Source organism: Crotalus tigris, unplaced genomic scaffold, assembly GCF_016545835.1.
Source record: "Crotalus tigris isolate CLP2741 ecotype Arizona unplaced genomic scaffold, ASM1654583v1 scf7180000024321.1087588, whole genome shotgun sequence".
NCBI lineage: Eukaryota > Metazoa > Chordata > Lepidosauria > Squamata > Viperidae > Crotalus > Crotalus tigris.
Window position 1 is genome coordinate 871,195 of NW_024100493.1, and position 71,058 is coordinate 942,252.

At 45.0% G+C, this 71,058-nt stretch overlaps 2 protein-coding genes across 3 annotated transcripts in view; one reads left to right on the plus strand and one right to left on the minus strand.

Annotated features, from left to right (window-relative positions):
* Positions 1–21,851, plus strand: part of SLC30A9 (solute carrier family 30 member 9) — a 25,976-nt gene extending 4,125 nt beyond the window's left edge. Inside the window, exons 3-18 of the mRNA XM_039325249.1 lie at positions 1–3; positions 714–813; positions 2,335–2,427; positions 3,236–3,318; positions 4,492–4,550; positions 7,503–7,570; positions 9,103–9,205; positions 11,248–11,303; positions 12,059–12,194; positions 13,883–13,922; positions 14,713–14,784; positions 15,646–15,753; positions 16,750–16,915; positions 18,035–18,164; positions 18,834–18,947; positions 19,771–21,851. The exon at positions 1–3 is cut by the window's left edge and continues 51 nt beyond it. Of these exons, the coding sequence (XP_039181183.1) occupies positions 1–3; positions 714–813; positions 2,335–2,427; positions 3,236–3,318; positions 4,492–4,550; positions 7,503–7,570; positions 9,103–9,205; positions 11,248–11,303; positions 12,059–12,194; positions 13,883–13,922; positions 14,713–14,784; positions 15,646–15,753; positions 16,750–16,915; positions 18,035–18,164; positions 18,834–18,947; positions 19,771–19,815 (1,376 nt within the window). The 3' untranslated portion in view covers positions 19,816–21,851. The remainder of the gene's footprint in view (positions 4–713; positions 814–2,334; positions 2,428–3,235; positions 3,319–4,491; positions 4,551–7,502; positions 7,571–9,102; positions 9,206–11,247; positions 11,304–12,058; positions 12,195–13,882; positions 13,923–14,712; positions 14,785–15,645; positions 15,754–16,749; positions 16,916–18,034; positions 18,165–18,833; positions 18,948–19,770) is intronic.
* Positions 21,852–29,826: 7,975 nt separating this feature from the next.
* BEND4 (BEN domain containing 4) lies at positions 29,827–57,839 on the minus strand. 2 transcript variants are annotated; one of them, XM_039325250.1, is made up of 5 exons: positions 57,283–57,839; positions 37,768–38,331; positions 36,581–36,672; positions 33,452–33,692; positions 29,827–31,002 (listed from the first exon to the last, which is right to left on the minus strand). In XM_039325250.1, the coding sequence occupies exons 1-5, from the start codon at positions 57,830–57,832 to the stop codon at positions 30,785–30,787; spliced, it is 1,665 nt and encodes a 554-aa protein (XP_039181184.1). In that variant the 5' UTR covers positions 57,833–57,839; the 3' UTR covers positions 29,827–30,784. The 2 variants fall into 2 exon arrangements, with proteins under 2 accessions (XP_039181184.1, XP_039181185.1); XM_039325251.1 differs by having other exon boundaries at positions 30,854–31,002; positions 33,523–33,692.
* Positions 57,840–71,058: the final 13,219 nt, after the last annotated feature.

A 71,058-nucleotide genomic window follows, 5' to 3' on the forward strand; every position in this document is an offset into this window, starting at 1 on the left:
AAGGTAATTGATGTCCTTCCGTGGGCATGCATAGAATCACATACCAAAGCTTATCAAAGATAAGCTTTGTATTTATCCTTAAGGGTATTCAGACTCCGAATCCAACTTATTCTTAAACAAGTCCATTCTTGATTGGTAATAAAGCTATCATTCCCACTTGGCTCCTGACTGAGAATCCGCTTTCGGTTTGTCGTTCACTTTTCAAATTTAATAACCTGGCCACGGGTAACCTCTGGGCAAATGAGAACAAATTTGGCTGGGTTTAATCCCGTGGGTGAAAATGTGTTAACATTAGTACAAGTAGTCCTCGCCTTAGTGACCAAAATTTATGTTGCTAAAGCAGAAATTGGTGAAATGAGTTTTGCCCCAATTTTACAACCTTTTTTGCCACAGTTGTTAAGTGAATCGCTGCACTTTTTAAGTTAGGATCACAGTTGTTAAGTGAATCAGGCTTCCCCCCCCCCTTGGACTTTTGCTTGTCAAAACGTCACAAAAGAGGATCATATAACCCCGGGACCCTGCGATAGTCATAAGTGTGAAGTCAGTTGTCAAGCATCCGAATTTTGATTACGTGGCCATGGGGCAACAGGTCATAAGTGTGAAAAAGGATCATAAGTCACTTTTTTCAGTGCTGTTGTAATTTTGAACCGTCACTAAATGAACTGTTAAGTCAAGGACTACCTGTAATGCTTCCCCCCTTCTCTCTTTTCAAGTGAAAGCTGTGCTTAAAAAAAGAGAATATGGACCAAATTACACAAAGAATAACTTCATCACTGGCGTGAGAGCAATAAGTGAATTTTGCCTTAAGTCCAGGTACGTTCATCTCTTCAGATGTTAAATTTGTATGACACAGTGTTTTTCAAAGCTACTCTACAACCTTACAAGTACAAATGGGTGGCAAAAAATACTACAAACAAGAGGTACCAAATTCAGTGGTACTGTTCTGTCCCAGCCCACGTGAGTCCTTGTTATGCTCACAAGGAAAAACTCCTCTTCCAAGAAATGGGCAGGAACCACAAGAAAAAACCAATCCCCTTTTATTCTCACAGACTGAGTCCATGTCCAAGACAAACAAAACACAGTTCACTGAAACTCGATCCTCAACATGAACGTCTGCCTTCGGCCATCAGCACCTCCCACACCTCCCCTTTTAGTATGCAGCCAAGGTGTGGCTTCCTAATGCCTTCGCCTTTGAAGCTGCCCCATTGCATTCCTCTGTCCTACTCGCTTCTCTTGCCTGTGCATTCGTGCATCCGGGATTTGTCCCAGCTGTTCTTCAGCACTGTCCAACTCAGACTCCCAGCACAGCTGTGTCTCAGCCTGAGCACGAGTAGAGGGGCCCGACTGTAAGTCTGGGAGCTGCTCAGAGCCTTCCTCTGACTCTGATGTCACTCCAGGCCCTTCCTCCTCTGATTCCTCGGACTCAGCTGCCGGGTCCACTGGCTGGCGAGGAATCACAACAGGTACCTTTAGCTTTGAAACTCATCAAACTTGGCACTCAACGCATTTTGACATGAAAATTGTGTCCCGGTAGTCGTCGTTTGTTTGGCACTCAATACATAAGCTAAAAATTGTCGATGTCGGCCACCTTGTGACTCACTATATTCTTTCTTATGGGAAAAATTTGTTTTGTATTCATCGGTTTTGGTACTCATCCCAGAACCAATTAACAACGAGTACCGAGGTGCCACTTTTTTAATTTTAGGATTGCTATTATTTATCAGTCTAGGACAGTGGTTCTCAACCTGTGGGTCGGGACCCCATTTGGGGTCGAACGACCATTTCACGGGGGTCGCCAAACCACGCTGTCCGCCATTTTTTTCCCTTTTCCCTAGCTGTCCTACTCCCTCTTATTGGTGGCCACACCCACTTGGGGGTCACCACAACATGGGGAACTGTATTATGGGGTCACGGCATTAGAAAGGTTGAGAATCACTGGTCTAGGAAGTGGTTGCCAATAGCTTAAAGGCCTGTGCCACTAAAAGAGAGGGCTGTTCAGGCACAGTTCTTACACAGAAAATCTCAACAAGGTTTCTTGAAAACCCGTAATTGTTTGACATGCTACTATAAGAAGTAATCATACTTTAGAACAGGTGTGCCCAACTTTGGCAACCTTTAAGACCTGTGGACTTCAACTCCCAGCCAGCCATCAAAAATATTTTGGCAAAGTGTTTGGCCAACAGTCCATTTTTGTTATTTAATAGCAATCAGCTTGGTCCTAATTGGGATCCCGCAAAATGGACGCGCCTTCCAGATGACGAACGTGGACCATCTTTATAATCCCTGCTTTTCTTCTTTCAAGACGATTTTTTTTTTGTCTGTCTCCTTCAACAGTGATCTTGACCAGCTTCGAAAAATCAAGCGGCGAAGCCCTCACGATGACACCGAAGCTTTCACTGTGTTTTTGAGATCAGAAGTGGAAGCTAAGTAAGAGCATCTTTGAAAAGGTTATCTTACGTAGAGATTTAATTTCTAACGCTTTCCTGTAGAGTTCGCACCATTTGCTAATTAACTGGTAAACTGCTTTAACCTAGTCAGCTTTGACTCTCATTTAATTGTGGTTTCTTCAGGCAGTTAAATCAGAGTGTTGATTCCCCCCCCCAATTGTGGCTTAGTGGGAATGGGCAATGCTTAATTTGTGTTTAACTGCTGTTTAATTTGTGTTTTCCCATTAACCAATCAACTGATCAGGCAAGAATCTTAAAAATAGAGAGGAATTGTCAACGAATTTCGGTTAAACCACATAAACAACCCTTTTTGGTATTTCTCTTTTTTTCCAGCACTTAAGAGACAGCACGGCTCAGGCTGTGACTATAACAGATTGTGTGTCTCTTTGTCATTATTCATGAAGATATCTAAGGGGAAATATGGAAGGTTTAATTGTGCTATGAGCCCGATAAATTGCAGAGCAGCTCCCAGCCTACCAGTCAAGTCATCTGGATAGCAGCATGTTGGAGAAAACCTGCTTGAATCCTAATGTGGGCTGAATTCAGGAAGAGTTAAACAAAAAAAAAAAAATCCTCTTTCAGAATCAGCAAGTTTCCCCCCCCCCTTTTTTTTTTCTTTAGCTTAGCTCGGTTAACATCATATTTTGTTAGCTCAACTTGGACATCCGTGTATTTCATTTTCCAGAGAGCATGTCACGTCTTCTCCTTTTGTGTGTACTCAAAAGGGTTGGCAAGTCAGATCTGTATATCTTTTCTCCACCATCACCCCCCCCCCTTTGTTAAAACAGGTCTATAGAAGTCTGGGGCAGCCCGGAAGCCCTTGCGCGGGAGAGGAAACGGCGCAAAGAAGCTGAAAGGGAATACATGGAAAGTAAGTGTAAAACACGCCTGGAAGGGCTTCGTCGTTTTGATTGTGAGGAACACCCAGTGGTGTGTTTAATTAAATTGGTGGTTTTTTTTTTTTAATGCGTGGCTTCTAAGATCTTCTGGAAATGGACGTAATTGGAAGCAGTGCTAGGCTGCATTAACAGAGGGATAGAATCAAGATCAGGTGTTAATACCACTTTACAAGGCCTTGGTAAGGCCACACTTGGAATACGGCGTCCAGTTTTGTTCACCGCGATGTAAAAAAAGATGTTGAGACTCCAGAAAGAGTGCAGAGAAGAGCAACAAAGATGATTAGGGGACTGGAGGCTAAAACAAAAGAAACGGTTGCTGGAATTGGGTATGTCTAGTTTAATGAAGAGAAGGACCGGGTGGGGGGGGACATGATAGCTGTGTTCCAGTATCTCAGGGGCTGCCCCAAAGAAGAGGGAGTTAAGCTATTCTCCAAAGCGCCTGAAGGCAGGGCAAGAAGCAGTGGATGGAAACTAACCAAGGAGAGAAGCAACCTGGAACTCAAGAGAAACTTCCTGACAGTGAGAACAATTAATCAGTGGAACAACCTGCCTCCAGAGCTGTTAATGCTCCAACACTGGAAGTTTTTAAGAAGAGACTGGACAGCCATTTGTCCAAAATGGTATAAGGTTTCCTGCCTGAGCAGGGGGTTGGACTAGATGACCTCCAAGGTCCCTTCCAACTATTATTATTATTCTCATCATCATCATCATCATCATTATTATAGTTCTGAAAGTCAGTGGCATGGGGAGGATGGGTTGAATTGGGTTTTGAGATGACGTTAGGTCAGTGACGGGAGTTCCGAGTTTGTATTTCACTTCATTGACCACAAGCCTCTTAGAACCGGCTGGGTGGTGTCCTGTCATTTATCTGAGATGGTACATAGGTTCTGCTTGAGGGGGCTGGACTAGAAGACCTCCAAAGTCCCTTCCAGCTCTATTCTAAGTTTGAAAGGGGTCATGGCAACTGGTCTTGATGCCAGATTTACTCTCATAACCATAAATCTAAAATTGGAGAGGGAATTTTATTCCCATAAACATTATAAGAACTGTAGAACTACACTGAATCCTTGACTCTTCTCCATTAAAGACATCCATCTTGACCATCGCAGCAGCCGTTACCCATCTTTCTCTTTCTTTTCTTACAGAATTATTTAGAAGCCAGAAATTGTTGAGAGAATACAGGAATTTCCAAGGAGAAACTAAGGTGAACACTTTTTTTTTTTAAACCTCGGTTGTAAAAAAAACCCTATTTGTGGCCAATTTCTAAGCGCAAGTAGTGGTGTAACTGTAACGCGCGTGGTCCTTGAATAATTTCTACCGTCTTTGCTGAGTGTGAAAGCCCAAATCATTGTCCCAAGTCCAAATAATTACCTCTGCTTTTTCCTGCCTTGCTTGGCAAAAGTCGGGCCCTCCCTCCCGCTGTCCTAGTTTCAAAATTCCTAATTCAAAATTCATCTCCCTGGCTGGAGAGCAAAGTGGTTATTCTCAATTTAATATGATCTCACTGGCTAAATGCAGGCCTGGCCTCTTGATATGAAGGTTTGTATCGGACAACCTTTTGTAACATTTGATAGAAGACGGTGTCCACACACGCCCACATGAGATCATGGTCTACATTCAGGGTCCCCAAATGTGGCAACTTTTTAAGACTTGTGGGCCTTCCCACTCCTAGAATTTTGCCCCAGCCGGCCGCGTTTGCTGGGGAATTCTGGGAATTGACGTCCACGGGTTCTTAAAAGTTGTCAAGGCCGGACACCTTCTGTTGGGGCAGCTGATGGACTGATCTGGCCTGCAGGGTATGACTAAATAACAGCCAGGAATTTGGGGGGGGAGGGCTTTGCCAGTAGTCTTATCCAAATGAAGCAGTGTGTCAGGTCTGTCCCAGCGTGGGCATTTAGGAAAGGAAGACCCTCAGCTCCCATTTATAGCGAGAGGTGTAGCTTTTATTGGAGGGAAGGTGGGTTACAGAAAAGCCAGATACGAACATTCCTGCGTAAACCCAGTGCTTTTCCCTTCCCCTGGGCCCGCCCCTCTTTCTTGGCTCTTTTGCAAATATACAGTGGGGTCCAATCCAGTTGTTTGGGGTAACAGTCCTAAAGTTTGGCGCCCTCTTGCATTCCGTTCTCACGCTCGGCTCCTGGGATCTGCCAAGTTCTGTCTGAGGCTGGCATCTGTGCTTCCTGTCACCCTATATTGCTTTTCTCCTCCCTCTCTCTTTTTATAGCAGGATGCCATCAAAGCGAAAGCAACGAGATGGCAGATCTGACCTGGTATTTCTCTCTTTTTCTTTTTTCTTTATCTAGATTTTATTAGTTGTTGTTTTTTTTTAAAAAAAAAACAAAACAAATTTTACTGGTTTTCAAATTTTACATTGAGTTTTCGGAAAGCAGCGTGGTGACTGGGTAGTCAGTGGTTCAATAACAACAAAATCTTTAGGACACATTTCAGGTGACGTCATCAGAAATTCCCTTAACATTTGTTACCTCACATTTAGGCCAATGCAGTGGTTCTCAACCTTTTTAATGCCGCGACTCCCCACCCGGTCATAAGTCGAGGACTACTCAACCGGTCGTAAGTTGAGGACTACTCAACTGGTGCAGCACCGTTTGCAGAATGGGACTTTTGGCGGGCTCAGCAGGGCAGAGACAGCCTGGACAATTTCTATTGGCTTTGGAAAGTCAATAGAATTAGACTCTATTCAAGAGAGTCTATTCTATTGGCTTTCAAAAGCCAATAGAATAAAAGGGAGGAGCACAGCTAAGGACAAGGGGAAAAAAATGGTGGACTGCGTTGTTTGGCGACTCCCGTGAAATGGTCGTTCGACCCCAAATGGGGTCCCGACCCACAGGTTGAAAACCACTGCCTTAACATTTGTTACCTCATATTTAGGCTAATGGGTTTTTAATTCTAGCAAAGTTAATTAAAACCTTGATCCATCTTATTTTTGGCTTATCCATATCCTGTTTTTAAGTTTTGTACCTAATTTTCAGTTTTTTATTACAATATTCCAATTTAACCTTTTAATATCCATAATGTTTTGAGTTTCGGGTAATCCAAATTTCCTTTATTTCACTACCTAAAAGTTGTCATCTCTAGAATATACGTATTACTTACTTAAATATATTCTTATCTTATTTCATAAACATTTTCTATTCTTCATCCTAATACATCATCACTTGCTGAGAGAGTGTCCTTTATTATCTCAAGTCCATCGTCCATCGTTTAGTTGGGCTAAACAATAGTTTGAAGCTAATTCCTAATCGTTAATTTTCATTTCCCTAGATTTTATTAGTTTTTATAGGGTTAGGGATAGGGTGGGGTCAGGATTAGAATTGGGATTTGGGTTAGGGTTTTTTCAAGTAACATTTTCAATATTGAGCAAACAGCATAGTGTCTGGGTACATGTATTTAACTAACAATAATAGATATAGTTAATTATCATAAACAATATGTTAATCGCCCAATAGCCTTCTTACTAATCTATATTCAAAATTACATATCACGTTCCATTCTCTTTTTTTTATTGAATGTGTATTTTGCAGTCTTCTGGGCTTCTCTTGAACACAGCTCCCATCCTCTTTCAGTCAAAGTAACCTTATTCACGAGGGACAATTCTCTATTTGCTAGACATCCTCTCCATTTGTTTTGCACGGAGTGACAAGCTTGTATGCGGCACAAAGATCTGGCAGCGTTTCCTTGCAATCTTGTAAATAGTTGGGACTCGCCCGTTATAAATCATGGTTACTAACACCTGTTAGCCAGCTCGTGTCTTGACTGATTCATTAAGCCACCTGGTGGTAGTAAAGGCATGGAGAATGTTTGAGATGTTTGGACACGAACTTTCATGCTTGGTGGACAGGGAGAGTCCCAGATTCTATGTCTTTGCTCAGTTGAGTTGGTGGGATCCCTCTTAGAAGACCTATTCCTTGTAAGAGAGAATAACTTGCTTTTTTCCTCCAGAGCCATCGTATTCAGGCGTAGATCTGATTGATTTCTTTTATTCTAATCGCTAATCAACGGATGCTCGTTTGTGCGCTCTCTTGCTTAAAACAGGCCACATCCGAAACCATGTTTGTATAACATTGCGTTGTTTGTGAAATACATGCAGAGACGCGTGTAGTTTGTCTTAAACTACATGCTTGTGTCTTTAATTCAGCCGCGCTCCCGTGCCACAGCTGTTTTTCTGAGCGGACCAGGAAAAGTGGTGATGGTTGCTATTTGCATGTAAGTTTTCTTTTTCCTTTAGGTGTATGCCTCTTAAACATAGACGCTGAAAAGCTTAATCCTGTTTTATTGTGTTGTGTGGTGATGTGTTGCGTACTGCTGCCTCGGAAGTCAGAGTTTTAGTTTAGAAGGAAAGCTTAAAGGTAAAAGCCTACGGCCATTTTTATGCCATTAAAAGGGACCAGGAAGCACCAAAAAAGAGTTGAGGACTAGCCACCTGTTTTGAAATAGTAGAAGGGTCTCCTGCACTAGATGACCCCCCCCCCCCAAGGTGCCTTCCAGCTCCGTTCGGACTAATTAAAGTATTTTTCTGCAAATGATTGCATGGCTTCCATGGAATTATTTAGGAAAAATGGTGCTTTTAGGATTTAGTCCTCACATGCTGACTATCTCAAGAAAGGTCCTGTGCAGTTGGATGCTTCCCAGTTTCTGAAAACCAGGGTTCTGGAAAGCACGAACAAATGTTGGCTAGTATACAGTAGTGGCCAAAATTGTGGAAACCTTTTGGGAAAAGTGTATTTTTGAGGTTTGATGGCTAATAACACCCCTCTTTGGGAGTAGTACCATGAAATTATACATCAATGGAAAGATAATTTAATCAAGAACGTCATGCAACACAGTTTGTTCAGTGATCTGTACTATATCTATGAAAAGTGATAGCCAAATAACCAGAAAAAGGAAGCACAACTGGCTTAGGTTGATCTCAGGTAGCTTCCCTTCACCTGATTGTAGCCAATGAGCACGAGTGTTTAGAGAGCCAGTTGGGTGTCATCTTGTTTCGGCAGCGAGCCAATCAGATCACAGTAGGATCCGGTGATCGATGTCACGTATTGAAGCCGAGAGGAGGGCATTTGTCAGTGTGTTATTGTGATCGCTATCAAGTCGGTTGGTTTTTTCTTGTGTTCTTTCATTGAGTGAGCTTGTAAAACGCAATAAAATTAAAGTCATGGTGCAAAGAGTTGACCGGTCGCCCAGAAAGCGACGTAAAATAGTATTTATTAAGTGAACAAGGCTACAGTTATAAAGAAATGAGAAGGAAAAATGGGTGGAAACTTAGCCAACGGTGGCATTTCTACTGTACACTTTTCCCAAAAGGTTTCCACAATTTTGCCCACTGCGGTATTCCTCAGGTGCACCGGTGCTCTTTCTCTCACATAATACAGTCACGGTGCTGCCCAGATTTCTTACTTTCCTTTTTTTTTTGCAACCGATCTACTGGAGATCTGTTGAAGGCTGGCGCAGACCCAGTGCCAAACTTGGCTAAGCAACAGAAAATCGAAAGGGATTTATTTGTACTGTCCTGGGACTTTGGAAGCTGCAGTATATTTTGAATTTCTACGCCTTTAGAGGCTTTCATGGATGCCCTGGGTCCAGTCAACCTTTTGAGAGTTCACACAGCACGCCGATCTCATTCCTCATCAGTCAATCCAAAAGCAAAGGCTGGCAGTGTGCATGGGAGCTTGGGGGAGTCTCGAAAAAATAACAACAAAAAGAAAAAGTTGTGACAAGCGCGTTTTCTCCTCCTTCCACAGAAACGGCTTGAATTTTTTCTTCAAGCTGCTCGCGTGGGTTTACACGGGCTCTGCAAGCATGTTCTCCGAAGCCATACATTCCTTAGCAGACACTTGCAACCAGGTGAGTTGGCAGGACACTGTTTTGTGTTTTCTCGGGGAGCGGATGCAACGCAGCAAGCGGGTTCTTTGGACTTTTCAACAGAATAGAATATCTACAGGGGAGTCCGACCTTGGTGGGGTTTTTTTTTTTTCCCTTGCACATGTTTCATCCACCCCACTGGGGACCATTATCACCATCGGGATCAGGGTTTCTAGATGTTTCGCTTTAAGGCCAGCTGAGCTCAAATCTGTGAGGCAAAGTTGTACATCAATGAACATGCAGGGATTGTTTGCAAAGATTAAGGAGGTGGGGGGGGGTTCAACGTTATACGAAGCAGCAGAGGGCAAGATAAGAAACAATGGATGGAAATTCATAAAGGAGAGAAGCAACCTGGAACGAAGGAGAAACTTCCTAACCGTGAGGACAATCAGTGCAACAGCTTGCCACCAGAAGTTGTGGGTGCTCCCATCGCTGGAGGTTTTTAGGAAGACACTGGACAGCCACCTATCTGAAATGGTACAGGGTCTCCTGCTTGAGCAGGGGGCTGGACTAGAAGACCTCCAAGGTCCCTTCCAGATTCTATTCTATTCTATTATTCTGTTCTGTTCTTCATTCCATTATTCTATTCTATTCTATTCTATTCTATTCTATTCTATTCTATTCTATTCTATTCTATTCTATTCTATTCCCTATTCTATTCCCTATTCTATTCTATTCATTATTCTATTCTATTATTCTATTCATTACTCTACTCTACTCTATTCTACTCTACTCTATATTATTCATTTCTCTATTCTATTCTATTCTATTCTATTCTTCTATTCATTTCTCTATTCTATTCTATTATTCTATTCATTTCTCTATTCTATGCTACTCTACTCCACTCTATTCTATTATTTGTTTCTCTATTCTATTCTATTCTATTCTATTCTATTCTATTCTATTCTATTCTATTCTATTCTATTCTTCCGTTCCATTTCATGTTCTGTACTATACTATACTATACTATGCTATACTATATTATACTATACTACCTATTATATTCTATTCATTATTCTACCGTATTTTCCGGCGTATAAGACGACTGGGCATATAAGACGACCCCCGACTTCGGCGCCGAGTTCCATGCCTAGAAAGTCGTCTTATACGCCGGAAAATACAGTATTCTATTCTAGTCCAGTCCATTATTCTAGTCTGGTCCAGTCCAGTCTAGTGCAGCCTCCTGCTCAAGCAGGAGAACCTATACCATCTCAGACAAGTGACTGTCCAGTCTCTTCTTAAATACCTCCAGTGATGGAGCGCCCACGATTTCGGGTGGCAAGCTGTTCCACTGGTTGATTGTCCTCGCTGTTACGAAGTTTCTCCTTAATTCCAGGTTGCTTCTCTCCTTAATGAATTTCCATCCATTATTTCTCCTCCTTCCCTCTAGTGCTTTGGAGAATAACATGACCCCCTCTTCTTTGTGGCAGCCCTTTCAGTACTGGAAGACTGCCATCATATCCCCCCTAGTCCTTCCTTTCTTTAGACTAGCCGGACCCAAGTCCCGCAGCCATTCTTTGTGTGTTTTAGTCTCCAGGCCTTTGATCATCTTAGTTGCTCTTCTCTGAATTTTTTTTCCAAACTCTCAACATCTTTTTTGTGACATGGTGACCAAGACAGATATCCTGTCTTGAGATTTGCCTCTGAGTTTCAAGGGGGGGGGGGAGTGGTGTGATGGGCTGATGAAACGGGGGGGGGGAGTGACAGGAAGTGTGTAATTTTAGGAGATCAGAGTCTTGTGATATTGCGGCTAACTTAATATCCCAAATCTTATGATAATTTGATGGGGGTTTTTTTGGAGGGGAAGAGATTCTGACCCCTTTTCATTTTTTTTTTCAATTTTGCATGACTGTCAAAATGGATGAGACTTTAATGCAGTTGCTTCACTTCAGTGAAACTTTTCTAAAATTAAACGACGCATTGACCCTTTTTTGTTTTGCAGGGGGGGGTTGCAGCAAACTGAAATTCAAGACGCTAAGTATAAAATGTGACGGTCTCTGCCCCACATTTCTTTTCACATACAGGCCCTGCTCGCGTTGGGGATCAGTCAGTCTGTGAGGATACCCGATCAAAGCCATCCGTAAGGATTCTGAACCTTTTGTTTTCCCACCCCCCCCACACGCACACCCCGCTCTTGTTCTGAAATTGTTTTGTTGGATAGACCGTATCCTTGAAAAATTTGCCCAACTGGGTCTTCCGTTTCGGAGATTTTGCCAAAGTCCAGATTCAATGAAATAACTAGCAGTTTGGGAAAGTAAAGTTGACAATTCTTGGTGCTTTTAAGATTGAATTTCTCAATCTTGACAGCTTTAAGCCACCTAGACCAGGGGTAGGCAACCTTGGCTCTTTTAGGACTCGTGGACTTCAACTCCCAGAATTCCTGCTTAGAGAAGGCTGTAAATCACCATGAAGCGGTATATAAGTCTGAGTGTCATTGCTAACTATCATCTATCTATCAACTATCTTTATCTATCTATCTGGGGGAAAATCCGTAAACCGCTTAAAAAGGGCTGTAAATGCTATTGCTAGGAATAAATTGCATTTCCCAATAAATTGCATTTCTAAGGTCTATCCCTTGTTCACTCCCAATGGATTTCCAAATGTGATGGCAGTTATAATAATAATATAATAATAAAGTTGGGAGGTACCCTGGAGGTCATCTAGTCCAACCCCCTGCTCAGGAAAATGGCTGTCCAGTCTCTTCTTAAAAACTTCCAGTATTGGAGCATTCACAGCTTCTGGACCAATTATGCTACCTTCTGCTCTCCGACATTTCCATTTTTCCTTCCCGAGTCACAGCGCTGTTCCGCCCCCCCCCCTTCTCCTTCCTTCCAGGTATGGCTTCACAAACATGCGCTACATCGCATCTCTGATCAGTGGCGTTGGCATCTTCATGATGGGGGCTGGCCTCTCGTGGTATCATGGGGTTATCGGGCTACTCAACCCTCAGCCGATAGAATCCCTTCTCTGGGTACGTCGCGTCGAAACGTTGTTTTAGCCAGGTTGCTTGCTTGCTTGCTTGCTTGCTTGCTTTCTTTCTTTCTTTCTTTCTTTCTTTCTTTCTTTCTTTCTTTCTTTCTTTCTTTCTTTCTTTCTTTCTTTCTTTCTTTCTTCCTTCCTTCCTTCCTTCCTTCCTTCCTTCCTTCCTTCCTTCCTTCCTTCCATCCTTTTTCTTTTCTCTTTTTCTCTTTCTCTTTCTCTTTCTCTTTCTATCTCCCTCTCTTCCTCCCTCCCTCCCCCTTTCCCTCCCTCCCTCTTTCTTGCTTTCTCTCTCCCTTCCTCTTTCTTTCATTCATTCATTCATTCATTCATTCAGTGCTGTTGTAACTTGGAACGGTCACTAAATGAATTGTAAGTTGAGGACTGCCTTTATTTCTTTGTGGATGAATGTTCAACAGTTTATACATCATTTTCTCTCTCTCTCTCTCTCTCTCTCTCTCTCTCTCTCTCACACACACACACACACACACACACACACACACACAGAGACATAATACAGGTAGTCCTCGACATTCCTCCCCCCCCAGTCACATGTTTTACATTTGGATGGTTGACGGTTCATCTTTATGACGGCCGCAGGGTCCCGAGGGTGTCGGGGGTTCAGGTGATTTCCTTTTGCAACCTTCTAACAAGCAAAAGTCCATGGGGAAGCCAGATTCACTTAACAACCGTTTTACTAATTTAACGAGTGCCGTGATTCGCTTAACAAACGTGGCAAGAAGAGTCGTAAAATGGGGCAAAGCTCACTTAACAAATGTCTCACTTAGCAACATAAATTCTGGGCTCAACGATGGTAAATTGAGGGCTACCTCTATAGATATAGACATTAATTTTGGGGGGGGGGTGTAGATAGATAGGTAGGTAGACAGACAAGATGGATGGATGGATGATGATAGATAGATAGATAGATAGATAGATAGATAGATAGATAGATAGATAGATATAGATGATTGATAAATGGATGGATGATAGATAGATAGATAGATAGATAGATAGATAGATAGATAGATAGATAGATAGATAGATAGATATGATGAATAAATGGATGATAGATAGATAGATAGATAGATAGATAGATAGATAGATAGAGATAGATAGATAGAGATAGATGGATGATAGATAGATAGATAGATAGATAGATAGATAGATAGATAGATAGATACAGATGGATGGATGGATGGATGGATAGAAAGATAGAGGGAGATAGATAAGTAGATAGACAGACTGATAAAATAGATAAGATAGATATCAATGATAGATAAGTAGATAGATAAATTAGGTAGGTTAGATAGATAAGACAGATAGATATAAATGATAGATAAGTAGATAGATTAGATAGACAAACTAGATAAATAGACAGATAGACAGACAGACCGATAAACACACATATTCATTCATTCATTCGCAGCCTCAATCAAGCAACTACAGAACGAGAAAACCCTTGGTGCTCTATTACAATATTTGGGGAAATAATTGTTGTTTTAAGAGGGGGAGCAGAGTTCCTCTTTAGAGATCTGAAGGTCGCTGACCGGAATGCAAAAAATATGCAGATTTAATCCAGCCTCAAGGTTCAGATCGTTAATGGTATGAAGTATCCAGCTTAATATTATACTAATACAATTAACTCCCGTTTTTCTTTCTCCTGTCTGTTACTTTTAGGCTTACTGTATTTTAGCAGGATCTTTGGTGTCAGAAGGAGGTAGGTGACCTGGCAGGGGCGGGGGGAGGGAACATCAAACCTTACAAAGTGTGCACTTGTTTTCTAGACGAATTGAACACGGCTTAAGCCCCTACAGATACCAGCATTCTGACCTGTCAGAATACTGTTGGTTAATGTCAGTGAATAATAATAATAAAAAAAAAAACACTGACCAGAAATATTAAAAAGGTTATATGAGAATTTATTCCAGCGATCTCCTACGTTGATCTGATTCAAGAAAGCTGACTTGTTGGCAAGTCAGTTTCTCCACCAGATTATCGACTTAATAGTCAGTCATCAAGAGCTCAGTCAACAACACAAAAAAACCACACACAACAGGTGCCATATCAATACCATGCACAAAACAACCCAAAGCCAGCACGGTTCGAAAGACGTAAATCTCTGGTTTAAGACCCAGTTTGTATCCTGGTTGATTATCCGTTGGCCAGTAAGAAAAGGACTTCCTTGATGTTGGGGAAGTCATCAAATTTGCAGGCGGCACCAAGCTGGCAGGAATAGCCAACACTCCATTTTTCCGATGCCGTTGTAACTTCGAACGGTCACTAAATAAAACTCTGGCAAATTGAGGACTAACCCTGTATTTAACGGTTTCGGGGTTCCGTTCCCATTTTAAGTGGTCACTTTTCTGGATTCTTGTTAATGAAAAAAAAGCAAAACAAAACATAGACACACACACACACGCATACACACCATATCTGTGCAGGTGGGAGTTTGCGATGTTTTTCCTGCCGTCCCCTTGAATGAAATCGTTGTGTTGATGTCGTTGCAGCTACTCTTCTGGTAGCTATCAACGAAATCCGAAGGAGCGCCCGAGCAAAAGGACTCTCCTTCCAACACTACGGTAAGTCGGTTTTCATATATAGGGTTTCCTGCCTGAGCTGGGGGTTGGACTAGATGACCTCCAAGGTCCCTTCCAACATTATTATTATTATTATATGGCAGGAATTTGTAATATCCATACTTTTTTCTATCTCTACTGTTTCTTGAAATTGTATCGCAGAGAAGGAAACAATTATCATCATCATTATTATTATTATTATTATTATTTTATTATGACAGTTAAAATCCGGCATGAATAAACTTGGCGTTGGCGTTTAGGAGAATCAATTGATTTTTATACTGCCTCTCTGAAACTGGATCGGTGCTCTAATTTCTTTCCTTTTTTTTAAAGAAAATTTTATTGATTTTCTAATTTTACATTTAAATATTTAAAAAGCAGCGTGGCGGTTGAGCTAATCGACGATTCAATAGCATACAAGTATCTTTAGTACAAATCTCAAACTACCACATTAAGTATTTCCTCTCTTTTCCCCTTAGTATTTACTGTCTCATATTTAAACTAATAACAATTCTTATTATATCGATTAAATAAACATTTCTTATATTTATCAATAGTGTTTAGGTTCTACATATCCTGGTTATTTCAACATTCAATCTTTATAGACAATCAGTGTCCTAATTAGTTTTTCCCAAGTTTTAGTTTCCCATTAATATATAATTTAACATTTAGTATTTATAATTTCCAAGTTTTAAATAACCCCAGTTCCCTTTATCACAATCCATCGCAAAATCTAATGTTCAGGATACACGTCTTATCTATTTGAATATATTCTATTTCTCACCACCTTACATCAACTGATTAATAATACAGTATAACGTTCTTATTTTCTGTTAATTGCTCTAATTTCTTTTCCACCTTCAGTTATCCAGGCTTGTGATCCCAGCACAAACGTTGTGTTGTTAGAAGACACAGCTGCAGTTCTGGGTGTGACGCTGGCTGCTACCTGCATGGGGCTGACTTCCCTAACAGGTGAGCCCAGACTGGATTTTTTTTTAATATTGTTAATACAGTAGTGGCCAAAATTGTAGAAACCTTTTGGGAAAAGTGTGAGATAGAACAACAAAGTATACTCTAAGGAACTAGGTGGAATTTTCCTCCAATGGGATCTTCCCATGTATTTGACCAGGAAAGATAGATAGGGCAGCCTAGAAAAGTCAGTGCCCTCCTAACCATACCCAAGCACTCCGGTTTGTCTGCGATGTCCATTTTGCTCTATGAGTTCATGGTGACCTAACCCTAAGTGGAATTTTCCTCCAATGGGATTTTCCCATGTATTTGACCAGGAAACATAGATAGGGCAGCCTAGAAAAGTCAGTGCCCTCCTAACCATACCCAAGCACTCCGGTTTGTCTGCGATGTCCATTTTGCTCTATGAGTTCATGGTGACCTAACCCTAAGTGGAATTTTCCTCCATGTATGGGATTTTCCCATATATTTTACCAGGAAACATAGATAGGGCAGCCTAGAAAAGTCAGTGCCCTCCTAACCATACCCAAGCACCCTGAGTTTGTTGGCGATGTCCATTTTGCTCTACAGGTTCATGGTGACCTAACCCTAACCCTAAGTGGAATTTTCCTCCAATGGGATTTTCGCATGTATTTTACCAGGAAACATAGATAGGGCAGCCTAGAAAAGTCAGTGCCCTCCTAACCATACCCAAGCACTGGGAATTTGTTGGCGATGTCCATTTTACTCTCTGGGTTGGCGATGTCCATTTTGCTCTCTCAAGAGAGTCTATTCTATTGGCTTTCAAAAGCCAATAGAATGAAAGGGAGGAGCACAGCTAAGGAAAAGGGGGGAAAAAATGGCGGACTGCGTTGTTTGGCGACCCCCGAGAAACGGTCGTTCGACCCCCAAATGGGGTCCCGACCCACAGGTTGAGAACCGCTGGGCTAGCAGAATACGAAAAGAGGAAGTGAAGAATTTGCCCTTGTGATGTTCGTGGGGTGACTTGTTTACTTGTAGGTAACCCCTACTACGACAGCTTGGGCTCTCTGGGCGTGGGGACTTTGTTGGGCGTTGTGTCGGCGTTCCTCATCTACACGAACACAGAGGCCCTCTTGGGCAGATCCATCCAGCCCGACCGGCTTCAGAAACTGACCGAACTCCTGGAGTGTGATCCAGCCGTGCGGTAAGAGAGAGATCCATCCACGTGGCCCAACGGGTGGGAGGGTTGCAGTAGACCAGAGGAGAGTCGGAGCAGAAGGTGGAAAGCGTGGAAGGGAAATTTGCAAGAGAATCTTTGTCGCTCAGGGTGGAGCTATGGAGCCTCTCCTCTCCGTGGTGCTTCCGGATCTTGGTTGTTTACTTGACCCAACTAGGTAACACCATCAGTGCTAGAAGGGAGAGGGGTTGGAGGAGGAGGACTGTGGGGTCCTTGGTGCTCTCTGAGTTGGGTGGTTTTGTTGCAGACATTTCGTGACCCAGCTAGGTAACATCATCAGTGCTAGAAGGCAGGAGGAGGAGGAGGAGGACTACTGTGGGGTCCTTGGTGCTCTCTGAGCTTGGTGGTTTTCTTGCAGACATTTCATGACCCAACTAGGTAACATCATCAGTGCTAGAAGGGAGGAGGAGGACTACTGTGGGGTCCTTGGTGCTCTCTGAGCTTGGTGGTTTTCTTGGAGACATTTCATGACCCAACTAGGTAACATCATCAGTGCTAGAAGGGAGGAGGAGGACTACTGTGGGGTCCTTGGTGCTCTCTGAGCTTGGTGGTTTTCTTGGAGACATTTCATGACCCAACTAGGTAACATCATCAGTGTTAGAAGGGAGGGTTTTTGCTGTTCGTTTATGTAAAGGTGGCTTCTTGTCCTTCCAGTGTTTATGGGAGCAGTCTGGATGGTTTCTTGATCGGGCTATTGTTTATTGTTGGTTTGATTATTGGAGTTGGTAGTTCCTTGACTGGGGCATTGCTCACTTCTTGATTGTTGGTCTCGTATTAATCTTGTTGTTAAGCTCAGCTGGGTGTTGATTGTCGGTGAGGAGGTGTTTTGGCCTTTTTTCTTTCCTTTTTGTTTAGCAAACCCCCCTCCCTTCTAGCACTGATGACATTACCTAGTTGGGTCACGAAACGTCTGCAAGGAAACCACCCAGCTCAGGGAGCACCCAGGACCCCCACCAAAGGGAAATCTTAAGAGGGAGAACGGAGAAATCTCCTGCTGCCATGTTTTCTAATTTTGGACTAAAAACTCCTAATGGCCGGTTGTCTGTTTTTCGCTTCGTCTCACCACTGCCCTGTTCATCACCATAGAGCAATCCATGATGTCAAAGCTACAGATATGGGGATGAATAAAGTCAGATTCAAAGCAGAAGTGGACTTTGATGGACGGGTAGTCACTCGGTCCTACCTGGAAAAACAGGACATCGAGCAACTACTACAAGTACGTTAAGTCAACGCATTGCTTTGGACAGGGTTTCTCTCATTGGGGGGGGGGGTGTGCAGTGATTTTTGCACTTCCCTGGGAAAAAAAAGCAGGGGGGGGGGAAACCTGATGTTCTAAATATTAATTTTGCAGATTAAATCTCTGAATTGCATTGATCCCCATAGACTTGCATAGCTCATATCCATTTTTCAATGTCAATTCAGTAAGCCCAGGGTTGTGAGAAATCCTGGAAAGTAACTTCAAAGAGCGAAAAAATAAAAATTAAAAAAACGGTCCTCGCTAGTCAACAATTCGTCCTTTTTCTTCTTTTCTAACTTTTTCCATTTTTTATTTATTATTTTATTTTATATTTTATTTTATTTTATTATTTTATTTTATTTATTTTATTATTTATTTTATTATTTATTTTATATTTATTTTATTTATTATTTTATTATTTTATTTTATTTTGTTATTTTTTTATTTTGTTATTTTATTATATTTTATTATTTTATTTTATTATTATTTATTTTATTATTTTTATTTATTTTATATTTTATTTTATATTTTTTATATTTTATTTTATTTTATTTATTATTTTATTTATTTTATTTTATTATATTTTATTTTATTATTTTATTTTATTTTATTTTATTTTATTTATTATTTTATTTTATCCGACGGTAGGAGATCCAGCAGGTGAAAACTCTGGAAGATTTAGAGGCTTTTATGCTTAAACATGGAGAAAACATCATTGACACTTTAGGAGCAGAAGTGGATCGACTTGAAAAAGATCTGAAGGTGAGTAGCGGCCGGCCGGCCAAACAAATGTACGTGGGAATAAAGGTGAGCTTGCTAGTCACGCTAGACCGGGAAAATCTCTGGGGGAGGCTCCCACAGGACAGCAAGGATATTTCAGGATAAACATCCCCAAAGGTGTTTTTTTTTTCCGGCTGGCAACTGGACTTCCTTGTGTTTCTTTTGAAGACGTTTCGCTTCTCATCCCAGAAGCTTCTTCAGCTCTGACTGGATGATGGGGAAGGGAAGGATTTATACTCCTTGCAGACAGCTGGTCCTTTGCCTTCTTTTAGAGCAGTGGTTCTCCACCTGTGGGTCGGGACTCCATTTGGGGTCGAACGACCATTTCACGGGGGTCGCCAAACAACGCAGTCCGCCATTTTTTTCCCCCTTTTCCTTAGCTGTGCTACTCCCTTTTATTCTATTGGCTTTTGAAAGCCAATAGAATAGACTCTCTTGAATAGGAGTCTAATTCTATTGGCTTTCAAAAGCCAATAGGAATTGTCCAGGCTGTCTCTGCCCTGCTGAGCCCGCCAAAAGTCCCATTCTGCAAACGGTGCTGCACCAGTTGAGTAGTCCTCGACTTACGACCGGTTGAGTAGTCCTCAACTTACGACCAGTTGGGGGGTCGCGGCATTAAAAAGGTTGAGAACCACTGCTTTAGAGAGCTGTTGAGGCCACTTGGAGCTTTGCCTGTGTCCTGAAGGTCACCTGAGTGGTGCAAATGGATGTGGAGCTCCAGCCCCAGGCCCAGTTGCAAACTTCAGTGTTGATAATGTGCCATCTTATTTTTTCAGCCAAGTAAACGTCATTAATTCCATTTCAGAAACTGAATCCTGAAGTACGGCATGTGGACCTGGAAATACTGTAATCTTCGCGGAATCAGGTCTCCCCCCCCTCTCTCTTGGATCGGCTTCTTTGAGGACGGGCACCCTCTGGAACTCCGGCAATCTCAAAACATCACACCTTTTTAAGTCCCCTGGTTCTCCTGCCGATCGGTTTTCTATCCAGATCAGCGACAGCTTTTCCTTGAACTGGCTACGTAGAGAGCCTGCTTGCTGCCTCTTTTCGCACGGATCCGTAGAACATTTGCAACTAGACACTTTAAATAAATTATTTACCATGTCCGTTTTGGGGGGGGCAAATGCATCCTATATGTTTTACTGCCCTGTTTCAAGTATTTTTTAAATTTGGTTTTGCAAAATCATCCCCCCCATTTGATGACTGCATTTCTCTTAGAGTCCAATTGAGGAATTCTAGTTCTGTAATCTTTTATCTTTCTCTTTTTTTTTTCCCCCATTGTCTGAATTTGGTGTCCATTCTAGCCTCCTTCAGATGGTTTGAGATGATCACGTCCAACCTCTGTCTCGGTGTTACGATCTTATAGCTGCTCCTAGCAAACTGTAGCTTCGACCCAGATAATCTGGACAGATTTTTGGGAGATTCCCCTTAACCATGTGCAGAAAAGCTGCAGATATTGGAATTGTGCCGGACCGGCACTTGAGATAATTTAATGGGTGGGCTAAAGTTTTTAATCTGCGTGATCATCTTCCAGCTGTTGACTTTGCGAGATCAAAAGGCGAAATAGGAAAAACCATGAGTTACACTGCTTGGCTGGGTCTAAATCTCCGTTGTATTTCCCTTTGTGTCCCGTCGGATATTATTTGTGGGGGAGAAGCCAGAAGGAACATCGGAAAGAACTTTCGAGATGTTCAAACTTGTCCTTCTCCCAATCTTGGTGCCCTCCAAGCCTGGTGAATTTCAAAGAGTTCCCAGACAGTGTGGGAATTGTAAGGTAGCGCATCTGGAAAGTCGAAGGAGGTTAGTTTTGTTGGAAAAACATGTCACAAGTGCTAGTTCAGGATGACTTTGGACCGGCTCTCCTAAACATTGAGTAGCATCTTGAAAGTAATGCCCGATAACTTAAAATACATTTGATGTGTTGTTGATGATTTTTAATTAAAACCGTACTAAGGTGGCATCAAACGGCATCTGAAGGATCTCCTGTCCAACGTTGAATGTGTTTAGAATTGGTGGAGTTTGCAAATGACAGATGGAGCCTTTGAAATTTCTGGGGAATATCAGGATGCTGTGCTGAACGCAGGAGCTGTTTGGGCTTCTGAAGAAAAAGAGAATGCCAGGCCATTAAATGTAGTATGCTGAGCAGCTTGGAAGGCACTGAGAATCCAACTGCCAATGCTTGAACTGGGCAGACCCAGAGTTAATTGGCTTTAAAGAGCTTTTCCCCCTCTATAAATAGAAATCAGAAAAGGCGTTCCCTGGAGCTCAGCGGATAACGATGCTGGTTTATACGCGCATCCACGTTACTTGCGCAATACTCGATTCAGTGTATGATCCAGCCCCCTTATCATGGCGAGGTGGCTGATGGGTGTGCCACGTTGGAGCTCTGAAACTTACTCGTACAAGGCAAGCGCAACCGGAGGGCTGTGGTGCACAAACTGGGGCGGTCCCGTGTCATCAACGCACCGACGGCAAGTTTGCAAAAGGAGCTGAAATCTGTGCACTTTTATCAACCTCTTCCGAAAGAAGTCTTTAGTCTCTGAAGCAAAGACTTATATTTTTTTTCCCCCTTTTAAATTTTTTTGGAGGGGGGATGCAAAGTGCATTTGGCCGGGTGAACGTGAATTTTGAACCCTGTTTAAAAAAAAAACCAAACAAACTGTGACACAAATTATGTGTGGAGACCAAAATGCGTCAGATTGGTTTAGGAGGGGAACGAGAAAGCAATCCGTTCCCGCGTTAGTAGCATTTTGACCTTTCTGGGCACGATTGGATGTAAATGATGCTATGTATTTTGTTTTTGTTTTTTTAATTTTCAGGAAAACAGCTGTACATAATGTAATTAGTGCCTGCTGATAAACCATGTTCTGTACATTTAGAACGAAAGGAGTGTCTCCTTGTTTTCAATTGTCACAGGGGAGATTTCAAATTGCAGGCGGGTTCCCATACAACCCTTAAGCATCGCCCTCTCAATTTTTGTCGCTAGACTTTCTAATGTGTGTGATGGCTCGTGGAGGTGTTCAGGGTGCTAAATCAAGGGAGAGAAGCGAGCTAAAACGAAAGAGAAATTTCCCTAACAGTCAGAACAATTGATCAGTGGAACGACTTTGCCTCCAGAAGTTGTGGGTGCCCCAACACTGGAAGTGTTTAAGAAGAAACTGGACAGCCATTTATATCCAGAATAGTAGAGAGCAGTGGTTCTCAACCTTTTTAATGCCGCGACCCCCCCAACTGGTTGTAAGTCGAGGACTACTCAACCGGTCGTAAGTCGAGGACTACTCAACTGGTGCAGCACCGTTCGCAGAATGGGACTTTTGGCGGGCTCAGCAGGGCAGAGACAGCCTGGACAATTCCTATTGGCTTTGGAAAGGCAATAGAATTAGACTCTATTCAAGAGAGTCTATTCTATTGGCTTTCAAAAGCCAATAGAATAAAAGGGAGTAGCACAGCTAAGAAAAAGGGGGGGGGAAATGGCAGACTGCGTTGTTTGGCGACCCCCGTGAAATGGTCGTTCGACCCCAAATGGGGTCCCGACCCACAGGTTGAGAACCACTGATACAGGGTTTTCTGATTGAGCAGGGGGCTGGACTAGAAGACCCACATCCCTTCTAACTCTATTATTCTGTTATCCCAGTCATTTCTGCCTTGTACCTCGATGCTCCGTGGATTTTCTGCAGAACGTGAAGCTGATTTTGAGAGAATGTTAGGAAGAGTTATATGTCCAGGAAGGGGAGAAAAAAAAAATCCCCATCTAGGTATTCACCGAGACATTCACAAAATGATAAGTACAAAACTCTATCCCAGATCATTTGGAATCTTCTGGAATCAGCAGAAGTTTTTCAAACAGCTTGTGGTTAGCATCCTCTCCCAGGCCACCCACTAAGCAACCCGTTGTGTATTTTCAAAGCGTAGGTGTCTCCTTGCTTATCAAGAGTTCAGTTCGGCAACATGCAATGACTTATTGACACCAAATTTATATGCAAACTTTCCAGACAGGCAATGCGGCCGAAACATTTTTATTATTATTATTGTGCATTGTTATGCAACAGAACAAATGGATTGAAAGCATAAGACTAATCAAAACCCACCATGACCACCACCCCAAAGTAGTAAATTCTAGTAACAAAAATGTCTTTATAATTAAAAAAATAGCACTGTTTTTTTTTTTTTTTTTAAATTGCTGAACGCTTTTCCGTGTTTCACTTCCTGGAAAGAAAGAGGTGACTTGATGTCATTTAGAAAACAATTCAACACGTGCGATAGACATTTTCACCGAAACATCACTAGGCTATATTACATCGTTCACTTTGTACGGCATCATTTTGTGATACTACCTTAACACCAGACAAATCGCTCGTATAGTCGACTTAACACGTGTCACAATAAAAAATAATCGGGAAGGATGAAATTCTAGGTCACGGTATATATGTATGTATGTATGTATGTGTATGTATGTATATATATATATATATATATATATATATATATATATATATATATATATATATATATACCCCCTACAAAATGGAACGAAGTGTTGGCATCGATGTGTGCGTCATAACAATGTGTGGGAGGGGAAAAAAACAGCTACAAAAGTTTTTTGTGATCGGAGGGAGTAAGGCAGTGGGCTTCTTTCTAAAATAGGCTACTGAAACCGTAGACCAGATTTCACTGCAGTTGCTCATAGATGCGCTCAGATCCTCAAACTCTCTCTCTCTGGGTTTCAAATCCTCTGGGATTTATACAGGTGGTCCTCAGCTTGACCACAGTTCGGCCCCAATTTTACGTTGCTAAGAGAGAAATTTGCGGAGTGAGTTTTGCCCCATTTTATGATTTTGCTCACCACGCTTAGTAACATGGTTAAGTGAATCCAACTCCCCCCCCCCCGACTTTGCTTGTCAAGGAGGTCGTAAAAGGGGATCGCGTAACTGCCCCGGGATGCTGCAACCGTCATAAATGCAGTTGCCGAGTGTCCAAATGTAAAATAGTGTGACCCCCTGGGGATGCTGCAACAATTGCAAGTCACTTCGGTGCCATAACTTTGAATGGTCGCTAAATGAACTGGTGTAAGTTGAGGATTACCTTTCTTGATGGACCTTTATGCTTTAGAGAACTGCATGCAATGTATTAGCTTTAGGACAGGGGTCTTCAAACTTGGCCCTTTTATGACTTGTGGACTTCAACTCCCAGAATTCCTCAGCCAGGCCCTTCCTTCCTTCCTTCCTTCCTTCCTTCCTTCCTTCCTTCTTTCCTTCCTTCCTTCCTTCCCTTTCCTTCCCTTCCCCCTTCCTTGATTTCATATGCCCCTATAACATGTGGCTTTGGGAAGCAATTTAAATTGGGGGGGAAGAATTTACACCTTGGTGTAGCAGAGGCTTTACACCCAGATAAACCAGCCGTATCACAACTTGGCCCAAAACATGTTTGGAGAAACTACGAAAGAACAATTAATATATTTAAGCATTAACAATTAGACCAACCTCTAGTGCTGTATTGGTGGAGAGCTGAAATAAGCAGATTGTTGAGAGATGTCACAGCAATTGCCTTTCATGACCAAGTCCTGCAACTGCTAAGATTTTTTATTTTTCATTGTATATATACAATGTATACCATATATCGTATATACACAATGTATATGGTGAAAAGCATTTTGTTTTCATTGCAACAAAGCCAAAAGGATCCAACTTTCTGGAATCTCAGAGGCTTTCTTTAATTTGATAAGATTCCATGGTCTTTTTTTTTTCTTATAGTAGTTCTTCATCATTTAGCAATTTTATATGCAGTATAAATACATACGGGGCTATTGCTCAAACGTAATACCTGTCTACAATGCAGGGAGCACCAGCCTTCAAATCGGTCCAAACGAAGGGTGTAAAAGCTACTATAGCGTAGTCTCCCTGGTGTCATACTTAGCAATATTAGAATATCCGTGTTCCATACTGGACCATATCTCCAATTTTCATAAACGAAAAAATGATTATTTCTCCTCCCCAAACACACACGTTGCTAAGCTGGAGACACATGATACTAGATTCCTTACCTGGAATAAGGTCAACCCTTAGTCAGGCCCATAATCAGATAGTCAAGGGATTCCACCAGGGTGGTGTGGTGGAAGTGGTTTCCTTCCAAGCCATGTTCCTGGTCCTCAAGGAAGAAGCAGTTTGCTAGAGGCTGATAGACCTTCCCTTTGACTTGGAGACGTGCAACTTCTTCTTTATAACGGTGGCATTAAATCTAGAGCCCACAGACCAGAGATAATTTAATGCTGGCCACTTGATGAGCTGTGGACTTCAACTCCCAGCATTCCTCAGCCACCTTTCTGTCGATGCTACATCCCCGTTGTAATTTTATCACATATCATTGGAACCAAGATAGGAATCGGAAGAAAAACGTCCCGTTCAATGAGCTTGGACCATTGGGTGAAGCAAATTGCTTTCAGTGAGGTCTTTTCTACGAAGCTGGAGGTGCTGAATTCAAACGGCAGGTATCTTACACTACACACCAACACTGGAATTGCACACAGGTTATATCAAAATGCATCATACGTGACATTCTAGGAGCGGAGCGATGCGGACTTGCGCGTTCTGTCAGACACGTTTCACCAAAGAGATGGGCGAGTTTCATCACAGGAAAATGTACACCACTAAGGTCCACACCCCACACAGAGGAATGTGGCATTTGAGGTATTTGTCACACACAACAACACGAAACAGCTAGAGCAGACTTGCTGCAGTTTGGGAAGAACAGACAATTTTTTTCCCCTTCTTTATACACGGGCTTTCTGGTGGCTTTGAAGTTCTGCTGACTATTAGCAGATTTTGATTTAGGAGCAGAGGTGGGGGCAAATCCTCAGCTTATATTAAGATGCAAAGGAGTATAAGATTCTTTCATCCTCCACCATTCAGTCAGAACCGGAGAAGCTTCCGGGCTGAGCAAGTGAAACGTCCTCAAGGAAAAAAACAAAAGTCCAATTGCCTTTTGGAAAAGAAAAAAAAAACCTTTGGGACTCCTTGTTTAATGTTTCTTTCTAATGTTATATTCAGAATTGCCTTCCTTTTTAAGTCAGAGTTCCCCAAACATTCCAGCTTGGTGGTGTGGAAGGAAAAGGAGCAGCAGAGAAATGTGCCCGCACATGTGCGTGCAAACGGGCACACGCACAAACGGGCCTCTGGCACCTGCCTGACGCTGCCGGAGGTGCTAGCGTCCCCGTGCATGTGCAAACGGGGCCACTAGTGACCACACGGTGGTACTACAGCAAAGGGGGGGGGGCTCACCAGCTATTCCCGGGATGTGGTGGTACCGGGCCAGAGATCCTAAGTTGCGAACTCCTGCTTTAAGTTACAAAGATGGTCTTTAAATGGAGTGGGTTAATACCAGAGGGCAGTTCTTGCCTTGTTGAGGAGCTCCAGTTTTTTTTAAATATCAGCTGGCAAGAAAACAGCAATACGTGACCAAAATTCCTTTTTTTAAAAGCTATTGGCTATCCCAGTGATGGCGAACCTTTTAGAGACCGAGTGCCCAAACTGCAACCCAAAACCCACATATTTATCACCGGGTGCCAGGTGGGCGTGGCTGTGGTGGTCATGGTGGATGGGGTGGGTGTGGCCAAGGTGGGCGTGGTCACCTCGATGTTGCTCGTGGGGAGGGATGCCTGTGGGGGCAAGTCAGGGTTCGGGGAGATCCAGGGGGTCTCTGGCAGGTGGGGCAGTGGGCAGGAGGCTCGCCCTGCGGGGTGAGGCGAGGCAGGGCAGGGCAGGGGTGCCATTGTCGCAGGGCAAGTTGAGGCTGGGTTGGCTACTGCCTGACACCATCGGCCCCCGCACACAGAGGCCAGCGAGCACATGGGGGCCAACAGTGTCTGTCAGCAGCCACAGCCTGCCAGCCCCTCGACCAGCGCACTCTGGGGCTCCACAACCCGCCACTAGAAGTTGAGAGAAGCCACCTCTGAGCTAGACAGACGGCCAACAGCTGAGGAGGTGATGCAGTGGGTCGTGCCCGGGAAAAGGAGAGCATGCGAGGCCAGGAGGGATGGGACAGGGGGGAGGGAAACCAGCCATGCTGGGATGCATCCGGCCACGTGGGACCTCAGCGAGTTAGTAGGCGGCTAGTTGAAGAGGGCTCCGAGTGCCGCCTCTGGCACGCGTGCCGTAGGTTCGCCACCACTGGGCTATCCCCTTGATAGGCCTTCGCTTGGCTCTTGGTCAAGGAGACAGAGCCAATGGCTTTCTTTGCCTGCTAAATCAGTTGTCCCCCGGGGCTACAAGTAGAAGGGCACGCAGTAGTGATTGTGCAAAAGAAAAAAAAATGACAAAGGGAGGTTAAAATTAAAATCATGATTGTCTGTGGAGATGCTTAGTCGTCCAGGTCATGGCTGTCCCCCTTTTTCAAGAGGCAGCTGGGACTTTCTAGTTTTTCTTTGAAGACATTGGCATCTCAAACTGAAGCGCAGACGGTTCCTGCAGTCGGCTAGGTTTTCTGGGGAGCGTGAAGGGATTTCCAGAAAACATTGCAGACCGCAGGAACCATTTGCGTTTTCACTTTGAGATGCAGACAACACAGACTCATCCCCAAAACCCTGCACGCGTCTTCCACAGTGAAGGGATCCAGGGCAGAAAAAAACATCCTGCAGCCATTTGCACCACTCAGGTGACCCTGAGGACACAGACGAACCTCCAAGTGGCCTCAAGGACTCTCTCAAAGGAGGCAAACAACCACCTCTCTGCAAGGAGTATAAATCCTTCCATTCCCCACCATCCAGTCAGAGCTGAAGAAGCTTCTGGGATGAGAAGGGAAACGTCTTCAAAGAAAAGCAAGGAAGTCCAGTGGTCTCCTGAAGAAGCATCTTTTGGAGAAGGATGGAAGAGGAAGAGGAGGAGGAAGATGGGAGGGAAAGAAGGATAGGAGAGAAAGAGACAAAGAAAGAAAGAAAGAAAGAAAGAGAAAGAAAGAGAAAGAAAGAAAGAAAAAGAAAGAGAAAGAGGAGAGGGAAAGAAAGAGGAAGAGGAAGAAGAGGCCTTTTCAAATGGCCTCAAGGAATCTCTAAAAAGAAGTCAATCTCCAAGTTGCCTCAATGACTCTCTAAAAGAATGCAAATGACCAGCTGTCTGCAAGGAGTATAAATCCTCCCATTCCCCACCATCCAGTCAGAGCTGAGGAAGCTTCTGGGATGAGAAGCGAAACGTCTTCAAAGGAAAAACAAGAAAGTCCAGTTGCCTTCTGAAAAAAACACACCTTTGGGACAAAAATCATGACTGCTCCTGCTGCAGGCTTTCTCCCAAGGTGGCTTAGATTTACTAACGCAGACCTTGCCAGAATTTGGAGAATAATTTAAGTGTCTTCTGAAGAAAAACCTCAACGCAAATTGTTGACTGCAAGCAACTCTCAAAACTCTCCGCGCAAAGCAGACTTCCCTCCAACCCACCCCATCGATCTGCGCTCCTAATTTGGATACCTTTCCGTTTATAGGGAAATTGTTCATTACAAGTAGCCCTCGATTGACAACGGCTCGTTTTAGTGACCGGTTGAAGTTACCACGGTGTTGAAAAAGGCGACTTTTATCACCAGTTTTTTCGCACTTAGCATCCCCCACAGTCACGGGATCAAAATTCAAACGCTTGGCCACTGACTCACATTTACGACGGTGGCTGTGTCACCGGGGGAGGGGTCCTGTGATCTCCTTTTGTGACCTTCTGACAAGTGAAGTCAGCGGTGGGGAGCCAGTCACCGAACAGCTGCGTGACCAGCTTAACAATAGCAGGGATCCGCTTAACAACGGTGGCTGGAAAGATCGTAAAATGGGGTGGCGCTCACTTAAGAAACATCTGACTTAGCGACGGGAACATTCAGCTCAATTTTGGTGGTGAGTTTTATCAGAGAAGAGCAACAAAGATGATTAGGGGACTGGAGGCTAAAGTATATAAGGAAAGGCTGCTGGAATTGGGTATGTCTAGTTTAACGAAGAGAAGGACGAGGGGGGACATGATAGCAGTCTTCCAGTATCTCAGGGGCTGCCCCAAAGAAGAGGGAGTCAAGCTATTTTCCAAAGCACCTGAAGGCAGGACAAGAAGCAATGGATGGAAACTCATCAAGGAGAGAAGCAACCTAGAACTAAGAAGAAATTTCCTGACCGTGAGAACAATTAACCAGTGGAACCACCTGCCTCCAGAAGCTGTGAATGCTCCAACACTGGAAGTTTTTAACAAGAGATTGGACAGCCATTTGTCCAAAATGGTATAGGGTTTTCTGCCTGAGCAGGGGGTTGGACTAGATGACCTCCAAGGTCCCTTCCAACTTTATTATTATTATTAGTTGTTTTATCGAGAGCGGCTCTTGCAGAGGGGACACGTTCACAAGCCGTTTGCTGTGGCTGAGTCCAAATCTTGATAAAATTCAGTCAGAGTCAATCAGAAGAGGAGCTGGAAGGGACCTTGGAGGTCTTCTAGCCCAGCCCCCTGCTCAAGCAGGAGAACCTAGACCAGGGGTGGGCAACCTTGGCTCTTTAACTCCCAGAATTCCTGAGCCAGTGTGGCTCACCTTGGAAACCTCTCTCTTTCCCCTCAGCATGGCTGGCTGAGGAATTCTGGGAGTTGAAGTCCATGAGTCATAAAGGAGCCATAATTCCCCCATTCTGGCTCAGGAATCCTGGGAATTGAAGTCCACAAGTCACGAAGGGGCCATAGTTCCCCCATGCTGGCTCAGGAATTCTGGGAGTTGAAGTCCACCAGTCACGAAGGGGCCATATTTCCCCCATGCTGGCTCAGGAATTCTGGGAGTTGAAGTCCACAAGTCATAAAAGAGCCAAGGTTCCCACCCTGCCCTAGACCATTTCAGACAAATGGCTGTCCAGTCTCTTTTTTTTTAAATGATGAAGCACCCACAGATATTTTGGGCTTAACAGTGGCCGTACATCAAGCAAGACCTATCTGGCACATTTCTAGTCAATCAGGAAGTGTTTCTATGTTACAGTTTCAGAAATGCCCGTCACTCAAATGGAAAAGGAGAAAAAGAGGGGCGATTGGATGATGAGAGAGGGTCTTCAATGAGAAATCCCACTTTTTCCAACATTCGAGTGGGCGAGTGAGAGGCAGCACCGCCGAAGGGACGCCTGTAGACTTGTAGAACCAACAACGCAAAACCCGGAGGAAATTTTTTTTTAAAAAAAAAATATTCTTCCATCTGAAATTAAAAACAGGGGTGGAAATATGGTAAAAAAAAATTGCTACTGCTCAGAAACAGGTGACTTGATTTGACTTATGACCACAACGGAACCACAAACATATGCTAAGTGTGTCATTTGCCCCAATTTTATGACCTTTCCTGCCACAGAATCGCTGCAGTTGTTAACTTAGTTAACACAGCCATACAGCGAATCTGACTTCTTCCCCCATTGACTTTGCTTGTCAGACGGTCACAAAAGGGGATCACGTGACCCCGGATCAAGTGTCCGGATTTTGATCCCCATGCTTCAATGGTTGTGTGAAAGACGGTCGTAGGTCACTTTTTTTCAAAGCCGTTGTAACTAAACGTACCGTTGCAATCCAAAGATCACCTGTACTTCCTTATTTGCTTGCAAGACTAGTGTTAAAACCAGCTTCTCACAATCTGGGACCAATGACAGCACAACCACACTCTCTGGAAGAGGATGGGAGCTGTAGGCCAGCACATCTGGCTGGGGAATCCTACTTTTACACACACTCCTTTGGACACAACTCAATCCTCAACATGCTTTGGATTCTTAATTCACATTTAAATGGAATACCGAACACTCAGTCTCTTGTCTTTCCCTTGCGTCTCCTTCTGGATCACCTTCCTTCCGGCCATCAGTCTCCAGAGCCATCATGGATACCTCTACTGAAGAGGTCGTCATGGGAACTATGTTGATCAATCCCATCATAGTACGAATTCCCGTTGTGCAGGAATGTCCCCACTGCCCGTCCTTGCCGAGCGTGTCCCACTGCATCACTGAAGACCTTGTTGATCTGTTCTTCGGAAGGCATCCACCAATCCGGGTTAGAGGTGCAGTGCATCCGAATGAATTCTGTGAAGAAATCAGCAAGTGAGCTTCCATGTATTGAACAACTGAGTCTAGGACAATTCACGCATGGCCAACTTGTCACGGCCAACTCTTCATGGCCAATTTGCCATGGCCAACTCGCCTTGGCCAACTCATCATGGCCGAGTTGTCATGGCCAGCTTGCCATGGCCAACTCATCATAGCCGAGTTGTCATGGCCAACTTACCATGGTCAACTCATCATGGCCGAGTTGTCATGGCCAACTCGCCATGGCCAACTCGCCATGGTCAACTCGCCTTGGCCAACTCACCTTGGCCAATGCGTCATGGCCAACTCGCCATGGCCAATTCACCATGGCCAAATCATCACGCCCAACTCGCCATGGCCAACTCGTCCTGGCCAACTTGCCTTGGCCAATGCATCACAGCCAACTCACCATAACCAACTCATTATGGCCAACTCACCATGGCCAATTCATCATGGCTAACTTGTTACGGTTAACTCACCACAGGAGAAGAATTACACTAATATCAAAGAAATGGTGGTATAGAATCATTGGAGAAAGGAGCAGAGTAAAAGGAAGGACAGAATGAAATGTGAACGGCCGTAATTAAAACAATGCTTTATTTATTTTAAATAATTAAATAGAATTGTGACGTTGTCCCGCAGCAAGTTGGCTGTGGTGAATTGGCCGTGGCAACTCAGCCACAGAATGGGCTGTGACAAGGTGTCCCATTGGGTAAACAAGCAGTCTTGTGAACTGGGCCAGTGGCAGAAGAATATGGACGATGGACATGCAGCTTCTTAAGAGGTGGATAACCTGGCAGGTACCACCTACAAGTTTGATGTTTAGTCGGCGGCCTTGTGGGAAAAGTAATCCTCAACAAAACTCCAAAATAGAGCAAATTGTGTAAGGGGGTTGAACCACCTGGATTGCCAAGCCAAGGGATTGTTGGAAGGGAAGGCTTGTCGGGATGCAATGCATGGAAAGTGGAAGAATATCTAAAGACAAGGAGCTAAGACAGGAGTCCAAGAAAGATTTGGAAACTTAGATACAGACTACTGAGTAGGACGGTGTTTATCTTATATTTAAAAACAGAAACAAATCTCAGCACCCAAAGAAGAGGTAGGACAACCCTATATAACTTTTCTTGTTTTGTAACACAATTGGATTTTGTGCAATTTATCCCGGTGGAGGTTGTGTGTGTGTGTGTGTGTGTGTGTGTGTGTGTGTGTGTGTGTAGGGACAGTGGAGAAAATATGTTACTGAAGAAACACGGAAGTCTCAAAATGGTTTTTGGAAGGGCTCTTCCTTTTTTTTAAAAAAGGAGGACAAATCCTGCCTAGCTGTATCCTGCCTGTCTGTTCTGCATGTTGTGTTTTTCTAAGTTTGTAGCATGGACGCAGCCTTGTGCTCTTCAACAGCGGACATGGTCTTGGAGAGAAGTTTAATTTTGAAAGCAGGACAAATTCCTTTTCTCTTTTAACCGAATGCTTAAATTTGTAGAATACCCATCGGGTGTCCTACAAACGGGCGCAATCTACCCAGGATAAATGTCCTGATTTTAAAGATAGGAGGCCAAATGCATTGGTTCAGAATTGTACAGAGTAATCTCACACAACAAAAGGTCTTGTGTTAAGGCTAAGCTTTTGTATGCTCTGATGGAACAGGCTCACGTGATCTCTGAAAATTCAGACCATCATAACTCTTACAACACATCCAAGGATGGTGTGAGGGCCATATGCTCCATTTATGAGCATCGATTGTGGGGAATGAGCGTGCGAGGGGTCACTGATCGGTCCAGGACAGTGGTTCTCAACCTTTTTAATGCCGCGACCCCCCAACCGGTCTTAAGTTAAGGACTACTCAACCGGTCGTAAGTCGAAGACTACTCAACTGGTACAGCCCCATTTGCAGAATGGACTTTTGGCAGGCTCAGCAGGGCAGAGACAGCCTGGACAATTCCTATTGGCTTTTGAAAGCCAATAGAATTAGACTCTATTCAAGAGAGTCTATTCTATTGGCTTTCAAAAGCCAACAGAATAAAAGGGAGGAGCACAGCTAAGGAAAAAGGGGGGGGGGAAATGGCGGGCTGCATTGTTTGGCGACCCCCGTGAAATGGTCGTTCGACCCCAAATGGGGTCCCGACCCACAGGTGGAGAACTGCTGGTCCAGGAGGACCTCATTGGGACCTAGCAGAAGCAACCCAGGAGAACGCATCACGCTCTTTAGACTTGTCGTTGAGAGGGAAAGAAGATTCCCACCGTCCATCATTGATCTCCTAAGGATGTCCTCCCGTGGAGACCTCGGAAGGAAAGGATCCAAAGGGAGGTGGCATCTCGGACCCTTTCTGTCCATCAACTCCATCTAAGCTCCTGGACGTCCCCAGAAGACCCTCCCTTCTCTACCGCACGTCTAATCTGGTGAAATGAGATTGTGGCATGGCGGACGTTGAGTGAAAAGATGCAGTACCTCTGAGACATGTTACTTTCACTGGATCCAGAGGCCGTCTTTCAGGACCAGTGTCTCCTGACTGCACTGACCTTTTTCTTTTCCCAAGGCCGCACGAGTACTTAAGCTCATCGGTGGTGAAGACAAATCTGATGAGGTAGCGAAGGAGACGCCGCCCGTCTTTCTTGGAGGAGTTGACGGCCTCGTCCCACTGTTTGCTAGTGATGAAGACGGGATAATTGTTCAGCAATTGCTTGCTCCCCTAAAAAAAAAATAACAGAATAACAACAGAATAGCAGAACAACAATGGACTGACAGAATGAACAGAATAAAAGAATAATCGAATGAACAGAATAACAGAAGAGAATAATAGAATAACAGAACACATTAAAAGGATAGAATAACAGAATAACAACAGAATAACAGAACAGATTGATAGAATAGCAGAATAACATATTCAAAAAATAGAGAAACAGAATAACAGAATAGAATAACAGAATAACATATTCAAAGAATAGAATAACAGAATAGAATAACAGAATAACAGAACAGAATGAAGAATAGCAGAATAACTTATTCAAAGAATAGAATAACAGAATAACAGAACAGAATAACATATTCAAAGAATAGAATAACAGAATAGAATAACAGAATAACACATTAAGAGGATAGATTAACAGAATAGAGTAACAGAATAACAACAGAATAACAGAACAGAATGATAGAATAGCAGAAAACATATTCAAAGAATAGAACAACAGAACAGAATAACAGAATAACATATTCAAAGAATAGAATAACAGAATAGAATAACAGAATAACACATTAAGAGGATAGAATAACAGAATAGAGTAACAGAATAACAGCAGAACAGAATGATAGAATAGCAGAATAACATATTCAAAGAATAGAATAACAGAATAACACATTAAAATGATAGAATAACAGAATAGAATAGCAGAATAACAACAGAATAACAGAACAGAATTATAGAATAGCAGAATAACATATTCAAAGAATAGAATAACAGAATAACAGAACAGAATAACATATTCAAAGAATAGAATAACAGAATAGAATAACAGAATAACACATTAAGAGGATAGATTAACAGAATAGAGTAACAGAATAACAACAGAATAACAGAACAGAATGATAGAATAGCAGAAAACATTCAAAGAATAGAACAACAGAACAGAATAACAGAATAACATATTCAAAGAATAGAATAACAGAATAGAATAACAGAATAACACATTAAAAGGATAGAATAACAGAAGAGTAACAGAATAACAACAGAATAACAGAACAGAATGATAGAATAGCTGAATAACATTCAAAGAATAGAATAACAGAATAACATATTCAAAGAATAGAATAACAGAATAACAACAGAATAACAGAAAATAGAATAGCAGAATAACACATTAAAAGAATAGAATAACAGAACAGAATAACAGAACAGAATAACAGAATAGCAGAATAACAGAATACAATAACAAAATAGCAGAATAACAATAACAACAGAATAGCAACAAAATAACACTACAACAGAATAAAACAACAGGATAACAGAATAATAAGAGTTGGAAGGGACCTTGGAGGTCTTCTAGTCCAACCCCCTCTGCTCGAGCATAAACCCCAAAGCAACTAGCATTCCCAGGTTGCCAGGACACCAAAGAAGAAGAGAAAGAGGGTGGAGTTCAAATGCCAGATACACAAAAGATGCAACCGTTTTCCTTCTTATGTTTTATTCTTAGAATTGGAGTTAGAATTATATGATACTGGAGGGGAGGAGAAGGAATGTGCATGGGAGTTTAGCTAGACATAACAATACTGGACCTAGTATGAGACCCAAGGTTATTGAAATAAGAGATGATAAAAAATTGGCCGGGCTGAAGAACTTGAGGGAAAGCCTGCATTTCAAACTAATTGGAGAATGTGATTTATGACTGTTAATTGGAGGGGGGAATTGTGCTTTGATACTATGTGCTCAGGGGAGGGGAATTCAGATTTTGGCTTGGCCTATGTACATGCCGATGCTATGCTACTCGAATAAAGATTCTTTAAGGTAAACAATGCCTCAAAGTTCTTTGAAGAGTTTCATCTGTTGGAACCATGACACTAGGAACCTATAAACTAAGTCTTTGTGTGTGTGTGTGTGTGTGTGTGTGTGTGTGTATGTATATATAATTTTTTAAATTTTCTGTTTTTACAAACAAGTGCTTAATAAACAACGTGTCAAATGGATCCCTTAGTAATTCCGTGGTACTTACAAGCTTCTTCAAACTAAATCCAATATTACTACACCCTCCAATACCTCCTCTCTTCTTCTGGCGATAAACATTTATCCATATTAAGTAAATACAGTTCTTATTGTTATTAATAGATATGCAGTTGAATATCAGCCTTTATTACAGTTTTCTAATAGTATGAAGGAGATCAGTTTAAAATATCTTTTCTAACCAAAACGTACCTTAATTGCATTTGCACCCAATATCCATTTAGTCAGTCAGTATCCTATTTTCACCTTTTCTTTTTCAGTTTTATTTTCCCATCCATATTCAAAATATCCCAACTGTTTTTAGTTTCAAAACAAGTTATATTTGGGTAACCAAAAGCTTCCCTTGTTCAAAATTCTTAACCTTTTCTTATTTCCCTCTTCATGCCAAAATATGATATTCTGATGACCAATCTTATCTATCTAGTTATAATAATATTCCTATTTCTAGCAAGCTATTCTTAACCATATTCAAACCTCTAATTTAATATAATATCCCCTGTAATAGGTCAAAGCTTCTGTTTTCTTCAGTCTTACTCAGGCTTTCTTCCTTTGCCAACTAACTTTCCAAGTCAGTGCATTTGAATCATCAAATAATTCTTCCTCTAATCTTGTGCATATCTGTCAAGGACTACCTGTATTAGATAGGAACCTATAAACTAAGTCTTGATGAAGACCTTTTATGCAGAACCCCTGCTGGTCCACAGGCTCTCACGAATCTAGTGTGTTGCCCCCGAGCAATAAGAACTCACATTGCTTAAGAAGTGAAACTCTTGTTTCTCCATCCAGCGCTGACCCGTTCTTCTGAGAGCTCATATTGACCAAATCTTTCCATTGATGACCCCCCTCTTGTCACCATCAAGACCTACCTCTGCTGGCTGCTCCACCGTCTGCGGCAACATCAGTTGATTGTGATGCTGGAGGACCATCTTCAAGTAGTCTAAAACAGTTTGGCAGGGCACTGCGAACAATGAGAAAGTTCCCACAATCAGACTTATTCAATTAAGAGCAAAACCGACGAGAGCTGGGGTCCCCCACCTCGAAGGCGGCAACTCGCCATGGCCAACTCACCGCTGGAGAACTCGCCATGGGACAACTTAATGATTCTATTTAATTATTTAAACTAAATAAATAAAAATTTTAATTTTTGCCGTTCCCATTTTATTCTGTCCCTCCTTTTGCATCTTTTCTTTAATGATTCTGTTCCACCATTTCTTTGATGTTAGTGTAACTCTTGTCCCGCAATGAATTGTCCTGTGACAAGCTGGCCCTGGAAAGTTGGCTGTGATGAGTTGGCCATGATGAATTGGCCTTAGCAAGTTGGCCACAATGAGTTGGCCTTGGCGAGTTGGCCACAATGAGTTGGCCTTGGCGAGTTGGCCTTGATGAGTTGGCTATGATGAATGGGCCATGATGAGTGGACCGTGATGAGTTGGCCTGTGATGAGTTGGCCTGTGATGAGTTGGCCTGTGATGAATTGGCCTGTGATGAGTTGACCATGATGAGTTGGCCTTGATGAGTTGGCCTTGGTGAGTTGGCCTTGGTGAGTTGGCCATGATGAGTTGGCCTTGATGAGTTGGCCATGATGAGTTGGCCATGATGAGTGGGCCGTGATGTGTTGGCCTTGGTGAGTTGGCCATGATGAGTGGGCCATGATGAGTGAGTGGGCCATGATGAGTTGGCCTTGATGAGTTGGCCTTGATGAGTTGGCAGTGGCAAGTTAGCCATACCGAGTTGACTCCAGCAAATTGTCATAGACCCACCCCCAACTCCCGGGTTGTGGCCCCTACTAGGCTGTGGCCTGCTTGAAACCAGGTCGTGGGAGAAACAACTTAACAACTGTGGCAAGAATGTTTTGGCAGAACTCAACAATTGTCTTGTTTAACAATGGAAATTCTGGGCACAGTTGCAGCCGTAAATCAAGGAATACCCATATTAGTGTACTATGTATTACGGTATCACCCTGCTACTCCTCTCTTTCATCCGAAAATGCTGCGGGGAGCACCAGGAGGTGCTTCATCCTACCCCGAAGCCTCAACCAATAGCATCACGTTACCTGGAATGCTCTCCAACTTTCTTCGGAGTTCTTCGTTTTCTTGTTGCAAGGAAATCACCTCCTGCTCCAACTCTTGGCAACGAGGACAGTAGCCTTCCTCCTCTTCCTCCTCCTCCTCCGGGAGGGTGGAAGAAGACGGGTGACCGTGGGACTCCGAAGTCGCCGGAGAAGCCCATCCCCCTAACGTGTGCACCGGAGAGGTGGAAAGCGGGTCCATGTCGGCCAAATGACCGAAATCCCCCGCCGAGGAGGCGTTTTGCGAGGTGAAGCCTCCCGAGAGCAAATAGTTTTGAAGGGAATCGGTGAAGACCCTCAGGAAAGCTGAGGTCTGCTGCTTCTTCTGCATGTACTGCAATTCGAAGTCTACGTTTTCGGAGGTCTGGCTGTGGACCATTTTGCCGAGCTGGCAATGCTCCGGCCTCTCATTGAAAGTCGGGCTCTCTTGTTTGACGCAAGAAGGCAGGGGCGGGGGGCGGTTCTTCTCCAGAAGTTTCCCTCCGCAGTTTAAAAGGCTGAGAACTCGGCTGCACTGTTGAGCAAAAGCATCCAGGATCATACGGCTCTCTGAAACAGAAAAGGACATTTTAATCGCCGCGGGGTCCAAAGCAGGCCCACTTCATGTTGCAAAGCCAAAGAACGACGGGTGGTCCTCGGCCTACGACTGAACCCAAACTTTCTGTTGTTAGGGGAGACGTGTTAATCTCCAGGTCGAGTGTCCAAATAAAAGTCCAGGATTAGTTTCATTTCTGAAAAGCTGACTGTTTATTGGATACACGGCCTGGCGAAGGTGAAGTAAAATGAACTCTATAATGTCATCAGGCATCAGACTGTAACGGCATATAACAGTGATGGCGAACCGTTTAGAGCAGTGGTTCTCAACCTGTGGGTCAGGACCCCATTTGGGGTCGAACGACCATTTCACGGGGGTCGCCAAACAACGCAGTCCGCCATTTCCCCCCCCCCCTTTTCCTTAGCTGTGCTACTCCCTTTTATTCTATTGGCTTTTGAAAGCCAATAGAATAGACTCTCTTGAATAGAGTCTAATTCTATTGCCTTTCCAAAGCCAATAGGAATTGTCCAGGCTGTCTCTGCCCTGCTGAGCCCGCCAAAAGTCCCATTCTGCAAATGGTGCTGCACCAGCTGAGTAGTCCTCGACTTACAACTGGTTGAGTAGTCCTCGACTTACGACCGGTTGGGGGTCGCGGCATTAAAAAGGTTGAGAACCACTGGTTTAGAGACTGAGTGTCCAAAACCCACCCCTGCCCCTGTTCCGCCCCCCCTGCCCCACCCACAGGGCCACCCACCACCTTCACAGCCCACCGCAGATTGCCCAGGCAGCCCAGCAGTGCCATAGCATCCACACTCTCTGCCCGCTTCCCGCAGCATCAACTGCGTGCGACGGGGTGCAAGGGCAGAGTCTTGGTCCCACTGCCTGGCTGCCATTTCTTGGCTGCACTGCTCCGCACTGGCCGTGGTTGGGGGCAACTCTCCTCTGGGGGGGCTGCTGGTGAGGAGGGGGCTGTGGGGGGAGACAGGGCTGGGGTGACAGTGCGCGTGCCCACAGAGAGGGCTCTGAGTGCTGCCTCTGGCATATAACAGCCAAACCTCCCCAGATGTCCCCGTAGTTTATGTAAACAAGTTCTCTTTGTTAAGGGAACCATCTGCTATCTTCTTCATACCTGCTAGAATGACCTTGAAACGTTTCCATACTGCTAATTCTCAGCAAGCTTCAACTCCCAGAATTCCTGAGCCAGCCGTGCTGAGGGGAAAGGGAGGTTTCCAAGCTGAGCCATGCTGGCTCAGGAATTCTGGGAGTTGAAGTCCACGAGTCATAAAAGAGTCAAGGTTGCCTAAACTATATTGCTGTGGGCAACTTTTAAAGAACTGGGGGAATCTTATTTCCCCCCCAAACAGAGATTTTTAAAACAGGATTAAAATCTGTGCAGAGCAACAATGGCACATAACACAACAAAGAGCTGGTTGCTCTCCTCACTGCCCTTAAAAAAAAACAAACGACTCTCCAATGGCTGTTTTAACTCCATGTGGCTAAATCCTGCAACATTTAGCAGTGCCTTGCATAAAACTAAGCTGCCTGTTAGGAAGCTGCAGAACCATGGAGAGCTCAGAAAAATTGCAGGAAAACGTACCCAACTCAACGCTCAACGTGAATTCCTAAAACCAGGAAGAGCACTCTTCTTCATTCCTGAAGAAGCATTCCTGACATTTATCCAGTGGTAATAGGAATTGAAATCAAAGCTTCTTGGACGAGAAATGTCCTCAGGGAAAAACAAAGTCCAGTTGTCTTTTGAAAAAGCACTTTGACGACAACCATGACCTGGATGATTGAGAATCTCCCTAGACCAGGGATAGGCAACCTTGGCTCTTTTATGACTCGTGGACTTCAACTCCCAGAATTCCTGAGCCAGCATGGGGGAATTATGGCCCCTTCATGACTTGTGGACTTCAACTCCCAGAATTCCTGAGCCAGCCATGCTGAGGGGAAAGGGAGAGTTTCCAAGCTGAGCCAGGCTGGCTCAGGAATTCTGGGAGTTGAAGTCCATGAGTCATAAAGCGGCCTAGGCCTAGGCCAGAGGTAGGCAACCTTGGCTCTTTTATGACTGGTGGACTTCAACTCCAGAATTCCTGAGCCAGCATGGCTCAGCTTGGAAACCTCTCCCTTTTCCCTCAGCATGGCTGGCTCAGGAATTCTGGGAATTGAAGTCCATGAGTCATAAAAGAGCCAAGGTTGCCTACCCCTGTCCTAGATTGGCTGGCTCAGGAATTCTGGGAGTTGAAGTCCATGAGTCATAAAAGAGCCAAGGTTGTCTACCCCTGGGATAGACACATCTGGAGAACATTGATCACCAGGAAGTTAGGTTCCGAACAGAACATTTTAACAAAGAATGAAAAGTGTAATTCCGCTGCTAAGATTCCTATTCTTCATTGTAAGTATAGTACAAATCCTTTATCGTCCACATTGGAAATCAACATTAGCTCTGAGATGGCAACGAAAACTGAAATAATATGATTCTAGACATTAAAAATTATGATACGTTTATAACTACCTGTCAAGGGTGAAAAATCAGGGCCACATGTGAAGTTCCAGTTAAACTGATTTATTACTCTTAGCAATACACAAGAATCTAGTCAACTAACAGGACTAGACTGGTGGTAGATAAGAGTCACTGGAATTCAAGAAAGATTCGATTTGGAATGCATGTGGAACCTATTCCAGGCTGATTCCTCTCTTGACTCTGCCCTCAATCTCTGCCTGACCTTGTCGTACTCATCTCCTGCAGACATTTTTTTGGGTGGACTTGTGGCCACAGCAAAAGAACTCAATATTTGTTCTGTCTTTTTCAATGTGGAGCTTCAAATAGAACAAATAACTGTAAGGTTTCATTAGGTTGCTTCACGTTTCTTCTAAAAGGTTTTGTGCGAGTAAACAAATTACCATCCTGATCAAAAGATGTCTCTATGGAGCCGTTTTTCCTCTCAAGTAGATATTTATTTTGTTTTATCATAAAAGGTAAAATGCAAAACTGAAGAACAAACCAACAAAAACAAAAATGTACATCCAGCGTTAGCAACAAAAAAGCGGGGGGGAATTGGTGTGCACACAAAGAGAGAGAGAAAAAATGATCTAAATACCAAATAAGTTTAACATTTAACATATAGAATCCACGGAGAAAAAGAAGAAGAAGCTTAGAGCTGTATTATTAACTAGCTGATGTAAGATGGTGAGAAATAGAATATATTTAAATAGATGTGTATTCTGAATATTAGATTTTACGATGAATTGTGATAAAGGGAATTGTGGTCTTTTAAAACTTGGAAATTATAAATGTTCAATGTTAAACGTAAATATTAATGGGAAACAAAAAATTGGGAAAAACTAATCAGGACATTGATTGTCTATAAAGATTGAATGTTAAAATAACCAGGATATGTATAAATTAAAATTTTTTGATAAATGTAAAAAAGTTATTTTTAATTAAATGGATGTAATAAGAATTGTACCAGTTTAAACACGAGACAGTAAATACTAAGGGGAAAAGAAAGAAAATACTTAATGTAGGAGTTTGAGACTTGCACTAAAGATATTTGTATGTCACTGAATTATCGATCAACTCAGCCGCCACGTTGCTTTTTAAATATTTAAATGTAAAATTAGAAAATCAATAAAAACTTTTTTTTTTAAAAAAAAACAAGCTTAGAGCTCTTTTTCCAAAACGGATCTTTAACAGAAGAAATATATCAATTGTTTCAACACACACCCTCCAGCTTTTCTTGAAAAATGTGGATTCATGATGGACCAGTCACCCTAAGCCTTATCAAAGAAGGCAACTGAGGTTTTTTTTTTTTTTTAAATGATTTTAGATCTGCTGGAAACTATATAGAGTCATATCACTTTGCTCAGAGAATGATCCAAGACGCAAAGGATCAGCAAAGTCCTGATCAGAAGGAAGTGGATCCCAACAGAAAGACGATGGGGTAGAATAATCCTTAGCATGGTAGCCCAACAATTCTCAGCCCCAAGGAAATACTTAAGTGGCTGTGAGCTCAAATCGCTGAATGTTCATCAGAGAAACAACAGATCAAGTCCAGAGACTGAACACCGTATGGAGAAAGTAGGCTAAAAGAGAATATTCATAGCTCCGGGTTGAACTGTTGGCATCCTTGGTGCGCTCAGAGTTTGGTGGTCTTCTTGCAGACGTTTCATGACCCAACTACATAACATCATCAGTGCTGGGGAGGGGAGGGGGAGAAGAGGAGGAGGAGGACTGTGGGGTCCTTGGTGCTCTCTGAGCTTGGTGGTTTTCTTTTTTTTTAAAAAAAATTATTAGATTTTATAGGATTGGGAATAGAATGGGGTCAGAGTGGGGGTTAGGGTTTAGGTTGAGGTTGGGATCAGGGTTAGGGTTTGGGCGGAGTTGGGGACAGGATTGGGGTTATCCCCCAATAACATGTTCAATATTTAGCAAACAGAATATGGTCTGGGGTACATATATTTAAATAACAATAATTCATATAATATTTTAAAGTTTCTTATTTGGCGGAAATGGCAAAGATTTCGGCTTTCTTGAAAGACCAATCGCAAGAGAAGTATTTTTTGGTATGGAAAAAATGGATAGACTTTATACAATATAGGTTGGAGATAAAAAAATATTATTTAGCTTTTCAATAACTTATACTTAAAATTTAAGATATTTTACAGACTTTGTAGATTTTCCTTTCCTTTTCTTTTTTCTTTTTATTTCTTTCCTTTTTCTTTTTTCCTATTTTCTTGTATTTCCTTGTATTTTTGTCTTTTTATACATATATTATTCTCAACTATTTTACTACTTGTTTAATTAATGTATTTAGATTTGTTTATGGTTTATATCTGTTTTAAGACTTCTTGAAAATTTTTTAATTAAGCCTGTATTCAGCTCTGGGAAGGTCGGGGGAGGGTATTGTTTTGTAAAATTTAAAAATTTTCAATAAAAAAAAAATTCATATAATAATAAATAGCAATAATAAATACGGTTAATTATCCTAAGCAGTATGAATTAATCAATCGGTCCATAACATCCTTCTTACTAATATGTATTCAGAATCACCTACCACCTTCCTTTCTCTCTTATTCATTTTTCTAGCCATTGATAAAAATTTTCCCATGTTCTAAAGTAAACTGAGTCCTCTTTCTCTTCAATCTCCAAAGTCAACCTATCCATTTCTGCACGGTCTAAGATTTTCTTGATTAATACTTCTTCAGTTGGTAAGTTTTCATTTTTCCAATACTGGGCACATACAAGCTCTCTGAGCTGGGTGGTTTTCTTGCAGATGTTTCATGACCCAACTAGGTAACATCATCAGTGCTGGAAGGGGGAGGAGGAGGAGGAGGAGTGGGAGGAGGAGGAGGAGGAGGAGGAGGAGGAAGAAGAAGACTGTGGGGTCCTTGATGCTCTCTGAGCTTGGTGGCTTTCTTGCAGACATTTCGTGACCCAACTAGGTAACATCATCAGTGCTGGAAGGGAGGAGGAGGAGGAGGAGGAGGAGGAGGAGGAGGAGGAGGAGGAGGACGACGACGACTGTGGGGTCCTTGGTGCTCTCTGAGCTTGGTGGTTTTCTTGCAGACATTTCGTGACCCAGCTAGGTAACATCATCAGTGCTAGAAGGGAGGAGGAGGAGGAGGAGGAGGAGGAGGAGGAGGAGGAGGAGGAGGAGAAAGACTGTGGGGTCCTTGGTGCTCTCTGAGCTTGGTGGTTTTCTTGCAGACATTTCATGACCCAACTAGGTAACATCATCAGTGCTAGGAATGAAGGAGGAGGAGGAGGAGCGCCATGGGATCCTTCATGATCTCTGAGCTTGGTGGTTTTTCCTGCAGAAAAACCCAACTAGGTAACATCATCAGCGCTAGAAAGGGCAAACCCCATTTCTCCCCCTAGTGCTGATGATGTTACCTAGTGTGGCAACGAAATATCCGCAAGAAAACCATCCACCTCAGAGGTCACCAAGGGCCTCGCAGGAAATAAGCTTTCGTGGAAGTCACCGCTTTAGGGGAAAAAAAACAAAACCACCAAAACAGCAGATGCGCGCAACCCCACCTCCTCACACACCCACACCCACAGGCTGACACAAAGGACTCTGCAAAGATTCTGATGAGAGGATAAGAGATTCATGAAAATGTAAATGGCAGCTCCAGCTTTGATGCAACGGCGCCTTCCCCCCCATTATTCACTCCCTCTGTTTTTGCTTTTGAAAAAAATACCGGCGGATAGCATCGATTGGAACTTTGTAATTCAAATACGCAGCGGTTTTTCATTCGTTTTAATCCCCTAATCAGATCCGAAACCTGAAGCTGTATTTACCCTGTGCATTTTAATCAGGATTATCCTAAGTTGGCAGAAATCCGTGCTTCTTTTGTCTCCGCTGTTATCTGCTCCATCCGTTAATGAAGCCCGATATAGTGTATGCCCTCTACCGAGTATTATGATTTCCCTACGAAAGATCACTTCTGACACGGCAAATAAAGAGAGAAACAACCTCTTGTGTTACGGATTCCTCCCCGCAAAAGAAAAAAAAATCAGGAGAAGACCAAACGTAGAAATAAAGCCGTTGCCGTGTGGACTGCCGTTCCTGTTTATCTTTATTTTCCCCGTTATGGATCAGTTACAGATGATCATGATGTAGTTTAGAGGGGCAGATTGTTCCTTTCCAAGTGGATCCGTGAAAGACAAAAATATTTATGATTGAGCCAGCTTGTTCTTTGTAGCGTGGCACAATCTGCACATCCTGCAGGGCAGGAGGGGAGACGTATCAAAAGAAAAATTTTAAATATAATATAAATATTAATTTAAATGGGTTGATGATATCTTTGCCATCGTGAGCCAGAATGGAGAGAGAAAAAGACACACGTGCTGATTTTTCATTGTGTTTCGCTTGGGCTGAGCACCTAAACGGAACCTGTTAACAAATGTGGGTCTGAAAGAATAAGGACTAGAGCCTTAAAAAAAATCATTGAACCTTCAGCAAAGGACATGGCTGGCTGGGGAAGCCTGGGAGTGGAAATCCAGGCTTCTTAAAGTTGCCAAGAGGGGGAAGCTAGCCAAACAGGGCCAGTCCTCATCTCTCAGCCTAACCCACTTGGTGTGTATGTGTGTCTCTCTCTATGTGGTTGTAGGTTACTCTGACTTATGGGAGTGAACCCATCGGTTCTCAGCATTCGTCTTCTCTGGTGTGATTTTTTTTTTCTTTTTCTTTCCCTTTTTTTTTTTGCAGCAGATCTGAATACGGGATGCTTTGCATGCAAAGCATGATTCGATCACTGAGCAGAGAGCCTTCAGCTCTGCTCTTCAGCCCTTCCCTGTCTCCAGGCAGACAACCCAAGTGACAATGCAGTAAATTTGAATTGTCACAAGGGATTTAGATCACTATTGATATCCTGGAGTAAGTAGCTGGGCTGATCCTAGGGATAAGAACAGCCGAGGCATTATTGCTAAAATGCAAAAGGCTTGATGTATCTCCCTGCAGAAAACGAACGCAGCAACAAAGGAGAAAGTCACCCCAATTGTTATGATGTATTGTGAAGTCCTACAGCTGGGGCAAAAGCTACTTTGGGCTTTCCTCCATCTTACAGACAATAGGAGAGAGGATCCTTGCCCCCAAATATTCTTTGACTGATAGGCTGAATCAACTGACATATTGAGAGCTTGTGACTATCCCTGATCATCTGTAACAATCAGAACTGCACACTTGTTTTCTTGAAGTAGGTCCCGGGCAAGGAGAGGACATAATTATGAGGAAACCGTACAATCTGTGCATCATGGAATCAACAAGGCAATCTATATTGCCTTAGATCAGTGGTTCTCAACCTTTTTAATGCCGCGACCCCCAACCGGTCATAAGTCGAGGACTACTCAACCGGTTGTAAGTCGAGGACTACTCAACTGGTGCAGCACCGTTTGCAGAATGGGACTTTTGGCGGGCTCAGCAGGGCAGAGACAGCCTGGACAATTCCTATTGGCTTTTGAAAGCCAATAGAATTAGTCTCTATTCAAGAGAGTCTATTCTATTGGCTTTCAAAAGCCAATAGAATAAAAGGGAGTAACACAGCTAAGGAAAAGGGGGAAAAAATGGCGGACTGCGTTGTTTGGCGACCCCCGTGAAATGGTCGTTCGACCCCAAATGGGGTCCCGACCCACAGGTTGAGAACCACTGCCTTAGACGAAGAGCTTAATAGGGCAATAATATGGGACTGGATGTTAGAGGAACTGGATTCTCCAACTCAATTCTCTTTCCAAAAGCTGCAGTCAGCCAGGATGAGGGGTGGGATTCAACTTCGTTGAGGCCCTGGTGGAGATAAACTTGATGAGAATCAGAATCTAACTGCTCCCATTTCTATCCTGTCCTGAAGCAGGAGAAGACTCAACGGATGGAAACCAATCAAGGAGAGAAGCAACCTAGAACTAAGGAGAAACTTCCTGACAGTTAGAACAATTAACCAGTGGAACAACCTGCCTCTAGAAGCGGTGAATGCACCAACACTGGAGGTTTTTAAGAAGAGACTGAACAGCCATTTGTCCGAAATGGTATAGGGTTTCCTGCCTGAACAGGGGGTTGGACTAGATGACCTCCAACTCTGTTTTTCGGTACTATCCTTAAATCTTCGCCAAAATCACACCTGTCAACGGCACAATTCTGGCTCCCGTTCAATGTTTCGAGTTTCTTCTTCTTCAGAAACCTGGATCTTCAATTTCCATCTGGAAGTTCTGGCAAGCCAAGCCAAAACATTGGTGCCGTTGAGCACCGCAATGAATCAGCCTTCAACTAATTGCCCTAAATCAAGAGTGTCCAGCCTTTCCCACTTTAGGACTTGTGGACCTCAGCTCCCAGAATTCCCCAGCCAACAGGGGGAACTGAAGTCCACAGGTCTTCAAGTGGCCACGGTTGGAAACCATGGCCTTAAATCATGCAATTCCCTCCTCAAAGAAAGAATTATCTGGCAAATATCTTATGCTTGTTCCCTGTCACATTTGCCCAGTGGGCCAATTTCCCGGTGCACATCAAGCTGTGATGAAACAATTACTCCAAGACTGTCTAAAACAGTGGTTCTCAACCTTTTTAATGCCGCGACCCCCAACCGGTCGTAAGTCGAGGACTACTCAACCGGTCGTAAGTCGAGGACTACTCAACTGGTGCAGCACCGTTTGCAGACTGGGACTTTTGGCGGGCTCAGCAGGGGAGAGACAGCCTGGACAATTCCTATTGGCTTCTGAAAGCCAATAGAATTAGACTCTATTCAAGAGAGTCTATTCTGTTGGCTTTCGAAAGCCAATAGAATAAAAGGGAGTAGCACAGCTAAGGAAAAGGGGGGGGGGGAAATGGCGGACTGCGTTGTTTGGCGACCCCCGTGAAATGGTCGTTCGACCCCAAATGGGGTCCCGACCCACAGGTTGAGAACCTCTGGTCTAAAACGTCTGCTCATTGGCTCATTGCATACGTTATTTCTGGTCTCTGTGATGTGCCCTCTCTCTCCTACACAAAAATGCAAAAGGAGTTTTAATAACAATAGTAATTTCAACATTCAGCCGAAGGCCTATTCTGACTCTTTTCCAAAAACCCCTCTGTGTGTTACTTGCCACGCATTTTCGGACACCTCACTTAAATCAATTTTTCTCAGTACAACTTACAACAGGTCATTTAGTGACCATTCAACCTTACAACGGCAGGAGGAAAAGTGACATGACCATTTTTCGCACCCGGACAACCGCCTGCAGCATCCCCAGGGTCAGATGCTTGGCAACCGACTCATACTTACGACCACAGCTGTGTCCCCCAGGGCCACGTGATTCCCTTCTGAGACTTAACGCCCCAGGTCGTAAAATGGGGCAAAGTACACTTCACAAATGTCTCACCTAGGGACAGGAATGTTGGACTGGAGGGCTACCTGTACGACATGCTCCAGGTACACCTGACTGATACAGCGCTAGTGAGGGATGGGACTTGTAGTCCCATGGAAGGCCTCGGACCCAGGCAGCTGTACTCCCACAGTTGGCGTTCAGCCATCCATTCCATGCAGTTGAAAGTCTTGACAAGGTCATCTTGTTTTTTTATTTTTACACCGCTGTTGCTCATAATGAAACCATCCCATAATCTCTCCTTTCCACGTCAAGGATCAGAATTTGCTTCAGGGTGTCAAAGTGAAATGCACATAATTGCAAGTTTGCTTGTTATTCGTAGGGGCCTTATACAAAGAGGGGAAGGGGAAAAAAACACACCTACGACATTTGAATGGTTCCTTTTGTGCTCTCGTGTTCCATTATGTAAATGAAAACTTTTTTTAAAATTTTTTTTAAAAGCAGCAGCCGGGAATAAAAAAAAAAAAACTCTCAATTGTCAAAGAGAAGAAGAACAAACTGCATGCAAATATATACCAGACCCTGAAACTTGTAGGGAATCTGAAAGCATAGCTAAGCTCCAAAAAATGCAACATCTGCCTTGTGTGCTTTTTTAAGTTGATAGTGTCATGGTAGGACAGATGAAACTCTTCAAAAGAAGTCTGAGGCATTGTTTACCTTAAAGAATCTTTATTTTGAGTAGCATAACATTGGCAGTGCATAATCAAAGCCAAAAAAACTGGATTCCCCTCCCCTGAGCACATAGTATCAAAGCACACTTCCCTCCTCCAGTTAACAGTCATAAATCACGTTCCCCAATTAGCTTGAAAGGCGGGCTTCCTCTCCAGTTCTCCAACCCACCAATTCCTTATCAGCTCTGGGCCCAATGTCCTTGGGTTCCCACGGCTGAGTTATTATTGTTATGACTAGCTGGATTCTCATGCACAATTCCCCCTCCCAGCATCAACAAACTCTAAAAGCGAAAGAGAAAAGGTGGCTACATTTCCATCTGTTGTCAAAGCAAGAACATCCGATGTGAGCAGCGTTGACAGATGGGTTCCCGTGAAGAATTCTGGATGGTTGTTAAACAAGGAAGGAAGGGGCAAATCTAATCTGCCAAAGGGCTACAAAAGAGCAGCTGTGGTCTCCAGAAGAAGCAGGAAGCAGGAAATGAACTCAATTGCCTGCAAGGTAAGGGCAGGTTGCCTCTCCTTACACAACTAGAATGAGTGAAGTGGTTGATGCAATCAAAAGATGGACATAACAGAATAACAGAGTTGGAACTGATCTTAGAGGTCTTCGATTGTCCAAGCAACCTGGACAGCTCAAGCAAGAGACCCCAGAGACAAATGGCTGTCCAATCTCTTCTTAAAAACCTTCAGTGTTGGAGCATACACAACTTCTGGAGGCAAGTTGTTCCGCTGATTAATTGTTCTCCCTGTCAGGAAGTTCCTTCTTAATTCCAAGTTGCTTCTCTCCTTGATGAGTTTCCATCCGTTATTTCTTGTCTTGCTTTCTGATGCTTTGAAAAATAAGTTGACACCCCCCCCCCTTCTTTATGGCAGCTTTTCAAATATTGGAACACTGCTGTCATGTCACCCCTCGTCCTTCTCTTCATTAAACTAGACCAGGGGTCTTCAAACTTGGCCCTTTTATGACTTGTGGACTTCAACTCCCAGAATTCCTCAGCTAGGCACACTGGCTGAGGAATTCTGGGAGTTGAAGTCCACAAGTCATAAAAGAGCCACGATTGAAGACCCCTGAACAAGACACACCCAATTCCAGCCACCGTTGTATGTTTTAGCCTCCAGTCCCCTGATCATCTTTGTTGCTCTTCTCTGTGCTCTTTCTAGAGTCTCAACATCATTTTTACATCGTGGTGACCAAAACTGGATGCCGTATTCCAAGTGTGGCCTTACCAAGGCCTTGTAAAGTGGTATTAATATTTCACATGATCTTGATTCGATCCCTCTGTTAATGCAGCCTAGGAGTGTGTTGACTCCAGAAGCCATCTATACGTCTTTTACTAGATTCAGAAGCAAAGATATCCTGAGTCCAGAAGAGGCAACACAACTATCTTGAGGCCCATTTCTGCATGTGTGAATGACTCCACTTGAGTGCGCAAGTCCCATGCTCTGGCCTCACCATAGCAGCACACAACTACAGGTTTCATGACCCATTTTGTGACCTTTCTCCCTGCAGTTGCTAAGTGAATCACTGCAGTTTGTTAAATTCATCACACCGTTGTTCAAGGATTCTGACTTCCCCTGTTGACTTGTCAGAAGGTCACAAAAGGGCATTGTGTGATCCCGGGACACCGTGAGCATCCTAAATACAGGTCGTCCTCATTTAGTGTCCGTTCAAAGTTACAACGGCACTGAAAAAAAGGACGTATGACCGTTTTCCACACGTACGACCATTGCTAGCATCCCCGCGGTCACGTGATCAAAATCCAGTCCGTTGACAACTGACTTGCATTTATGACGGTGGCAGCGTCCTGGGAGGGGGGGGGAGGTGTCACGCGACCCCCCTTTTGTGACCTTCTGACCAGCCAAGTCGATGGGGGGAGCCAGATCCACGTAACGACCGTGTGACTAGCTTAACCCCCGCCGTGATCCACTTAACAGCCGTGGCCAGCAAGGTCCCAGTAAAGTGGGGCGAAACTCACTTAACCAATGTCTTGCTTAACGACACAAATTCTCCACCCCTGCAGCTGACCCTCTCTCTTCCAAAGAGACCTGCACGTACGTTCTCTCCACAGGAGGTGGCACCAGAAACCCTGTAGGCATCGGATGGAAACCGCCATTTAGAAAAACAAAAACACCATTTGCTAAAAAAAAAAAAAAAGAGAGAGAGAGATCTGTGGATGAATTCTGCTCCTCTTTCTCACCCTGCTAAATCGGGGGTCCCCAACCCCCCCCCATCTGTGGACCGGTACTGGGCCGCGATGTGCCAGCAACCGGGCCGCACAAACAAGCAAAGCCCCATCCACGGGATGCAGGCAGCACACACAAAACCACGCGCCCACCGGGCTGCGGAAAAACCGCTCTCCACGGAACCGGTCCCTGGTGGTGCCCAAAAGTTTGGGGATCCCCGTGCTAAATCAAAAGGTCGACCTGCTGGAGAATTGGGGTCCCCGAGCCGTTTGGCTTTGATGTTTTCCTGCCCCGTTTCCCCCTGTTTTGGTCCAAGCTGGGGCTGTTTTCTCGGCCCCGCATTGTTGCTAAAAATGGGGGTGCCGTTATCTGTTGGTGGCAAACAAAGGCAATCACGCCTGCCAGAGTGCATATTATAGCAGGCATGCTTTCAGCTCTGCTAGACAGAAAGTAATTAGAATGCTTTTAATGTCCAGGAGAAGGGTGCTGATAGGCTGCCACAGATGTGCAGATTTATGAATATTTATACGGTGGTTTATAGCTGACACTTTTATCAGTTGAAGAAGATAAAATATCTGCCTGACTCAAAAGCCTGACAGTCAGGTTAATAAAATCTCATTAAAGCGAATGACCTATGCAATTATATAGGATTTATTGTAATTCATTTTTGATTGTAGCCTGCTTAAAGATGCAATTTCCAATTTCCTGGTGCCAAATTTAGGCTGCATATCAAAACTAAGTGAGCTCTAACACCAGCCTGCTGGAAAAAGAGAAAAAAAGAAAGGAAGGGGCAAAAATAAAAAAAAAAGAAGGATGCTTTTAACGTCTTGGAAGATTTTGCCTAAAAAGAAGGAAATGTTTTGATCGTCTCGCATGGCAATTAAGTCCTTCAAGACTCAAAAACATTGACTGCAGTATTAAAGATACTGAAATTCATGTGCACAGTTATACTTGGGGATCTATTATTGTTGTTGTTGTTAATTTTAAAGTCTGCTTTCTGCAGATGTGCTGAACTAAGGTTCTCTCTATGTCCCGGAAAGAAGTCACCGGGGTGACGGAAATCTTTCTAAACAGCTTTTCTTTCTTTTCGTCTCAGCTCACGGGAAAAACAGCTTCATGCTCTCTTCCAAATGACTGGGTTGCCGAACAATAATCTTGATCAGAAAGAGGAGGAGGAGGAAGAAGAGGAGGAGGAGGAGGAGAGGAAGAAGAAGAGGAGGAGGAAGAAGGAGAAGAAGAGGAGGAGAAGAGAAGGAGGAGGAGGGGAGGAGGAGGAGGAAAAGGAGGAGGAGGAGGAGGAGAAGGAGAAGAGGAGGAGAAGAAGAGGAAGAAGAAGAAGAAGAAGAAGAAGAAGAAGAAGAAGAAGAAGAAGAAGAAGAAGAAGAAGAAGAAGAAGAAGAAGAGGAGGAAGAAGAGGAGGAGGGGAGGACGAGAAGGAGAAGGAGGAGAAGAAGAAGAAGAAGAGGAAGAGGAAGAAGAAGAAGAAGAAAAAGAGGAGGAGGAAGGAAGAGAAGAAGAAGAAGAAGAAGAAGAAGAAGAAGAAGAAGAAGAAAAAGAGGAGGAGGAGGAAGAGGAGGAGGAAGAGGGAGAAGAAGAGGAGGAGGAGGAGAAGAAGGAGGAGGAGGAGAAGAAGAGAAGGAGAAGAGAAGGAGGAGAGGGGAGGAGGAGGAGAAGAGGAGGAGGAGGAGGAGAAGGAGAAGAAGAAGAAGAAGAAGAAGAAGAAGAAGAAGAAAAAGAGGAGGAGGAGGAAGAGGAGGAGGAAGAGGGAGAAGAAGAGGAGGAGGAGGAGAAGAAGGAGGAGGAGGAGAAGAAGAGAAGGAGAAGAGAAGGAGGAGAGGGGAGGAGGAGGAGAAGAGGAGGAGGAGGAGGAGAAGGAGAAGAAGAAGAAGAAGAAGAAGAAGAAGAAGAAGAGGGGAGGACGAGAAGGAGAAGGAGGAGAAGAAGAAGAAGAGGAAGAAGAAGAGGAGGAGGAGGAGGAGGAGGAGGAGGAAGAAGAAGAAAGAAGAAGACTAATTAGTGCTAATATGGTCTCCATAAAAAGACTAAGGATGAATTCTAGTTTGCTTTTCAATCTGTGAGGAGTTCCCTCTGGCGTCACAGGTCCCGGGGTCTCCCCAATGTAAGGACGCAAGACCATCCTGGAGTGACGCCTCCCACAGAATAGACTACCCATTGGTTTTTGTTTTTTTTTTAAAAAATAAACCATTCTTGTCTCTTGATTATATTTCCACTAGCAGAAGTTCTCCAGATCTTCCCAAGCTGGTTACCCCCGAAGCCCTTTCGGGTGGGAACGACAGTCAAGGCAAGATTTGCATTCTGGCAACCTTCCAAGTTTGAAAAGCACAAAGGTGGCCAAAAACATGGAAGGGAGGAGCAGCTGCCCAGGTCTTAAAAGTGGAATTTCCAAACAGAGGGAACGTTGGGAGGGAGACGGAATGCTTGAATGTGCGTGTTGTTGCAAAGAAGGACTTTCCTGGCGCTGGGAAGACTAATGTTTTTTTTAACAAGGTAGATCAACGGCAAAAGATGTCCAAGCCACAGACAGACCCAAGCAAAACCTTACTTGGTCCTGGAAATGAAGAGACACAAGAGGAGAATTGGAAAATTTACTTCCGGAAAAGTACAGAAGCCTTCCCAGAACCAACTGGATTAGCACGCTGCTGAAGAAAAAGGGACGCTCTAATAATATTCCCAGAACATTGTGTCCCTGAGACGTGAGTTGTACAGGAAGCTTTCTTTAAATTCAACAGATCTCCTGCGAGGAGATTGGAATTTGAGTGGCAGAGGGATTAAGCGTCTTTGGATTGTCTCTAGGTGCCCCCTACGACAAAACATGTGGGCAAGGCCTCCTCTTGGACAGCCCCAAAGAGAAGGATCCTTCTCCGGATGTATCTTCTGGCCCTCAAAAGATGGCCAGCGTAGTGGCATCATCACCCAAACTGCTGGGCTAATAGTGTTTGTGCGGTGGCAGTAAGATATGGGAACATCTAGCCCAGAGGTCCACAACTTTTTGGGCTCCAGGGACCAGTTCCGTGGAGAGACCAGAGGGTGTGTGGTTTTGTGTGCTGCCTGCATCCTGCAAATGGGGCTTTGCTTGTTTGTGTGGACCGGTTGCTGGCATGCCGCAGCCTGCTACCGGTCCACAGACTGGGGCGTTGGGGACCCCTGATCTAGCTCCCTTCATCTGGTTCTCCACTTCTGTTGGCTTTGTCTTCTGGGAACCAGGGATAGCCTTGGTTTTCCAGAAGGCTCATATCTCCAACTGTCATCCCTTACGTGAACGCGAGACGGTGAAGAAGGTGAGCGGTGATGGGCTTAAATGAGAAGGAGGCCCAGCTGTTTAGAAAGATTGAGAACATCTGCAAGATGTCTTCTAAACTTCCCCGGGAGAAATAGCTCTGGGACAAAGGACAAGATGACGCCGTTAATGACAGCTGTGACGTCAACAAGACAGCACCCCAAGTACACAATATCGGTAGTGTGGAAACAGAGCGTGTCAGTCAGTGGACATCACTAAAAGGGAAAGACCAGCTTTGATTTATCCCATGTGTCTTACTATCTCCTGCCCTCAAATGGTGCTCTCTCAAGGCCTTCTTGACAACGGAAAGACAACAGGGCACTGTTGTTTCATGGGAATGCCTGAACAGTGTTTCAATCTCCGGACTGGACCTTCGTAAAGACCGTTTCCCACAGCTGATATTTCTCCCCAAATCTTCCATCTCAAGTCTAAAGACAGTGACCCACCAGAGACCACATCTGGACCTCCAAGTGTAGAATCTAACAAAGGCAAAACGAGGCACATTCTGAGCTGCAAAGCCCCAGTTGACCACTAGATGGCAGCAAAAGGATAGATCCAGCCCTCCCCTCCCCCCCAATGCTCTGCTGCCCTCTAGTGGTCACCTACATCAGATTCCTCCTGTGAAGAACTGAAGCCACTCAATGCTTAGGCGAGCAGATTGCTCCATTGCTTAAGTAAGAGACACATTGGGCTTATGCTGGCCCCTGTAGTGCAATTCCTTCAGGGTTGGACCAGGCCTGGGTTCAGAACGCTCACTGGAAGAGTTTCTACCTGCCATTTTTGTCTTTGCCCAATCTACTTCCCCAAGTAGATTTTTATTGCAGGAGAATAAACACTGAACACTTCCCCCCCACTCCACTCCGCCCCATCCTCAGTGGCTCTTCTGGGATGGTTAAACCTTGCAGGGCTGGCCAGCTCTAGAACTAAGGAGAAACTTCCTGACAGTTAGAACAATTAACCAGTGGAACCACCTGCCTCCAGAAGCGGCGAATGCTCCAACACTGGAAGTTTTTAAGAAGAGACTGGACAATCATTTGTCCGAAATGGTGTAGGGTTTCCTGCCTGAGCCGAGGGTTGGACTAGATGACCTCTAAGTTCCCTTCCAACTTTATTATTATTATTATTATTATTACCATCATCATCATCATCATTATATTATTATTATGGATCATTGCACAGTCGGCCAGATGTTCAGACTGGATTTGGCATTTTGTCTACCTATTGAGTCCTTACCCAGGACCTGGGATAGGCAGATGTGGATGTTTGATGGTATTACAGATCTCATCGCAGGATGGAAGCAGTTCCTAGTAAGGCCGCCTTTTGCAATTGACTAATAGCGAATTTGTCAATGCCAATGGTGTTCAAGTGGTGCTCCAGTTGTTTTGGGATTGCACCCAAGGCGCCTATGACTATTGTTACTACCCTTGCTTGCTTTTGCCACAGTCTTTCTATTTCTATTTGTAGGTCTTTGTATTTTGTTATCTTCTTCAGTTCTTTCTCGTCTATTCTGCTGTCTCCAGGCACTGCCGTGTCCACTATCCAGACTTTTTTGTCTTTCTTATCGACAATTGTTAAGTCTGGGGTGTTATGTTGCAGGTGCTTGTGTGTTTGAATTCTGAAGTCCCAGAGCAGTTTAATTTTATCATTTTCTATGACTTTCTCTATTTTATGATCCCACCAGTTTTTGCTTACAGTCAAATGATATTTTTTGCAGATCTTCCAATGCACCATTGTTGCTACTTTGTCATGCCGCTGCTTGTAGTCAGTCTGTGCAATCTTCTTGCAACAGCTTACCAGGTGGTCCCCTGTTTCTTCAGCTTCTTTGCATAGGCAGCACTTACTGTCTATTGCTGTCTTCTCAATTTTGACTTTATATGCATTTGTCCTTAAGGCTTGGTCTTGTGCAGCCAGAATTAGTCCCTCGGTCTCTTTCTTCAATTTTCCTGCTCTTAGCCATTGCCAGGTCTTGTTATTATCTGCTTTCCCAGCTATTTTTTTTAACATATTGGCCATGTAGTGCTTTGTCTTCCCATGCCTCTATTCTGTTCTTCAGTTGGTTTATTATTATTATTATTATTATTATTATTATTATTATTATTATTATGATGATGATGATGATGGATCATTGCACAGTCAGCCAGATGTTCAGACTGGATTTGGCATTTTGTCTACCTATCGAGTCCTTACCCAGGACCTGGGATAGGCAGATGTGGATGTTTGATGGTATTACAGATATCGTCGCAGTATGGAAGCAGTTCCTAATAAGGCTGCCTTTTGCAATTGACTAATAGCGAATTTGTCAATTCCAATGGTGTTCAAGTGGTGCTCCAGTTGTTTTGGAATTGCACCCAAGGAGCCTATGACTATTGGTACTACCCTTGCTTGCTTTTGCCACAGTCTTTCTATTTCTATTTGTAGGTCTTTGTATTTTGTGATTTTCTCCAGTTCTTTCTCGTCTATTCTGCGGTCTCCAGGCACTGCCACATCCACTATCCAGACTTTTTTGTCTTTCTTATCGACAATTGTTAAGTCTGGGGTGTTATGTTGCAGGTGCTTGTCTGTTTGAATTCTGAAGTCCCAGAGCAGTTTGATTTTATCATTTTCTATGACTTTCTCTATTTTATGATCCCACCAGTTTTTGCTTTATGATCCCACCAGTTTTTGCTTTATGATCCCACCAGTTTTTGCTTTATATTATTATTATTATTATTATTATTATTATTATTATTATTATTATTATTATTATTATTATTATTATTATTATTATTACTATTATTCTGCCCTTTGCACACACTCAGATGCCCTTCCCAGCTTTCTCCCGGTGGGGAAAGGAAAGGAGCGCCCTTGGCCTCTAGGGAACCGGAGCGCGAGGGTATGACCTCGTGTCCGGCAGAAAGCCCAGCCCTGCCCATCCTTCCCCCCCCCACCCTCCGCACCTGGCCGAAGGTACCTTCCTTACCTGCGCTCAGCTCCAGAGGCCCCTCGCCGCCGCCGCCGCTGCTGCTTGGCGCCCCCTGGTGGTGATGGTGGTGGTGGTGGTGGTGATGCTGGCCGTACCTGGCGGAGGAGGAGGAGGAGGAGGAGGAAGAGGAAGAGGAGGAGGAAGAGGAGGAGGTGGAGAAGGCGGCGGCCGGCGCTTGGGCTCCCACCTGCGGGGCCGAAGTCCGCGCCGGGGGCGCGTGGGAAGCGCGGAAGGGGCCCGGGTAGGGCGGGGGAGGCTCGCCCAGAGCTGAGGAAGAGGAGGAAGAGGAGGAGGAAGCGACGGCCGGCAGCGGCTGCGCTTGGAAGGGCCCGATCCCGGCCCGCACCTGCGGGATCTCCACCATGGTGGGCCGCTCGTAGCGCTTGCTCAGCGCCGGCCGCCGCCCGCCGGGAAAGGTCTTGAGCGCGCTGTAGGGGCTGCGCTGCTGCTGTTGCTGCTGTTGCGGCTGCGGGGGGGCCTTGTAGAGCTTGCCCCCCCCGCTGGACCCCTCCTCGGCCGCCGCCTGCATGGCCTCCTCGCTCAGCATCCCCGCCAAAGCGCTCCGCTGGCCCCGTCTGTCGGCGCGGCTGGGGCGGGATGGTGGGCACCGACTGAGTCGCTGGGGGAGGCGGGCGCCCTGATTGACAGGCCGCCTCGCCAATGCCTGGAGGGAGAAGGGCGGGCGAGAGCAAGCCGGGAGACCCCCCCCCCGCCTCTCCCCTTTCCCCCCCCCTCCCCACTCCCCAGCCCACCCCCAGCCCAGCCCAGCCTCTGATGCGCTTCGCTAATCGGAGCGGAGCGCACCAGAGGCGCCTCCCGTCCCCTGGAGGGGGTCTCGCCCGGGGAAGGAAGGGGGGAGAGGACGCCTGGAGGCCGGCTCAGCTTTCTCCAGAGTCAGGCTGCTCGGCCAGGGGCTCCCTGCAGCCCCCCCCCCCCAAGCTGGGCATAACCCTCCCCACCCCGCAGCCACCCCAGGCCGGGGCTGGAGATGCCCAGCGCTCAAGAGAAGGACAACCCTCCTGTCCGCCGCCTGTGGGGACCTTTACGCGGAAGGAAAGACGCCCCCCCCTTCTCCCCGCAGGCTGGAGACCCCCCCCACACACACGGAGGCGCCCTCCCCCCCCTTCTCCCTTCTCTGCTGGGAAAAGACGGGCGGGAGCGCTCCTACGCGCCCCTCTTGGCGACTCCAGCCGCGGACAACTTTGCGCGGCGCTTTGTCCTTCGCCACCATGCGCCCACCCCACTCGGAGCTGGTGGGGAGGGGAGGGGGGGGGAGAAAGTCGCCGGGGGCAGCCCTCCCCTTGCTTCCTCCGCCCCCACCCCCTTCCCCGAGCCCCAGGCAGCCTCCCTCCCTCCCTCCGTGCCCTTCCCCTTCTCTGCCCCACTTCTCCCTTAGTCGAGAAGGAGAAGGAGGAGAAGAAGAAGAAGAGGAAGAAGAAGAGGAGGAGGAGGAGGAGGAGGAGGAGGAAGAAGAAGAAAGAAGAAGACTAATTAGTGCTAATATGGTCTCCATAAAAAGACTAAGGATGAATTCTAGTTTGCTTTTCAATCTGTGAGGAGTTCCCTCTGGCGTCACAGGTCCCGGGGTCTCCCCAATGTAAGGACGCAAGACCATCCTGGAGTGACGCCTCCCACAGAATAGACTACCCATTGGTTTTTGTTTTTTTTTTAAAAAATAAACCATTCTTGTCTCTTGATTATATTTCCACTAGCAGAAGTTCTCCAGATCTTCCCAAGCTGGTTACCCCCGAAGCCCTTTCGGGTGGGAACGACAGTCAAGGCAAGATTTGCATTCTGGCAACCTTCCAAGTTTGAAAAGCACAAAGGTGGCCAAAAACATGGAAGGGAGGAGCAGCTGCCCAGGTCTTAAAAGTGGAATTTCCAAACAGAGGGAACGTTGGGAGGGAGACGGAATGCTTGAATGTGCGTGTTGTTGCAAAGAAGGACTTTCCTGGCGCTGGGAAGACTAATGTTTTTTTTAACAAGGTAGATCAACGGCAAAAGATGTCCAAGCCACAGACAGACCCAAGCAAAACCTTACTTGGTCCTGGAAATGAAGAGACACAAGAGGAGAATTGGAAAATTTACTTCCGGAAAAGTACAGAAGCCTTCCCAGAACCAACTGGATTAGCACGCTGCTGAAGAAAAAGGGACGCTCTAATAATATTCCCAGAACATTGTGTCCCTGAGACGTGAGTTGTACAGGAAGCTTTCTTTAAATTCAACAGATCTCCTGCGAGGAGATTGGAATTTGAGTGGCAGAGGGATTAAGCGTCTTTGGATTGTCTCTAGGTGCCCCCTACGACAAAACATGTGGGCAAGGCCTCCTCTTGGACAGCCCCAAAGAGAAGGATCCTTCTCCGGATGTATCTTCTGGCCCTCAAAAGATGGCCAGCGTAGTGGCATCATCACCCAAACTGCTGGGCTAATAGTGTTTGTGCGGTGGCAGTAAGATATGGGAACATCTAGCCCAGAGGTCCACAACTTTTTGGGCTCCAGGGACCAGTTCCGTGGAGAGACCAGAGGGTGTGTGGTTTTGTGTGCTGCCTGCATCCTGCAAATGGGGCTTTGCTTGTTTGTGTGGACCGGTTGCTGGCATGCCGCAGCCTGCTACCGGTCCACAGACTGGGGCGTTGGGGACCCCTGATCTAGCTCCCTTCATCTGGTTCTCCACTTCTGTTGGCTTTGTCTTCTGGGAACCAGGGATAGCCTTGGTTTTCCAGAAGGCTCATATCTCCAACTGTCATCCCTTACGTGAACGCGAGACGGTGAAGAAGGTGAGCGGTGATGGGCTTAAATGAGAAGGAGGCCCAGCTGTTTAGAAAGATTGAGAACATCTGCAAGATGTCTTCTAAACTTCCCCGGGAGAAATAGCTCTGGGACAAAGGACAAGATGACGCCGTTAATGACAGCTGTGACGTCAACAAGACAGCACCCCAAGTACACAATATCGGTAGTGTGGAAACAGAGCGTGTCAGTCAGTGGACATCACTAAAAGGGAAAGACCAGCTTTGATTTATCCCATGTGTCTTACTATCTCCTGCCCTCAAATGGTGCTCTCTCAAGGCCTTCTTGACAACGGAAAGACAACAGGGCACTGTTGTTTCATGGGAATGCCTGAACAGTGTTTCAATCTCCGGACTGGACCTTCGTAAAGACCGTTTCCCACAGCTGATATTTCTCCCCAAATCTTCCATCTCAAGTCTAAAGACAGTGACCCACCAGAGACCACATCTGGACCTCCAAGTGTAGAATCTAACAAAGGCAAAACGAGGCACATTCTGAGCTGCAAAGCCCCAGTTGACCACTAGATGGCAGCAAAAGGATAGATCCAGCCCTCCCCTCCCCCCCAATGCTCTGCTGCCCTCTAGTGGTCACCTACATCAGATTCCTCCTGTGAAGAACTGAAGCCACTCAATGCTTAGGCGAGCAGATTGCTCCATTGCTTAAGTAAGAGACACATTGGGCTTATGCTGGCCCCTGTAGTGCAATTCCTTCAGGGTTGGACCAGGCCTGGGTTCAGAACGCTCACTGGAAGAGTTTCTACCTGCCATTTTTGTCTTTGCCCAATCTACTTCCCCAAGTAGATTTTTATTGCAGGAGAATAAACACTGAACACTTCCCCCCCACTCCACTCCGCCCCATCCTCAGTGGCTCTTCTGGGATGGTTAAACCTTGCAGGGCTGGCCAGCTCTAGAACTAAGGAGAAACTTCCTGACAGTTAGAACAATTAACCAGTGGAACCACCTGCCTCCAGAAGCGGCGAATGCTCCAACACTGGAAGTTTTTAAGAAGAGACTGGACAATCATTTGTCCGAAATGGTGTAGGGTTTCCTGCCTGAGCCGAGGGTTGGACTAGATGACCTCTAAGTTCCCTTCCAACTTTATTATTATTATTATTATTATTACCATCATCATCATCATCATTATATTATTATTATGGATCATTGCACAGTCGGCCAGATGTTCAGACTGGATTTGGCATTTTGTCTACCTATTGAGTCCTTACCCAGGACCTGGGATAGGCAGATGTGGATGTTTGATGGTATTACAGATCTCATCGCAGGATGGAAGCAGTTCCTAGTAAGGCCGCCTTTTGCAATTGACTAATAGCGAATTTGTCAATGCCAATGGTGTTCAAGTGGTGCTCCAGTTGTTTTGGGATTGCACCCAAGGCGCCTATGACTATTGTTACTACCCTTGCTTGCTTTTGCCACAGTCTTTCTATTTCTATTTGTAGGTCTTTGTATTTTGTTATCTTCTTCAGTTCTTTCTCGTCTATTCTGCTGTCTCCAGGCACTGCCGTGTCCACTATCCAGACTTTTTTGTCTTTCTTATCGACAATTGTTAAGTCTGGGGTGTTATGTTGCAGGTGCTTGTGTGTTTGAATTCTGAAGTCCCAGAGCAGTTTAATTTTATCATTTTCTATGACTTTCTCTATTTTATGATCCCACCAGTTTTTGCTTACAGTCAAATGATATTTTTTGCAGATCTTCCAATGCACCATTGTTGCTACTTTGTCATGCCGCTGCTTGTAGTCAGTCTGTGCAATCTTCTTGCAACAGCTTACCAGGTGGTCCCCTGTTTCTTCAGCTTCTTTGCATAGGCAGCACTTACTGTCTATTGCTGTCTTCTCAATTTTGACTTTATATGCATTTGTCCTTAAGGCTTGGTCTTGTGCAGCCAGAATTAGTCCCTCGGTCTCTTTCTTCAATTTTCCTGCTCTTAGCCATTGCCAGGTCTTGTTATTATCTGCTTTCCCAGCTATTTTTTTTAACATATTGGCCATGTAGTGCTTTGTCTTCCCATGCCTCTATTCTGTTCTTCAGTTGGTTTATTATTATTATTATTATTATTATTATTATTATTATTATTATTATGATGATGATGATGATGGATCATTGCACAGTCAGCCAGATGTTCAGACTGGATTTGGCATTTTGTCTACCTATCGAGTCCTTACCCAGGACCTGGGATAGGCAGATGTGGATGTTTGATGGTATTACAGATATCGTCGCAGTATGGAAGCAGTTCCTAATAAGGCTGCCTTTTGCAATTGACTAATAGCGAATTTGTCAATTCCAATGGTGTTCAAGTGGTGCTCCAGTTGTTTTGGAATTGCACCCAAGGAGCCTATGACTATTGGTACTACCCTTGCTTGCTTTTGCCACAGTCTTTCTATTTCTATTTGTAGGTCTTTGTATTTTGTGATTTTCTCCAGTTCTTTCTCGTCTATTCTGCGGTCTCCAGGCACTGCCACATCCACTATCCAGACTTTTTTGTCTTTCTTATCGACAATTGTTAAGTCTGGGGTGTTATGTTGCAGGTGCTTGTCTGTTTGAATTCTGAAGTCCCAGAGCAGTTTGATTTTATCATTTTCTATGACTTTCTCTATTTTATGATCCCACCAGTTTTTGCTTTATGATCCCACCAGTTTTTGCTTTATGATCCCACCAGTTTTTGCTTTATATTATTATTATTATTATTATTATTATTATTATTATTATTATTATTATTATTATTATTATTATTATTATTATTATTACTATTATTCTGCCCTTTGCACACACTCAGATGCCCTTCCCAGCTTTCTCCCGGTGGGGAAAGGAAAGGAGCGCCCTTGGCCTCTAGGGAACCGGAGCGCGAGGGTATGACCTCGTGTCCGGCAGAAAGCCCAGCCCTGCCCATCCTTCCCCCCCCCACCCTCCGCACCTGGCCGAAGGTACCTTCCTTACCTGCGCTCAGCTCCAGAGGCCCCTCGCCGCCGCCGCCGCTGCTGCTTGGCGCCCCCTGGTGGTGATGGTGGTGGTGGTGGTGGTGATGCTGGCCGTACCTGGCGGAGGAGGAGGAGGAGGAGGAGGAAGAGGAAGAGGAGGAGGAAGAGGAGGAGGTGGAGAAGGCGGCGGCCGGCGCTTGGGCTCCCACCTGCGGGGCCGAAGTCCGCGCCGGGGGCGCGTGGGAAGCGCGGAAGGGGCCCGGGTAGGGCGGGGGAGGCTCGCCCAGAGCTGAGGAAGAGGAGGAAGAGGAGGAGGAAGCGACGGCCGGCAGCGGCTGCGCTTGGAAGGGCCCGATCCCGGCCCGCACCTGCGGGATCTCCACCATGGTGGGCCGCTCGTAGCGCTTGCTCAGCGCCGGCCGCCGCCCGCCGGGAAAGGTCTTGAGCGCGCTGTAGGGGCTGCGCTGCTGCTGTTGCGGCTGCGGGGGGGCCTTGTAGAGCTTGCCCCCCCCGCTGGACCCCTCCTCGGCCGCCGCCTGCATGGCCTCCTCGCTCAGCATCCCCGCCAAAGCGCTCCGCTGGCCCCGTCTGTCGGCGCGGCTGGGGCGGGATGGTGGGCACCGACTGAGTCGCTGGGGGAGGCGGGCGCCCTGATTGACAGGCCGCCTCGCCAATGCCTGGAGGGAGAAGGGCGGGCGAGAGCAAGCCGGGAGACCCCCCCCCCGCCTCTCCCCTTTCCCCCCCCCTCCCCACTCCCCAGCCCACCCCCAGCCCAGCCCAGCCTCTGATGCGCTTCGCTAATCGGAGCGGAGCGCACCAGAGGCGCCTCCCGTCCCCTGGAGGGGGTCTCGCCCGGGGAAGGAAGGGGGGAGAGGACGCCTGGAGGCCGGCTCAGCTTTCTCCAGAGTCAGGCTGCTCGGCCAGGGGCTCCCTGCAGTCCCCCCCCCCCAAGCTGGGCATAACCCTCCCCACCCCGCAGCCACCCCAGGCCGGGGCTGGAGATGCCCAGCGCTCAAGAGAAGGACAACCCTCCTGTCCGCCGCCTGTGGGGACCTTTACGCGGAAGGAAAGACGCCCCCCCCTTCTCCCCGCAGGCTGGAGACCCCCCCCACACACACGGAGGCGCCCTCCCCCCCCTTCTCCCTTCTCTGCTGGGAAAAGACGGGCGGGAGCGCTCCTACGCGCCCCTCTTGGCGACTCCAGCCGCGGACAACTTTGCGCGGCGCTTTGTCCTTCGCCACCATGGCGCCCACCCCACTCGGAGCTGGTGGGGAGGGGAGGGGGGGGGAGAAAGTCGCCGGGGGCAGCCCTCCCCTTGCTTCCTCCGCCCCCACCCCCTTCCCCGAGCCCCAGGCAGCCTCCCTCCCTCCCTCCGTGCCCTTCCCCTTCTCTGCCCCACTTCTCCCTTAGTCTTTTCCCGCCGCCTGGGGGGGGGGGGAAATATATATATATATATCCAGGGGGTCTCGGAGGAGGGGTGGCCGCGTCGCCGCTCTCCTCCCCCGCCCCCCTCGACAGAACCCCCCCCCTCCCGCCCTGAAAAATCGGGGGAGAGCCGGTGAATAAAAGTAGCGAGCGGTTTCGCGCGAGGCGGCGGGACCGGCGGCGGACACATTGAATAAAACCAACGAGGAAACAAACAAACAAACTTGGGGAAGGGCAGCTTTCCACGAAAACGAGAGATTGCGTTGCTTCTGGCTACGTGATTGGCAAAGAAAATGAATATATAGATAGATGAAATATGACGATGATGATGAGATAGATAGAGAGAGAGAGAGAAAGAGAGAAAGAGAGAGTTTACCGACACGTATTCCCGTTCTTTGGCATATTGCTATTTCAATCCTTTGGTTTCTTTTATATATACAGACACACACACACACACACAGAGAGAGAGAGAGAGAGAGAGAGAAAGAGAACGGGAGAAAGAGAAAGCGAGAAAAGGAGATGGAGGGGGAGAGAGAGAGAAGGGGAGAAAGAAAGGGAGAAAAGGAGAGAGAGACAGAGAGAGAAGGGGAGAAAGAGAAAGTGAGAAAAGAAGAGGGAGAGAGAAAGAAGGGGAGAAAGAGAAAGCGAGAAAAGGAAAGAGAGACACAGAGAAGGGGAGAAAGAGAAAGCGAGAAAAGAAGAGGGGGAGAGAGAAAGAAGGGGAGAAAGAGAAAGCGAGAAAAGGAAAGAGAGACACAGAGAAGGGGAGAAAGAGAAAGCGAAAAAAGAAGAGGGAGAGAGAGAAAGAAGGGGAGAAAGAGAAAGCGAGAAAAGAAGAGAGAGACAGAGAGAAGGGGAGAAAGAGAAAGTGAGAAAAGAAGAAGGAGAGAGAGAGAGAGAGAGAAGGGGAGAAAGAAAGGGAGAGCGAGAAGGGGAGAAAAAAGAAGAAGAGAGAGAGAGAGAGAGAGAAAAAAAGAGAGAGAGATGAACGGGGAAGACACGCGCGTCTCAGTCCAGCCGCTCCTTCACACGGCTGGGATTCCTTCTCAAACTCTGTTAACGGGCCGGACACGTGACTGGCCAGCCGGCCTTCCCTCGCTGGGGGGGGGCTGGGTAGGGAAGAGCCGAGAGGAGGGGGCGCGGCTGAGAAGGAGGGCTGGAGACCCCCCCCCCACTCCGTCTCCCTCCTGGCACTGATGGTGTGACCTAGTTGGGTCACGCAATGTCTGCACCCAGGACCCGCACCGTTCCCCCCCCCCCCCGGAGCCACGAGGCTTCTCTTCCACCGAGGCGAGGCAGGCCAGGCGGGCGGGCGCGCGAGGCGCAGGAGCGGCTCGCCTCTCGGCTTGGATGCCCCGCTCCTCCCTCCCTGCTCCGGGGAGACGGTTCTCCCGCGCCCCGGAAAGCTTCCTTCCCCCAAAAAGCTTCCTTCAGAAGACAAGCCGTGCCCTGCTGGAGCGGAGTCCTGGCCCCCCTCCTCTCCCTCTCTCTTTCTCTCCCTCTCTCCCTCTCCCTTTCTCTTTCTCCCCTTCTTTCTCTCTCTCCCTCTCCCTCACCCTTTCTCTCCCTCTCCCTTTCTCTTTCTCTCCCTCTCCCTCTTTCTCCCCCTCTTTCTCCCTCTCCCTCTCCCTCACCCTTTCTCTCCCTCTCCCTTTCTCCCTTTCTCTCCTCTCTCTCTCTCTCTCTCACACACACACACACACACAATCTCTCTCTCTTTAATTCTATTGATCTCTCCCTCCCTCCTTCCTTCATCTGTCTATCATCTATCATCTGTCGGTCATCAATCTCTGTTGATCTCTCTTCCCTTTCTCTCTCTCTCTCCTTTTCTCTTTCTTGCTTTTTCTTTCTCCCCTTCTCTCCCTCTCCCTTTCTCCCTTTCTCTTTCTCTCCTTCTCTCTCTCTCTCTCTCACACACACACACACACTCACACACACAATCTCTCTCTCTGTAATTCTATTGATGTCTCCCACCCTCCTTCCTTCATCTGTCTTCTCATCTATCATCTATCGATCATCAATCTCTGTCAATCTCTCTTCCCTTCTCTCTCTCTCTCTCTCTCTCTCTCTCTCTCTCTCTCTCTCTCTCTCTCTCTGTAACGCTATTGATCTCACCCACCCTCCTTTCTTCATCTATCTGTCTATCATCAATCTATCATGTATCATCTATCCATGGATCAATCTCCATTGATCGTTCTCACCTTCTCTCTCTCTCTCTCTCTCTCTCTCTCTCACTTTATTGATCTCAATTCTCTCCATCCCTCTATTATCTATATCTGTCTCTGTCTGTCTAAAAGGCCCACAAGAAAACAGCCAAGCGCAGAGACCACCAAAGACCTTTCAGCCCTGAGCTGCAAATATATGACAGAATTAATTAAGGTATGCCCTAGGCCAGTCTTTTATGACTCGTGGACTTCAACTCACAGAATTCCTGAGCCAACATGGGGGAACTATGGTCCCCTTCATGACTCCTGGACTTCAACTCCCAGAATTCCTGAGCCAGCCATGCTGAGGGGAAAGGGAGAGGTTTCCAAGCTGAGCCAGGCTGGCTCAGGAATTCTGGGAGTTGAAGTCCACCAGTCATAAAAGAGCCAAGGTAGCCTACCCCTGCTCTAAACTAATAAAGTCTACATTAATTAACATTAATTATGCTTTCATATGTTCCTCTAGTCCAGTGGTTCTCAACCTGTGGGTCGGGACCCCATTTGGGGTCAAACGACCATTTCACGGGGGTCGCCAAACAACGCAGCCCGCCATTTTTTCCCCCCTTTTCCTTAGCTGTGCTACTCCCTTTTATTCTATTGGCTTTTGAAAGCCAATAGAATAGACTCTCTTGAATAGAGTCTAATTCTATTGGCTTTCAAAAGCCAATAGGAATTGTCCAGGCTGTCTCTGCCCTGCTGAGCCCGCCAAAAGTCCCATTCTGCAAACGGTGCTGCACCAGTTGAGTAGTCCTCGACCTACGACCGGTTGAGTAGTCCTCGACTTACGACTGGTTGGGGGTCGCGGCATTAAAAAGGTTGAGAACCACTGCTCTAGTCCCAGGGTAGGCAACCTTGGCTCTTTGATGACTGGTGGACTTCAACTCCCAGAATTCCTGAGCCAGCCATGCTGAGGGGAGAGAGGTTTTCAAGCTGAGCCATGCTGGCTCAGGAATTCTGGTAGTTGAAGTCCACCAGTCATAAAAGAGCCAAGGTGGCCTATCCCTGACCTAGACAGCTTTTCCCAGCCTGATGCTCCCCTAGTGCCTCAGGAGTTCAGTTCCCAGAGTTTCCAGCTTTTGAAAGATCCCAGATTTGGGGGATGGGGGCAGCGTATAATTTTAAAATGAGAAGCGAGTTATTCTTTTGTGTGCCTGACTCAAACTTTACCAGCAAGCTGAATCATGGCTGCTATTGCTGGGAGATTATGACTTCATAACAAAAACCGTGCTTGTTGGGGTTGACATCATCCAGGCAGGAATGGGTTGGTCCTGCTTACAAATCTGTGTCAATTTTCAGCCAGTTTGCGGAATATTATTTATTCAACGTATATGGTTGCACCTCCCATATACATGTGATTCTGAGTGAGCAGATCATCGTTCAAATTTCCAGGACCAGATAAATGGCTTGTCTTCCCAAGACTTTTTCATTCATTCATCCCTGACAGCATTTCCCAGTGTCAATCAGCTCTTCTTGAGATTGTATTTTTCTTTTTTCTTTAGATTTCTGTCTGCACAAGGATGGTGGGGTGATCTAAGAAGATGGGATACGTCACAAGAGCGGGTCCTACCTACAATATGGAGGACATTGCGGAGGGTCTTTCTTTAAGAAGGATGGATGAAGTTCTAGTAAGGAGGGGAAATGTGTCTTTAAAAAGGGGAAGAGAAAAGGTCATGGAAGTACAGACCCTATCAGTATGACTTTATCATCAGAAAAGATTCTAGAGCAGATAGACTAGGGTAGGGTAGAATAGAGTGAAGTAGGATAGAATGTAAAGTAGAGTGAAGTAGAGTGAAGTAGAATGGAGTGGAGTAGAGTAGAATGAAATAGCGTAGAATGAAATAGAGTAGAATGAAGTAGAGTAGAATGAAATCGAGTAGAAGTAGAGTAGAATGAAGTAGAGTAGAATGAAGTAGAGTATAATGAAGTAGAGTAGAGTAGAATGAAATATAGAATGAAGTAGAGTAGAATGAAGTAGAGTAGAATGGAGTAGAGTAGAATGAACTAGAGTAGAATGAAGTATAGAGTAGAATGAAATAAAGTAGAATGAAGTAAAGTATAGTAGAAAGAAGTAGAGTAGAGTAAAAATAGGGTAGATCAGAGTAGAATGAGGTAGAGTAGAGTAGAATGTAGAGTATAGTACAATGGAGTAGAGTAGAGTAGAGTAGAGTAGAGTAGAGTAGAGTAGAGTAGAGTAGAGTAGAGTAGAGTAGAATGAACTAGAATAGTTCTACAGAGGAACTGTCATTTGTATCTCAGCAACTATCTGTTTTGGCACAGCAACCAAATAAGAGAGACACAGACCCATCACAAGACGCTCACCTGAAGGGACCTCCCCATCACAAGACCCATTACAAGAGTGTCTCTGGTGACCCACACCTGACCCACCACAAGACCCTCACTTGACACATCCACACCTGACCCACCACAAGACCCTCACCTGACGGGACCTCCCCATCACAAGACCTATTGACCACACGAAGCCCTTATAAGCAGAACACCAACACCCCTTCAATTCCGCTGAAGATGTTACCCAGCCTGGTAACAAAACGTTCGTAAACCAACCCAGAAGCTCGGAGAACGAACTCCAACTTCATCCTCCAGCCCAGCTACAGATATTCGCCGCTATTGCAAATGTACAGCCGCTCCTCTTTCTAGACAACATTATGACGTAATGGAGATAATTCTAGCAGATCGAAAAATATTCCGTCTAGACGTGGGCAATCAATCATGGCACGCTGTGTCTGAAGGTTCAATACAAGAAGAACAAAGCAAATATATATCCCCAGAACAAAAAGCAATTTATCTCAATCTTGCATGCAACGGTTAATTCTTCTCTGACGCGGCTCTCTACTTGCCAACAGAAACAACGAGACTCCTGTACTCGGAGGTTACACTCAGCGCATCTTATAACTGCCGTCCTCAGCAATTCCTGCCCGCCCCACGCAACTGCTTTTGGGGCATCTTTCTCCTTCCTCTCACACGTAACCTAAAATGGCTAACTTACTGTTTTTTTGTTGAAGAACAAGAGAAAAAGGAAGAAAAAAAATCCTGAGTGGATCCAAATGGGAAAAAAAAAAGATTTGATTGTTTCAGCAGCTGTGCAGGTAGTCCTCTGTTATGGAATATTAAAAAAACAAAACACACACAAAAAAAACACAGGTAGTCCTCAAGAACGATTTGAGTTCAAAATGTCTGTTGCGAAGAGAAACGTATGTAAAGTGAGTTTCGCCCCATTTTACAAGCTTTCTCGCCACTTGTCACTGCGGTTTTTAAGTTAGCAACACGGTTGTTAAGTGATTCTGACTTCCCCCCAATGACTTTGTTTGTCATGAGGTCGCAGAAGCGGAACACACACACACACACACACACACACACACACACACAGGACACTGCAATCGTCGTAACCATAAAACCTTCTGCTCTTAATTGCATTTGCGCTTAATATCCATTTGTTCAATTAATATCTAGTTTTCCCCACTTTTTTTTAAATTTTAATTTCTTATCAGTGTTCAAAATGTCTCTATCGCTTCTATGTTCTCATAATAAGTTATATTTGGGTATATACGCTTCCCTTATCTAAACCCTCTTAGCGTTTTCATATTTCCCTTTCTCACACCAAAATATCATATTCTAGTTACAAATCCTATCTTTCTAGTAATAATAATAACAACAACAACAACAACAACAACAACACCCCAGACTTAACAATTGTCGATAAGAAAGACAAAAAAGTCTGGATAGTGGACGTGGCAGTGCCTGGAGACAGCAGAATAGACGAGAAAGAACTGGAGAAGATAACAAAATACAAAGACCTACAAATAGAAATAGAAAGACTGTGGCAAAAGCAAGCAAGGGTAGTACCAATAGTCATAGGCTCCTTGGGTGCAATCCCAAAACAACTGGAGCACCACTTGAACACCATTGGCATTGACAAATTCGCTATTAGTCAATTGCAAAAGGCGGCCTTATTAGGAACTGCTTCCATCCTGCGACGATATCTGTAATACCATCAAACATCCTCATCTGCCTATCCCAGGTCCTGGGTAAGGAGTCGATAGGTAGACAAAATGCCAAATCCAGTCTGAACATCTGGCTGTCTGTGCAATGATCCATAACAACAACAACAACAATATTTCTATTTCTAACAATTATCTGTTCTCAGCCAAGTTCAGACATCTGATGAATAGTATAATATCCCATCTAATGGGTTCAAACCAATAGGTTTTGGTTAGAAAAGATATTTGAAACCGACATTATTGGTATTGTTAGGAAAATGTAACCAAGATGCTGATGTTCAATTGCGCATGCTTTAACAACAGTAAGAATTGAATTTGCCTAGTGTGGGAAAATGTGTACTACTGGAAGAAGGGAGAAAGCCTAGATTGAAGAAGTTAATATGTACCACTGAATTACTAATGGACCCAGACA

Coding starts and splice junctions, on each gene's coding strand:
- BEND4 (XM_039325250.1), bottom strand. CDS start 57,832: ATGCTGAGCGAGGAGGCCATGCAGGCGGCGGCCGAGGAGGGGTCCAGC. Junction 38,332..57,282: donor GCCTCTGGAGCTGAGCGCAG/GTAAGGAAGGTA, acceptor TTTCTGTTTCAG/AGAGCCGTATGATCCTGGAT. Junction 33,693..36,580: donor CGGTGGAGCAGCCAGCAGAG/GTAGGTCTTGAT, acceptor TTTTTTTTTTAG/GGGAGCAAGCAATTGCTGAA.